Source organism: Choloepus didactylus, chromosome 22, assembly GCF_015220235.1.
Source record: "Choloepus didactylus isolate mChoDid1 chromosome 22, mChoDid1.pri, whole genome shotgun sequence".
NCBI classification, from domain to species: domain Eukaryota; kingdom Metazoa; phylum Chordata; class Mammalia; order Pilosa; family Megalonychidae; genus Choloepus; species Choloepus didactylus.
This window is the reverse complement of record NC_051328.1, coordinates 387,971-455,981: the sequence shown is the minus strand read 5'-3', so window position 1 is coordinate 455,981 and position 68,011 is coordinate 387,971. Positions and strand designations below refer to the sequence as shown.

Sequence of the window (68,011 nt, the reverse complement as noted above, 5' to 3'; positions counted from 1 at the left end):
GTTTGTTTCCCAGGCTGTTTAGCACCAAGATTTTGCTGGATTTTTTTTCTGCCAGAGGTCTCACTCTGAGTCCAAATGCTGAGTGTCAAAGGAGTCCATTGATCCAGTGCCCAATTGGTGACAACATTGGTGCTTGAGTTGAATGGGTTGAAGACATAACTGAAGACAGGAAAAGGGACTCCCAGAGGGCAGGCATGTGGTGTTCACTGAATATTATTTGATTCTGTGTCTAGGAAATCACATAAACCTAAGGGACATCCCTTGTCTGGGAGCCAGCCTCCCCTGGCTTGACTCTGAGAGTGTTCCCCTAGAAACTGTGAAAGCCCACCTCCAACACCCTTATACATGGTGTTGGCCTTGGGAGACAGTTTCCTCAGATGTGCCACATTTGTTTTTCAGCCTCTGAAATCAATGGTATTATCTAAGGAAGTTCCAAGAAGACTTCCCCAACCAATCTGATCCCGAATGTGCTGATTCCCAAGAAAGTAGCTCCAGGTGGCACTGGCCCTGACCTTTCCTCTGAAATCCAGTGAAAGGCAGGTCAGTGTAAGTTTGCCCTGATCTGAACATCTGATTGATGAGAAGGACAACCACCTGATCTGAAGATGATTTATTTTACTTTTTTCACTGTTAACAATGCTTTCTCTCTTTATAATAACATTTTTATCAAACATTGGAAATCAATGTATAAAAAATGTCTCTATCTTTAAATATTTTTGTAGCATTTCATCTAAGAACAAAGGCATTTGCTTATGTATTCACAGAAAGATTATCACAATCCGGAAGTTCACCTTGGTGTAGTCCTAAAATCTCATCTTGCTCTCACTGCCTGATCTGTAGCCACTTTTGGGTTTTTAAACTAATCCATCTCCAAATTCCAACCCCCTGTCTCCCCCAACATGGCATGGCTGCCAGTTTTCCAGCAGGCTCAATCACTCATTTCAAAACACAGACTCCCAGTTTCACCAAGTGCATGGTACCTGGGGTAGCAGACCTTGTCCAGCTGGTGCATCACTGGAACTGGTGTCCTAGACCACTTTCTGTCTTTTATCTAGTATTTTTAATGGAGATTTTTTGTCCTGTCTCTCCTAATCCACCATTTTCCTCCTCCAAAATATGTTTTTCCATGAGGTAGAACAAATGAATGTCAACATTGCAAGGTGTTAAAAATAGGGTGGGGTTGTGGGGGGAAATACAATCAATGCAAACTGGAGACTATAATTAACAGAAACATTGTATTATGCTTCCTTTACTATAACAAAGGCAATACACTAAAGCTAAATGCATATATGGGGGTGGGGACATGGGGGAAGGGTATGGGACTCCTGGCATTGGTGATGTTGTCTGACTATTCTACTTTAGTTTAATGCTATCTTTCCTTTTGTTGCTTTCTAGCTGTCATGTTTTTTTTTTTTCTCTCTCTCTCTTTTTTTTCTTCTTCTTTTGTCACTCTACCTCCTTAGAATCTTACTCCTTTGTGGAAGATATGGAGAGGTCCTTATATAGAGAGTGGCCATGGTGCTGAATACATAAATATATGACTATACAGGGAACAAATGATTGTTTACTTAGGATGGAATGTATGGTGTGTGAACAAAACTCTTAAAAATGGGTTAATGGGGGAAGGAGCTAAGATGGCAGCGTAGAGAGGAGTGGAAGACTGTTAGACCCCCTGGAACAATTCATAAATGACCAAAAAACTAGTAAATAATCTGGAATAACTTCAGGGAGACAAACGTGACTGTCCACTCATCATCCACCAACCTGAATTGGGAGGAATGCCTGAGATTGCAGCATAAAATCTGTAAGTAAAACTGTGGACCCATGCTGAGAGCTGACAGCCAAGAGCCCCTCCCTCATGGAAGCTGCACAGTGCACTCTCTCAGCCCAGCTCCAAATGGGGTTTTAATGTTAACTGCTCAATACAGACAGCAAATCCTCAACAAGCAGACACAGGCTTTTGGTGACAACTGACCTTGGGAGAGTCGGGGGACATATCTGTCTCAGGACATGGAGCCCAGAGGATAGGGTGCTATCTCTGGTGGCAGGTGAACCTGGGAGTTTTTCTGTCCCTTTCTCTGTGGAGAAAACCTCAGCTGTTTTCAGCCCACAGTGCTTTGCAGTAAAGACAGCCTCAGCCATTTTAAAATCAAAACACCTTGATCAGCAGAGTCAGAGAAACAACTTATTGATACGCAGATCACCTCTCTGGAGGGGACATAGCTTCCCAAGAGGAAAGGGAGGGGCCCAGCTCTACTGCCCACCTTTCCAGAACCAGACCCCAAAGCCTGGGGGAGGAGAGCCACAGGCCACACCCTCTTACATAGGCAGTGACAGGCTGACAGGGGCATCTGCTGGGCAGAAAAGCACAGGTGTCTCAATCCTCTAAGAAAAACCATCAGGGAAACCAGATACTGAATATTACCTCCTTCTGTGACCTGAGCCTGTTCTCATCTGGGAAAACCTGATTGGGGTGGCCTAGGAGGTCAGATGCCTAGACAACAGAAAACTACAACCTACACTAAGAAAAATGAAGCTATGACCCAGTCAAAGGAAAACGTACACTTCAACTGAGATACAGGAATTAAAGAACTAATGCTAAATCAATTCAAAAAGTTTAGAGAAGATTTTGCAAAAGAGATAGAGGCTGTAAAGAAAACACTGGGCATACATAAGGCAGAAATCAAAAGTTCAAAAAAACAACTAGTAGAATCTATGGAAATGAAAGGCACAATACAAGAGACAGAAGATACAATGGAAACATACAGCAGCAGATGTCAAGAGGCAGAAGAAAACACTCAAGAACTGGAGAACAAAACACCTGAAAGCCTACACACAAAGGAGCAGATGGAGAAAAGAATGAAAAAATATGAGCAACATCTCCGGGAACTTGAAGATGAAACAAAGTACAAAAATGTATGTATCATTGGTGTCCGAGCAGGCGAAGAGAAGGGAAAAGGGGTAGAGGCAATAATAGAGGAAATAATCAATGAAAATTTCCCATCTCTTATGAAAGACAAAATTACAGATCCAAGAAGCGCAGCATACTCAAAACAATAGATCTGAATAGGCCTATGCCAAGACACTTAATAATCAAATTACCAAATGTCAAAGACAAAGAGAGAATCCTGAAAGCAGCAAGAGAAAAGCAATCCATCACATGCAAAGGAAGCTTAATAAGACTATGCACAGATCTCTCAGCAGAAACCATGGACGCAAGAAGGAAGTGGTGTGATATATTTAAAATACTGAAAGAGAAAAACCACCAACCAAGAATCCTATATCCAGCAAAGCTGTCCTTCAAATATGAGGGAGAGCTCAAAATATTTTCTGACAAACAGACAATGAGAGACTTTGTGAACAAGACACCTGCCCTGCAGGAAATACTAAAGGGAGCCCTACAGAGTGATAGGAGAAGACAGGAGTGCATGGTTTGGAACACAATTTTGGGAGATGGTAGCACAGCAATGTAAGTACAGTGAACAAAGAGAACTATGAATATGGTTGAGAGAGGACGGTTGGGAGCATGTGAGACACCCAAAGAAAGGAGGAAAGGTAAAGAATGGGACTGTGTAACTTGGTGAAATCTAGTGTTCAACAATTGTGATAAAATGTACAAATATGTTCTTTTATGAGGGAGAACAAGCAAATGTCAACCTTGCAAGGTGTTAAAAATGGGGAGGCATTGGGGGAAGGATGCAATCAATGTAAACTAGAGACTGTAACTAACAGAATCATTGTATTATGCTTCCTTTAATGTAACAAAGGTGATATACCAAGGTAAATGCAGATAAGAGGGGTGAGATAGGGGAGGCATGTTAGACACTTGACATTGGTGGTGTTGTCTGACTCCTTACTCTACTTTGTTTTAAGGTTACTTTTCCTTTTGCTACTTCCTAGCTGTCATTTTTTTTCCTCTTACTTTTGCCTCTCTACCTACTTTGACTCTCCCTCTTGCCTTGTGGAAAAAATGTAGATGCCCTTATGTAGATAGTGGTGAAGGTGATGAACACATAAATATGTGACCGTACAGAGAACCATCAATTGTTTACTTAGGATGGAATGTATGGTGTGTGAACAAAACCATCTTAAAAAAAAATGGGTTGATGACAAAACCTGAATAGCTGTATACTGAGTGAAATAAACCAGACACATAAGGACAGGTATTACAGGGTCTCACTGATAAAAACTAGTTATAATATGTAAACTCATAGACATGAAATACAAGGTACTAAGATATAGGATGAGGCTTAAGAATGGGGAGTGTTTGTTAATATGAGCAGAATGTTCAACTAGGATGAACTTAAATGAACAGAGGTGTCAGTAGCAAGATGTGAGAATAACTAACAGTGCCACATGGTGCATGAATGAGGTGGAAAGGGGAAGGTCGAGTCATACATGTCACCAGAAGAAAAGTTGGAGGTCAAAAGATGGGAATGCATAGAACTGAATCCTATGGTGGGCAATGTCCATGATTAACTGTGCAAATATTAGAAAACTCTTCTGTGAACCAGAACAAATGTATGACAATACAACTAGAAGTTAACAATAGAGGGGCACATAGGGAAGAAATATATACCTATTGCAAACTATATACTACAGTTAGTAGTATTTCAACATTCTTGCATAAACAGTAACAAGTGTACTATACCAATACTACGAGTCAACAATTGAGGGGGGTTGGTTAGGGATATGGGAGGATTCGAGTTTCCTTTTCTTTTTTTTTTTTTTTTCTTTTTACATCTTTCACTTTATTTCTTTTCTGGAGTAATGAAAAGTTCCTAAAAATTGAACAAAAATTAAGTGCGGTGATGGATGCACAGATGTATGAGGGTACCAGGGCAACTGATTGTACACTTTGGATCTTTGGATAATTGTATGGTATCTGAACAATCCCAATAAAATTTTTAAAAAAAATCAATTGGCCAATTTATGTATGGCTGAGTAGAAAAATAGAGACAAAAACTAAAGAAAAATAGGGTGGGATGGGGGTGGGGATGATTTGGGTGTTCTTTATATTTTTATTTTTTATTCTTATTCTGATTCATTCTGGTATAAGAAAAATGTTCGAAAATAGATTGGGGTGATGGATGCACAACTATATGATGGTACTATGAACAGTTGATTGTACACCATAGATGATTTTATGGTATGTGAATATATCTCAATAAAACTGAATTTAAAAAATGGGTTGATGAAGAAACTTTGAGGGCACTCTATTGAGTGAAATAAGACACATAAGAACAAATATTGTAGGGTCTCACTGATAGGAACTATACACACACACACACACACACACACACACACTCATAGAATGAAATATAAATTACCAGGATAAAGAACAAGTCTAAAGAATGGGGAGCAGTTGCTTATTATGAGCAGAATGTTCAATTAGGGTGAACTTTAATGTTTGGAAATGGACAGAGGTGATAGTAGCATGTTTTGAGAATAATTAACAGTACTGAAAGGTGTGTGAAGGTGGAAAGGTTAAGCTCAGAGTTACATATGTCATTAGAAGGAAAGTTTGAGGTGAAAAGATGGAAATGTATAAAACAGTGAATCTTGTGGTGTACACCGTCTGTGATTAACTGCACAAATATTAGAAATCCCTTTCATGAACCAGAACAAATGTATGACACTATAACTAGAAGTTAATAATAGAGAGGTATATACTTATTGCAAGCAGTATACTACAGTTAGTAGTATTTTAACATTCTTTCATGAATAATAACAAATGTACTATACCAAAACTATGAATCAGTAATGGAAGGGTGGGTGGTTAGTGATATGGGAGGAACTGAGTTTCACTTTTTGTCTTTATTTCATTTCTGGAGTAATTAAAATGTCCTAAAAATTGAAAAAAATTAATTTTGGTGATGAATGCACAGCTGTATGATGGTACCATGGGCAATTGATTATACACTTTTGATCTTTGGATAATTGTATGGTTTGTGAACAATCTCAATAAAAAATTAAAAATAAAAAAGATACCACATTTTTGCAAGCTAGGAACATGATGGAAGCAAAGTACTTATTTTTTCTTACGCCAGATTCATTCAAGAATCCACACAATGCAGCGAGTCAAAGTTTAAGTATAAAGTTTAAGATTGTTTAGAGGAAGAAAGCAGGTGGGAGCCAGTGAAAAGAAAGAAAATGGCTCCAGCTTTCTATCTGAGAGCATTTTTCAATGAATAAAGGAACCCCCATTGGGAAGGGTGTCTGCTGTGGCGTTCTGTCCCTCGATTGTGTAAGTGCCTATCGATTTTTGGGGTGATTGGTTGCTAGAGTTCTGACAAATTATTCTTCTTAGAAAAGCAGCTGCATTATCTATCTAGGGAGAGCAGGCCTTTCTGGTTGTTCATCTTATGGACATATCTGACCTCACCTTACCCACCTTTTGGGGTTGAGGCACTGCTGTGGCTGGAACAGCATTGAACAGCCTTCATTCTTTAGTTTATGGGGCACCTGTTTTCTGTGAGATAAGCTGCAGGGTCCCTGGGTCAGAAACTCCTTCTACATGTTAGTTTCTTCTGGGATTTAACATTTTTTGGTATTTGTTTTCTTAATTCTTTGCTTGGATTTGTTTGTAAAGTGGTGCTTTTTGATTATTTGTGGGTTGTCATTAATTTTTCAATTTCCAGTTAAAAATGAAATGAAATAAAATGAAAAGAAGTTAAAATAAAAGATAAGACTTACAAAATAATCACACTGAGGGCACGATACCTTTCTGCCATTCCTGCCCAAAATTCTTAAACTCAACCTAAATATTAAGAAACAGTGAATAAATGCAAATTGTGGAACATGCTATAAAATTATTGTTCAAAGACCTCAAATATGTAAAGATTAAGGAATGAAGCATTTATATTCAGCCTAAGGAGACAAAATATACCCAACAAAAAATGCAATGTATGATATAAGACTGGACTCTGTTATGTTTTTCCTTTTCCTTTCTTCATTTCTTATAATTATATTTATTTATGTTTTGTTTGCTATAAAGGACATTATTGTGTTAATTGGTGAGATAAGGTTAAGACCTATAGGTAAAATTCAAGTACTACCCTAAGGTTAATTTCCTGATTGTGATAATCTTTCTGTGAATACATAAGTGAATATCTTTTTCCTTAGATGAAATGCTACAAGACTATTTAGAGATAGCTACTTTTTTATACATTGATTTCCAATTGTTGAGGAAAAAGGGTTATTATAAAAAGAAAATAAAGCAAACGTTAACTCAGTGGTAAAAATTAAATGAAATAAATCAACTTCTGATGAGGTGGTTGCCCTCCTCATCAAGTCAGATGGGCAGATCAGGGCAAACTTGCACTGATCTGTCTTTCCCTGGATTTCAGTGGAATGGTCAGAGTCAGTGCAACCTAGATCTAGTCTCTTGGGAATCAGCAAATTCGGGATCAGAATGGTCAAGGAAGTCTTCTTGGAAATTCTATTGCCAATAACAATGATTTCAGAGGCTGAACAATGTGCCATGTCTGGGGTTACTGTCTCCCAAGGCAAACACCATGCATAAGTTGGATGGGTGTATGCTTTCACAGTTTCCAGGGGAACACGCTCAGTGTCAAGCCAGGGAAGGCTGGCACCCAGCGTAGGGATGTCCCTTAGGGCTATGGGATTTCCTGGATCCAGAACAAAGCAATAGGCAGTGGACACCATCATGCTGGCCCTACGGTAATCCCCTTTCCTGTCCCCAGTTATGTCTCCAACCCAGTCAACTCTAGCACCACAACAGGTTGTCACCATTTGGGCACTGCATCAATGGACTCCCTTCATATTTACTCAGCATTTGGACCCATAGTGAGACCTGTGGCAGGCACAAAATGTAGCAGCAAATCCTGGCACTAAGAGAGCCTGGGGAACAAACCTCATTTCAGCTAGAACATGTGGACATGGTGGATTCATCCCAGGAGCCCAAAGCTTCCTTGAATTCAGGTGCGTTCTTGGACAGCACACGCACATGCCTTGTCATGGGACCTGGTCACAGTGAGCACCAGGGGTCCTAAGCAACATGCCTCAATCCACCAGTAACTTCTGTGCCATTGAAAAATACTGGACTGCCAGTATTTGGACAGGGGCACTTATCTTAAATACCCAAGCAGCCGAAACCTATGAGGAAATCCACTTGGGTGTTTCAGCACAGACTCTTCCTATTAGAGTCAAAAGCTCACCATCCATCAGGTGCTCAGCTGATCCTGTGGGCTGCAGAAGCATCCCCAAATAGCCACTTCAGCTTGTATCGGCAGGATTCTTCCACCCCTCACCTTCCCACTTTGAGCACATTTAAATTTTCAGACCCCAGAAGGAGCCATTGTATTTGAGGCCTGATGCTTAGCAACACAGTGCTCATTTTGAGGTGGGAGGCTGGCTACAGAACATGCACATGCACATTCCAAGGAACTGCCTGAAATCTAGACTACCTTGGGAACCTGGGCTGAATCTGTCCTCTCCACATATTCCAGCTGAAATGAGGTTTCTTTCCTGAGGTTTCTTTGTGCTGGGATTTCCTGCTGTATATTGGGCACTTATTTGTACAGGGATTCCTATTTGGAGTGATTAAAAAGATTCAGTAACTGTTGGGGTGGTCAGTACCAGATTCTGCACATAATGTTTAGCAGAGAAATCTATGTTTGAAAGTGGGTAAGAGGGACATGAAGTAGTTTATATGTAACTAGGAGAAAAGTGAGGAAAATAAGAAACATAGGACAGCACGGGAACACACATGACCCACAAGGATATAGATGGCCTGAGTTTAGAGTGCACTTTATATTTGAAATGCTCTTTGTTCAACTGCATTGACGATACCACATTACTGCAAGCAAGGAACATGATGGAAGCAAAGTAGTCATTTTAGGTTATTTGTTTTTCTTAATCATTTACTTTGGGTTGTTTGCAGGGTGGTGGTGTTTTTGTTACTTATGGGCTGCTTTCAATTTTTGAAAAAGTTAAAAAATGAAATAAAATAAAATGAAGTAAGTATAAAAGATAACATTTTAAGAATAATCACACTGAAGGCACAACACTTTTGTGCCATTTTTGCCCAAAATTCATAAATTCAACATAATCCTGAAGAAACATTGAATAAACACAATTCAAGGAATATTCTATAAAATGATTGTTCAACAACCTTCAAATATGTCAAGTTGAAGGGAAGAAAAGGCATATATTGAGACTAAGGATACTAAATATACCTGACAACCAAATGCAATGTATGATATGAGACTGGACCCTGTTACGTTTTTATCTTTTTATTTCTTCATTTCTCTCATTATTATTGTTTTGCTTCCTATAAAGGACATTTGGGTAATTTGTGAGATATAGAGAAGGCTTATAGATGAGATTCTAGTACTACAGCAAGGCTAATTTCCTGATTGTGATAAACTTTGTGAATACATGAGCAAATAAATGTCTTTTTCTTAGATGAAATGCTACAAGAGTATTTAAAGATAGAGGCATTTTTATACATTAATTTCCAATGGTTGAGAAAAAGGAGATATTATAAAAAGAAAATAAAGCAAATGTTATCTCTGTAAAAAAATTTAAAAAATCAATTTCCAATGAGGTGGTTTCCCTCTTCATGAAGGCAGATGGTCAGATCAGTGCAAACTTACACTAATCTCCCTTTCAGTGGGTTTGAGAAGAATGACTAAAGTCAGTGCCACCTGGAGCTACTCTCTTGGGAATCAGCACATTCTGAATCAGACCTGATGGAGAAGTCTTCTTGGAAATTCCCTTGCTAATAACATTTCAGAGGCTGAACAACCAATGTGCCACGTCTGGGATCCTGTCTCCCAAGGCCTAGACCATGTCTAAGGGGAATGGGAGTAGCTTTCAGTTTCCAGGGGAACACACTCAGTGTCATGCCAGGGGATGCTGTCTCCCAGAGCAGGAATATTCCTTTGGGCTATGGGATTTCTTGGACACAGAACCAAACAATTTTCAGTGGACACCATCATGCCTGCCCTCTGGGAGTCCACTTTCATGTCCCAAATTGTTTCCTACCCAGTCAACTCTAACACCACTACAGGTTGTCACAATATGGGCACTGCATCAATGGACTCTCTTGACAGTCACTCATCATTTGGACCCAGAGTGACACCTGTGGTGGGCAAAAAGTGGAGCAGCAAATCCCAGTGCTGAGACAGCCCAGAAAACAAACACCATTATAGATTCTTCCTGTGGACAGGGCTGTCTCAGGTGCCCAAAGCCTCCTTTGGTGGGTACTTGGACTGTGCATGCACATGCCTCATCATGAACCCTGGTCAAAGTGAGCACCAAGAGTGCTAAGTGACCAGCCTCAAATCCACTGGTAACTTCTGCAACATTGAAATATATAGGCAGGCCAGTACTCAGCCAGGGGCACTTATCTTAAAGTCCCAAGCAGGCAACACCTACCAGGAAGTCCCCTGGGGGGGTTGGCACAGAATCTTCCTGGTAGAGTCAAAATCTCACCATCCATTGGTACACAGCAGATACTTTGGGCTGCAGAACCATCCCCATATTTCTATTTCAGCCTGCACTTGCACAAATTCCTCATTATCACCTGCCCACTTTGAGTACCCTTTAAATTTTCAGGAACCAGAAGGAGCCATTTTATTTGAGACCTGTTGCTTAAAAACCTGATGCTCAATGTGAGGCATTAAGCTGGCGGCTGAACTTGCACCTATGCATTCCAAGGGGCCACCTGAAACCTAGGCCAAGACATATTCTGATCAGATTGTCAAATGCTGAAGAGAAGGAGCAAGTTCTGAAAGCAGCAAGAGAAAATGAATTCACCACTTACAAGGGAAACGGCAGAAAACTAAGCAGTGACTACTCAGTGGCCACCATGGAGGCAAGAAAGCAGTGGCATGACATATTTAAAATTCTGAAAGAGAAAAATTGCCAACCAATTCTTTATCCAGCAAATCTCTCCTTCAAATTTTAGGGAAAGCTTAAATTTTTCACAGACAAGCAAATGCTGAGAGAATTTGCTAACAAGAGGCCTGTCCTACTTGAGATACTAAAGGGATCCCTACCAACAGAGAAAAAACGAAGGAGAGAGAGGTATGGAGAAAGGTTCAAACTAAAAAGATTCAGTATGGATATGTTAAAGGACATTAAATGTGAGAGGGAAAAAATATATGTGACAAACATAATCTGAAGGATAGGATGACTGGTAAGTTTATTCCTTTCACTGGGTCATACCTTCATTTTTCTTAGTGTGGTTTGTAGTTAGCTATTGTCTAGACATCTGGTTTCCTTGGTTACCCCAATCACCTTTTCCCGTACCAGAACTGGCTCAGGTCCTGGGAGGAGGGAGTAGTATCTGGATTCCCTGAGGTTGTCTTAGAAGATTGGTACACCCTATGAGCCTCAAGTCACTATGCGTTTCTGCTCAGCAGGTGGTGTGGGTCAGCCTGTAGCTCCAGACTGGTGTAAGGTGTGGCCCATGGCTGTTTTTCCCCAGGCTCTGGGATCTGGTTCTGAATGGAAGACAGGTAGTAGAGCTGGGACCCACCTCTTTCCTCTTAGGGAAGATACCCCTATAGGGATAGATCATTAGCAATTGAATAGTTTATCTGCCTGTGCTATCTCTACCCTTGTCTGGGTCAGAGTGCTGGGTACTGAAAATGGCTGAGGCTTTCTCCACTGAGCCAATGTACAGAAAGCCCCCTTCAGGGTCAGTCCATTGCCACCCTCTGGGTCTCCAAGGTCACCAAAAGCCTCTGTCTTCTTGTTGGGGATTCATAGCTTGTATTGAGCAGTCCACGTTTGTTAATTAAAACCCCAGTTGGAGATCAGCTGAGCTATATTTGCTTGCTGGGAGAGTGCTGCTCTCTAGCACTGAGAGGCTTTGCAGTTTGGGCCATTCAGGAGGGGGCTCCCAGCTTGGATCTGCAGTTTTTACTTACAGATTTTATGCTGCAATCTCAGGCATTCCTCCCAATTCAGGTTGGTGTATGATGAGTGGACAGTCATGTTTGTCCCCCCACTGTTATTCCAGGTTATTTGTTAATTCTTCCTGTTTTTTTTTTTTGTTGTTGTTCCCGGGGAACAAACTAGCTTCCACTCCTCTCTATGCTGCCATCTTCCTCCATCTCAAAATGTGGTTTCTTAATTGCAGTTGATGAAAGGACATTTCTAATATTATAAAGTGCACTGTTTATTCAGGCTATGTTTTTTCTTATGGGGCATATGTGTTGCTGCACAGTCCTGTCTTTCTTATTTTCCTCTTTTTTCTTCTAGTTTCTTATATGCTACTTAATGTCCCTCTTACCCCCTTTGAAATATATACTTCCTTACTGAACATTATGTGATGAATCTGCTACAGACAGCACTAACAGTTACTGAATCTTTTCTTCACTCCAATAAAGCTCAATTTCAGCATGAAATCCTGGTACAAAGAAACCTTGGGAAGAAGCTTCATTTCAGCTAGAACCTGTGGAGAGAGTCAACTCAGACCATGTTCCCAAGGTAGCCTAGATTTTAGGTGGTTCCTTGGAATGCATGTGAGCAAGTTCTGGGGACAGCTGCCTGCCCCACAATGAACAACATGTTGTCAAGTGACAGACCTCAAATACATGGCTCCTTCTAGGGTTTGAATATTTAAAGGGCACTCCAAGTGGTCATGTGATGCCAGGTGGAATTGGTGCCAGTGCAGGCTGAAGTAGCTATATGGGGATACTTCTGCAGCCCACAGGATCAGCTGTGCATCTGGTGGACAGTGAGCTTTTGACTTTACCAGGAATATTCTGTGTCAGAAAGCCCAGGGGGACTTCCTGGTTGGTTTTGGCTGCTAGGGGCTTTAAGATAAGTGCCCCTGGTTGAGTACTGACCTGCCTATATTTTTCAATGGTGCATAAGTTACCAATGTATTTGAGGCATGTCACTTAGCACCCCTCATGCTCACTGTTACCAGGGCCCATGATGGACCCACACATACCCATTGTAAGATCCCACCTGAACTCAGTGAAGCTTTGGGCACCTGGGATGGGTCCACCCAGCCCACATGTCCTGGCTGAAATGAGGTTTGTTTCCCAGGCTGTCTTAGTGCCTGGATTTGTTGTATTTTGTGTCCACCACAGGTTTCACTCTGGGTCCAAATACTGAGTGACTGTCAAAGGAGTCCATTGATAGAGTGCCCAAATGGTGACAAACTTTGTGATTGAGATGACTGGTTGAAGACATAACTGGAGACATGAAAGGGGACTCATTGAGGACAGACATTATGGGGTCCACTGAATATTATTTGTTTCTAGGTCCAGAAAATCACATAACCCTAAGGGACATCCCATTCTGGGAGCCAGACTCCCCTGGCTTGTCACTGTGTTCGCATAGAAACTGTGAAAGCACACCCCGGTTGCCCTTGTACCTGCTGTTGGCCTTGGGAGACACTTTTCCCAGGTATGACACATTTGTTTTTCCACCTCTGAAATCAATGTTATTACCTAAGGAATTTTCAAGAAGACTTGCCTGACAGGTCTGATCCTGAATGTGCTGATTCCCAAGAGAGTAGCTCTAGGTGGCACTGACACTGACCATTCCAGTGAAATCCAGAGAAAGACAGATCCTTGTAAGTTTGCCCTGCTCTGACCATATGCCTTGATGAGGAGGGCAATCACCTCATCTGAAGTTGATTTATTTTATTTTATTTTTTTCAGTGAGTTAACATTTGCTTTATTTTCTTTTTATGATAAGATGTTTTTATCAACCATGGGAAATCAATGTATAAAAAATATCTCTATCTTTAAATATTTTTGTAGCATTTCATCCAAGAACAAATATATTCACTTACATATTTACAGAAAAATGATCACAGTCAGGAAATTCACCTTAGTGTATACTAGAATTTCATCTATAGGCCTTATCCATATCTCACAAATTCCCCAAAAGTGTCTTTATAATAAGCCAAACATTAATAATAATAATGGTGATAAGAAGTGTTGTAAGGAAAGAATAAACATAACAGGGTCCTGTCTCATATTATACATTGCATTTTTGTTGGGTGTATTTAGTCTCCTTAATCTGAAGGTATACTTTCTTTCCTTAATCTTGACTTAATTGAAGAATGCTGAACAATCATTTTATAGACTGTTCCACAATTTGCATTTATTCACTGTTTCTTAATGATTAGTTTATGAATTTGGGGCAGGAATGACGGAAAGGTGTTGTGTCCTCAATGTGATTATCTTTTGAATGTTATCTTTTATTTTTACTTCTCTTCATTTTATTTTATTTCATGTATTAACTTGAAATTGAAAACAACACACAAATAACCAAAAAAAAAAAAAACCACCACTTTATAAACAAATCCAAGCAAAGGATTAAGAAAAACAAACACCATAAAATAACTGCTTTGCTTCCATCATGTTTCTAGCCGGCAATAAGGTAGTATCTTCAATGCAGTTAATGAAGGAACATTTTTAATATTATAAACAGTATTGTTAATTCAGGCCATGTATTTTCTTATGGGTCATGTGTGTTCCTGCACAATACTATGTTTCTTATTTTCCTCTCTTTTCTTCTAGTTGCATATACACTTCTTCATGTCCCTCTTCCCTGCTTGCAAATGTAGACTGCTGAACATTATTTGCAGAATCTGCTACGGACAACACCAACAATTACTGCATCTTTTTGATTACTCCAAATAGGAATCTCTGTGCTGATAGGTGCACAATATAGAGCAGGAAATCCTGGCACAAAGATACCTCAGGAAAGAAACCTCATTTCAGCTAGAAACTGTGTAGAAGATAGACTCAGCCCAGGTTCCCAGTGCAGCCTATATTTGAGGCCATTCCTTGGAATGTGCATGCACAAGTTCTGGGGCCTCCTGCCTGCCTCACAGTGGGCACCAGGTTGCTAAGCAACAGGCCTCAAAAACAGTGGCTCCTTTTGGGGCCTGGAAATTTTATGGGTGCTCCAAGTGGGCAGGCAGTGGGAGGAGTATTTGGTTCCCATGCAGGGGGAAATAGCTATATGGGGTTACTTCTGCAGTCAACAGGATCAGCTACACACCTGTTGGATGTTGAGCTGTTGACTCTACCAGGAAGATACTGTGCCAAAACCCCCAGGGAGACTTCCTGGTAGGTTTTGGCTGCTTGGCATTTTAAGATAAGTACCACTGGCCTAGGACTGACCTGCCTATATTTTTCAAAGGCATAGAAGTTACCAATGTATTTGAGGTATGTTGCTTAGTTCCCCCGGTGTCTTCTGTTACCTGGGCCTGTGATGGAGCTCATGCATGCTCAGTCTAAGGACCCACCTGAATTCAAGGAATATTTGGGCTTCTGGGATGAGTCCACCCTCTCCACAGTTTCTAGCTATAATGAGGTTTGTTTCCAGTCTGTCTTAGCACCAGGATTTGCTCCTGTATTTTATGCCTGCCACAGGTCTCACACTGGGTCCAAATGCTGAGTCAATTGACTGTCAAGGGATTCCTTTGATGTAGTGCCCAAACAGTGAAAACTTGTGTTATTAGAGTTGACTGGGTTAGAGACATTGTTTGGGACCAGAAAGGTGACTCCCTTAGGGGAGGCATTTTGGTGTCCACTGAGTATTGTTTGGTTATGGGTCCAGGAAATGCCATAGTCCTAAGGGATGTCCCTTCTCTGGGAGCCAGCCCCCCTGGCTTGACACTGAGAGTGTTCCACTGGAAACTGTGAAAGCCCACCCCATCCCCTTTATACATGGTGTTGGCCTTGGGTGACAGTAACCCCAGACATGGCACATTGGTTTTTCAGCCTCTGAAATCAATGTTATCAGCAAAGAAAATTCCAAGAAGACTTCCATGACTGGTCTGATCCCAAATGTGCTGATTCCCAGGGGAGTAGCTCCAGGTGGCACTGACTCTGGCCATTCTTCTCAAATCCAGTGAAAGACAGATCAATGTAATTTTCCCCTGATCTGACTGTCAGCCTTGATGAGGAGAGCAACCACCTTATTTGAAGTTGATTTATTTTATTTTTTCACCAAGTTATTTGCATTATTTTCTTTTTATAATAACTCTTTTTCACAACCATTGGAAATTAATGTATAAAAATGTCTCTATCTTTAAGTATTCTTGTAGTATTTCATCTAAGAACAAAGACATTCACTTTCGTATACACAAAAAGATTATCATAATCAGGAAATTAACCTTGGTGCAGTACTAGTATCTCATCACTAGGCCTGATCCATATCTCACAGATTACTCCAATAATGTCCTTTATCACAAGTAAAACATTAATATTAATAATGATATACATGAAGAAAAGAAAACATAATGTGGTCCAGCCTCATAGCATACATTACATTTAGTTGTCAGGTATATTTAATTTCCTTAATCTGAATATATATATATATATACATATTTTCCTTCATCCTGACATATTTGATGAGTGCTCATCAATGATTTCATACAATGTTCTTCAGTTTGCATTCATTCAGTATTTCATTGTGATTTGATTGAGTTTATGAATTTTTGGCAGTAATGACAAAGTATTTGCCTCACTTGTATTATTTTTTATATGTTAATTTTTTTACTTCTCTTTTTATTTTATTTCATTTTTTAACTTTATTGAAAAATTTAAAAGAACAAACAGGAAAATCACATTACAAACAAAGCAAAGGAAAGATTAAGAAAAAGAACCTAACTTCTCTGTTCCATCATGTTTCTAGCTTGCATTAATGTGGCATCTTCAATGCAGTTGATAAAAAAACATTTCTAATATTATAAACTTTACTGTTAATTCAGGCCATGTATTTTCTTACAGGTGATATGCGTTGATGCACAATCCTGTTTCTTATTTTCCTCTCTTTTCTTTTAATATGGTTTTGTTCACACACCATACATTCCATCCTAAGTAAACAATCATTGGCTCCTTCTGTAGTCACATATTTATGTATTCAGTACCATCACCACTACCTATATAAGGATATCTCCATTTCTTCCACAAAGAAGGAGGAAGAATCAAAGAAGGCAGAGAGAAAAGAGAAAAAGAAAAGAGAAAGAGAGGGAGAAAAAAAGCAACAACAAAAAATGATAGCTGGAAAGCAACAAAAGGAAAGAGCATTAATCGAAAGTAGGATAAAGAGTCAGACAACATCACAAATGCCAGGAGTCCCACATCCTTCCCCCATATCCCCCATATTCATTTAGCTTTGGTATGTTGCCTTTGTTATATTAAAGGAAGCATAATACAATGTTTCCATTAATTATAGTCTCTAGTTTGCATTGATTGTGTTTTCTCCCAATCCCACCCTTTTTTTAACACCTTGCAATGTTGACATTCATTTGTTCTACCTCATGTAAAAACATATTTGTACTTTTTATTACAATCATTGATCACTCTAGGTTTCCTTGAGTTACACAGTCCAGTCTTTTTCCTTCATCTTTTGTTCTGGTGTCCCACATGTTCCCAACGTTCCTCTTTCAACCATATTCACAGTCATCTTTGTTCAGTGTACATACATTGCTGTGCTAATATCTCCCCAAATTGTTTTCCAAACCTCTCATTCCTGTTTTTTTCCTTTCTGTCTACAGTTCTTCCTTTATTGTTTCCTATAGAGCAGGTATCTTGTTCACAAACTCTGTCATTTCTATTTGTCTGAGAATATTTTAAACTCTCCCTTATATTTGAATGACAGTGTTGCCAGATAAAGGATTCTTGGTTGGTGGCTTTTCTCTTTCAGTATGTTAAATATATCACCCCACTTCCTTCTTGCCTCCATGGTTTCTATTGAGAAATCCACATATAGTCTTATCCAGCTTCCTTTGTATGTGATGGATTGCTTTCCTCTTGCTGCTTTCAGGATTCTCTCTTTATCTTTGATGTTTTGATAATCTGATGATTAAGTGTCTTGGCATAGGCCTAGTCAGGTTTATTCTGTTTGGGTTATGCTGCACTTCTTGGTCATTCATGTCTTTCTTAAGAGATGGGAAATTTTCATTGATTATTTCCTCTATTATTGCTTCTGCCCCTTTTCCCTTCTCTTCTCCTTTTGGGACACCAACAAGATATACATCCCTGATTTTAATTTTGTCCTTAAGTTCCCAGAGATGTTGCTCATATTTTTCTGTTCTTTTCTCTATCCGTATTTTTTGTGCGTAGGCTTTCAGATGGCTTGTTCTCCAGTTCCTGAGTGTTTTCTTCTGCCCCTTGAGATCTGCTGTTCTATGTTTCCATTGTTTCTTTCATCTCTTGTGTTGTGCCTTTCATTTCCATATATTCTGCCAGTTGGTTTTTCAAAATTTCAATTTCTACCTTATGTATGCCCAGTGTTTCCATTGTATGGTTCATCTCTTTTGCCATATCTTCCCTAAACTTTTTGAATTGACTTAGCAATAGTTGTTTAAATTCCTGTATCTCAGTTGAAGTGTAAGTTTTTTCCTTTGACTGGGCCATAACTTCATTTTTCTTAGTGTAGGTTGTAGTTTTCTGTTGCCTAGGCATGGTTTCCTTGATTACCCCATTCAGGTTTTCCCAGACCAAAACTGGCTCTGGTCCCAGAAGGAAGAGCTATTCAGTATCCAGTTTCCCTGTGGGTGTGTCTTAGAAAATTGGTATGCCCTGTGAGGCCTCAGACCTCTGTGCTTATCTGCCCAGCAGGTGACACCTGTCAGCCTGTAACTTCAGACTGGTGTAAGGAGGTGTGGCCCATGGCTGTCTTCCCCAGGCTCTGGGGTCTGGTTCTGAATGTAAGGTGGGTAGTAGAGCTGGGCCCCACACCTTTCTTCTTAGGGAAGAAAGACCCCCTGTGGAGAGTTCATCAGCATTTCAATGGTCTCTCTCTGCCTGTGGTATCTTCACCCTTGTCTGGGTCAGAGTGCTGGGAACTGAAAATGACTGAGGCTTTCTCCACTGAGCCAAAAAAGGGACAGAAAGCCCCCTTTGGACCCAGTCTATGGCCACACTCCAGCTCTCCAAGATCAGTCTTCACCCAAAGCATCTATCTGCTTGTTGGGGATTTGTATCAAGCAGTCCATGTTTATTAATTAAAACCCCATTTGGAGCTCAGCTGAGCTGTATTTGCTTGCTTGGAGAGAGCTTCTCTCTAGCACCATGAGACTTTGCAGCTCAGGCCATGGGGGGATGGTACTCCTGGCTTCAATCTGCAGTTTTTACTAACAGATATTATGCTGCAATCTCAGACATTCTTCCCAATTCAGGTTGGTGTATGATGAGTCATGATCATCCCCCCAGAGATATTCCAGATTATTTACTAGTTGTTTCTGGTTGTTTGTTAGTTGTTCCAGGGGAGCTAACTAGCTTCCACTCCTCTCTATGTAGCCATCTTAGATCTCCCTCTACCATTATTTTTATACAAACTACATCTATATATATCATAAGCCTGTCAACACAGTTTAGAGTTATTTTTTGCGTAGTTGTCTTTTAAAAATGATAGAAAAAAAATTGTTACAAACAGAAACACATTTATAGTTTCTTTTGTAATACCTATGTAGTTATCTTTCCCAGTTATCTTTATTTTCTCAGGTAACCCAAAGTAATCATCTAGTTTCCATTCATTCCAGTCTGAAAGACTCCTTTTAGTATTTCTTGTAAGTCAAGCCCATAGCAACAAATTCTGTGTTTGTTTATTGGGAAATGTCTTCAATTGTCCTTTCTTGTTGAAGTAGGGTTTAGAAGATATAAAGTTTCTACTTAAAGTCTTTTGCTTTCAATATTTTGAAGATCCCATCCATTATCTTCCTGCATCCAAGTTTTAAGATGATAATCAGCTGTTAATATTATTGAGGCACCCTTGTATATGATCATTATAGAGAATCCTTTGTATTTTTCTGGTGCTTTCTTAGAAATTTGTGTCATATTCAGTTTTATTGAGATATATTCACATACCATACAACATCCAGGTGTACAATCAACTGTTCACAGTACCATTATGTAGTTGTGCATTCATTATCCCAATTTAGTTGAACATTTTCCTTATACCACAAATAATCAGAATAACAATAAAAAAACAAAAATTAAAGGGAACACCCAAGTGTTGTAGTTTGCTAATGCTACCACAATGTAAAACACCAGAGATGAATTGGCTTTTATAAAGGGGGTTTATTTGGTTACACAGTTACAGTCTTAAGGCCATAAAGGGCCCAAGGTAACACATCAGCAATTGTATACCTTCACTACAGGATGACCACTGGTATCCAGAAAACCTCTGTTAGCTGGGAATACACGTGGCTCATATCTGCTCCAAAGTTCTGGTTTCATAATTGCTTTCTCCCAGGATGTTCCTCTCTAGGCTGCATTTCCTCAAAAATGTCACTCTTAGTTGCACTTGGAGTATTTGTCCTCTCTTAGCTTTTCCAGAGCATGAGTCTGCTTCCAACAGCCATCTTCAAAATGTGTCTCAACTGCAGCTCCTGTGCTTTCTTCAAAGTGTCTCTCTTTGCTATAGCAAGCTGGCTCCTTCTGTCTGAGCTTATATACTGCTCCAGTAATCAAGGCCCATGCTGAATGGGTGGAGCCACACCTCCATGGAAATTATCTCATCAGAGTTATCACCTACAGTTTGGTGGGGCACATCTCCATGGAAACACTCAAAGAATTCCAATCTCATTGGCACAAAAATGTCTTCCCCACAAGATTGCATCAAAGAATATGGCTTTTTCTGGGGAACATAATACATTCAAACCAGCACACCAAGTCATCCTCCCATCCCACCCTATTTTTCATTTAGTTTTTGTCCCCATTTACCTACTTCTCTATCCATACACTGGATAAAGGGGGTACAATCCACAAGGTTTTCACAATCAAACTGTCACCCCTTGTAATCTACATTGTTACACACTCATCTTCAAGATTCAAGGCTACTAGGTTGGAGTTTGGTAGTTTCAGGTATTTACTTCTAGCTATTACAATACAACAAAACCTACAAAATGTTATCTATACAGTGCATAAGAATGTCCACCAGAGTGACCTCTTGACTCTTTGAAATCTCTCAGCCACTGAAGTTGTATTTTGTTTCATTTCACATCCCCCTTTTGGTCAAGAAGATGTTCTCAATCCCATGATGCCAGTCCAGATTCAGCCCCAGGAGTCATATCCTGCATTGCCAGGGAAATTTACACCCCTGGTACTCAGGTCTCATGGAGAGGGGAGGGCAGTGTTGGCTCTTTTTCAACTTTTGTTTTAACAGTTGCTGTATGCATTAATACTGACATTCCTATCTGCCAAGCTCTAGCTCTGAGTTTCAGGTGTCACACAGATATCCAGTGTTCCAGAGACCAATCAGGTTATACACAAAGGGATCAACCTCTCAGAGTTTGGAGATAGCCATTACAATTCAGGAATAGGTTTGACTGATGTAAGAGTTTACAGTCTAAGGACCATTACAATAATCATTTCCCTGTCAGGCTGTGCTCTAAGATTCAACTCTGAGTTTACACACTGTAGTTAGTCCATATCAGTGAGGCACTATAGTGTTTGCCTTTGTTTCTGGTGTACTTCACACAAAACACTGTCTACAGTATCCATTCAGCTCCTTGTCTCACAACTTCACTCCTTCTTGTAGTTGCTCAATATTCCATTGTGTGCATATACCACAATTCACCATTGTGTTCCTCAGTCAGTGTACCCTTAGGCCACCTCTAACCACTGCAAATCATGAATACTGCCTCCATAAACACCAATGTCCCAATATCCATTCATGTCTCTGTTCTCAGGTCTTCCAAATACATACCCCATAATGAGGTCACAGGACCTTATGTCCCCAACATGCTTAGATTTTTGTGGAACCACCATAGTACTCTTCAGAAAGACTACACCATTCTGGCTCTTCATCAACAGTAAATAGGTACATCCCTCTCTCCAGTAAATAGGTACATCCCTCTCTCCATTTATATTTTTTTCCTACAGTTTTATAAAGATATATTCACATAACATACAATTATCCACAGTGTACAATCAGTTGTTTGCAGTATCATCATGTAGTTGTACATTTATCAACACAATCAGCACTTGAACATATTGATACTATGAAAAAGGTTTTTTTGGTGAATAATAAAAGGATAATAATAATAATAAGAGTAAGGTTTCAAACAATACAATTAGTAAGGACCAAAACAACACCACTACCAAGAATCCCATATCCCTCCCTTATATCCCCCTCTCATACACATTTAACTTTGGTATATTGCCTTACATTTAATGGAAGCATATTACAATGCTGCTGTTGACCTTAGACTCTAGTTTGCTTTGATTATGTTTGCTTTGATTATGTTTTTTCCCAAATACCATCCCTTTTTCAGCATTTGCATGGTTGACATTCATTTGTTCTTCCACATGTAAGAATATTTTTATATTTGCACATTTAGTAACAGTCATTGGCCACTCCAGTTTTTGCCAAGTTATACAGTCCCAGTCTTCATCATCTGTCTTTACCTCTGGTGTCATACATTCCCCTATCCCACCTCTTTCAGCCTTACTCACAGATATCTTTTTTCAGTGTACTTACAATATTGTGATATCACACAGTATTATGCTATCTATTTCTGGATCTATACAATCAATCCTGCTGAATATTCTCTAGTCCTTCAGTATCAAATGCCTGATCTCTACCCTCTTTCTATCTCCTGGTAGCCTTGTTATCAGCTTTTAACTCTCAAAGTTTGCTCACAAATGTTAGTTCATATTAGAGAGACCATACAGTATTTGTCCTCTTGTTTCTGGCTAACTTCACTCAACATAATGTCCTCAAGTTCATCCATGTAATTATATGTTCCATGTCTTTGTTCTGCCTTACAGCTGCATAGTATTCCATCATGTGTATATATCACAGTTTGTTTATCCACTCTTCCATTGATGGGCATTTGGGCTGCTTCCATCTCTTGGCAATTGTGAATAATGTGGCAAGAAACATCAGTTTACAAATGTCCATTTGTGTCTTTACTTTGAGTTGTTTGAGTATATATCTAGCAATGGAATAGCTGGGTCGTATGGCAAATCAACAGTTTCCTGAGGAACCTCCACCCTGCCTTCCAGAGTGGTTGCCCTATTCTATATTCCCACCAGCAATGAGCAAGTGTGCCTCTTTCTCCACATCTCCCAGCACTTGTAATTTTCTTTTCTTTTTTTTTCTTTTTTTGGATAATGGCCATTTTGGTAGATGTGAGATGATATCTCATTGTGGTTTTGATTTGCATTTCCCTAATTGCTAGTGAAGTTGAGCATCTTTTCATATGTTTTTGAGCCATTTGCATTTCCACTTCAGAAAAGTGTCTGTCCATGTCTTTTGCCCATTTTTGGGGGGGATTGTTTGTGTTTCTGTAGGGTTGTAGTATCACTATATTTTCAGGATATTAAACCCTCATCTGATGTGCAGTTTCCAAATATTGTCTCCCATAGTGTAGGCTGCCTTTTTACCTTTCTGACAAAATCCTTTGATGTACAAAAGTGTTCCATTTTGAGGAGATCCCATTTGCCTATTTGTTCTTTGGGTTGCTTGCACTTGAGTGTAAGGTCTAGAAACCACCTCATATCACAAGGTCTTTAAGATATTGCCCTACATATTCTTCTAATAATCTTATGGTCTTAACACTAATATTAAAGTCTTTGATCCTTTTTTAATAAATTTTGTATAAGGTGTGATATAGGAGTCCTCTTTTATTCTTTTGGAAATGGATTTCCATTTCTCCAAACACTGTTTATTTAAGAGGCTGTTTTGTCCCAGTTGCTTTGGCTTAACTGCTTTATCAAAAATCAATTGTCCATAGATCCAAGGGTCTATTTCTGAACACTCAGGGTACCAAATACATTGTTTTTTTTTGTTTTTTCTGGCAAGTGAAAGCAATGATTTGCTAGATATATCACCCAGGGAATGAGCCCATGCATCTGCTGTATGATGACAATTATTAACTTTGTGTATTTACATGTGTCGGAAATAAAGCGGTACCTGTAAGGGAATAAACACTCACTCGGTTCTGGGGGAGAAAAGAATTTATTTATGATCTTGCAAGATAGGGCATCCAGCCAAACACATGGTACGCTGGTGCGCCAGAGGAAGAGAATGGTGATCTTTAAATCTCCTACTCCTAATTCTCAAGTCCCTCCCATTTCCCCATTGACTGGGTACTGTAGAGGTTACAGCCTATCCAAGAACACTAACTAATTCATCTTTTGAGATTTTAATTTGTACAGCCTATCCAAGAGAGCCAACTAGCTCATTATTGAGACTTTGAACTGATCAGCCTATCCCAGAGAGCCAACTAGCTCATTATTGAGATTTTGAACTGATCAGCCTATCCTAGAGAGTTCATTTAGTTTAAAAGAATTTTTTTTTTTTTTTTTGCTGTGAGTTCCCACCTCTGATTTTACCTCATATCTCTTTACATTCCAGTAACCATGGTTACTTTTCTACATAAGAAGCAGGCAGATTCTCTCTTTCTTTATCACGCTGTCTCTATGTGAAAGCTAAACTTATCCCTTTCTTACAACATGCAATAGTTTAAAGTCATCCGAATGGTTTTAATAAAGCATCAGAATGATATCCAACATGGTGCTTTCATTCTCAATTGACAACTGCCAAGTTACTTGCTGCCATTTCAGCACGTCACTGAGAATACTGAGCATATATTATCCAGAACACCAAGGAGTATGTAAAATTTTCCTTAAATTCTTATGCAAAATGAAGTTTGGTTGACCATCACTAAGGAGATGTGGAAGCAAGCAAAGGCAAAAGGAAAGCATTTTACAGAACAACAGGACTGTTGACTGTTTTTGAAGATGCAGTCTGACTAGATATGAGTGTTGCAAAAGCCTTTAAAGAGCACTGTTTTCAGGTCAATGCCTCTAAGCCCATCCTCATTTGCACTATTATTTTCAGTTTTCCCACACTTGTATGAGAGCTGTTTTACCAGTTTAATGACATAGTCACATTTATTACAGGAGGTGAGTGGATATTTCTGTGGGAATATTCCACATATGAAAAAGTGTTTTCAAAGCTGGAGGTGGAGGGTGAAAATATGATTTTTGATGGAAAACTATGGTGAGTTATTAAGCCTTTGATTTCATATGTTTTTAAGTGCTGCTTCTTTTCCAGGTATGTTGGAGATTACCCTAGATTTATACCCTTATATCTCAGGTAAAATCATTTAGGATCTATCAACTTTATTGCTGTTTATATTTAACAAAATGGGGGAAGATTCCAAAATCCAATTCTGAACTAGGAAGAGTAGTAGAGACCTTAATTAAATGTTTTATAATTCATTTTCTTGTGATGCAGCCTAGTGAATCACATGATCTTAGATCTATTTAGTTATCCACTATGGTGAGTTATTAAGCCTTTGATTTCATTATGTTTTTAAGTGTAGCTAAAACATGTTTCTAAGTGCAGCTGAAATAAATGAAGTTAGCAGTGATATTACTAGTTTTTATCATTTTTTAACCTTGACCACAGAAATAAATTTCCCTTTCCACCAACTTTCTGCAATTTTCTATATTCATTCAGGTTTTGGTCCATATCCTTTCCTTTTCTTCATTCTGAAGCAATGAATCATTTAGGACAAAACTTTCTTTTTCCTTCAATAACTAGCTAAAGTTCTGGTTTCATGAATAAGGAGTGCTTTAATATTGCCTGAACTACCTGAGTAAATTCAATATGATCTTTGAAAACAGTATGTTAAATTTAACAGCTCTTCATTTCAAAGTCCTCTGTATTAATCTTTCTCTTAATAACATTTCCTGACTAGCCTTCTTTTCCTCTCAGAATGACACAGTGTGCAAACTAAAGGCCAGCTGGTATTTCCCTCACACTCATTTATTATATATGTGCAAATAAATCTTTATTGAACAGCTAATATTAATTATTTCTTCAGCTAAATTATTATTATGGCAAAAATATTGTCTGTGTAGTCAACATTATGAATTCTTCACAAAATTGGAAGGAAAAAAATAAAAGCCCTGTGGACTGCAATCATTTCTTTTAGAACTGCTGTTGAGTTCAAGATTTCTGAACAGATTCTGGAATGGGTATACATTTGGTGTATATTCACTGTGCTATTAGGAAAGTACAGTTTTACAAGAACATCATTTATAAAATCATACTGTCACAGCTCATGAGGGTTTTGCAAGTTCAGAGGCCAAAGAAGACACCAAGAATTGTCTGACACATGAAATTTTATTCAGGGCTTACTGACAGGATAAGAAGTCATAGAAAGATCATGATGACTCTCTCAGACCAGGCAGGCACCAAATTCATGTGGAAGTCATCTGCATGATAAAAAAGGACAGCAAGCTAGTTATAAGCGTTTGAGACAAAGACATTCCTAAGGGTGCAAACACAGGAAAGAGTCTTGACTGGGAGGCTGGTGGGGGTGGTGATTGATAGATAACCACAACATTTGGAAGCTAGTAAGCAGGTAGACTAGATTAACATTTGATGGTGGGAGGTCTGGGGTACATTTACATCTTACTTTTTAGTGAGACCAAGAGTTTCTCACCTTCTGCTTACTTCCTGTTTCATGTTTTAAAGTTACAATTTAAGATTAATTTACCCTTTTATCTCTTTACTGGCTTACAAAGATAAGTTAAACATTAGCTGCTTAGGTCATGCAGACTGCTGTGCACCAAGATCTGCAGGCCTATTTTGCTCAGGCCATGGGCACAGTGTGAAAACTAAAGATATGGGCCAGCTGGTATTTCCCTCACACTCATTTATTATATATGTGCAAATAAATCTTTATTGCACAACCTCTGCACAACAGTTTGCATTGACCATAGGACAGACTTTATGTCCATAATTCACAATACAATAAACAACATAATATTACTATATTGGTACAGAGAGATAATAAGCCTATTAGCAAGTGGCACTATGGCCAAGTAAATGAGTTCCACCATTTAAGCAAGAGGATTAGTAAATAAATGATCACACTTTGTATATGATTTTGCATATGATCAAGAGTATGGGTTACATTTTGTGAATTACCAAGAACATACATACGACACTGAATATTAATTAGAATACAAGTACTGCCTGGGGCTAAAATAGCTAAAGGATGAAACTACCAGGCAGTCTGCTTTATTCTATATCCAGTTTTTACCATTTTTCAACCTTGACCATTGTGATGTTTCATCATTAAGCAGGGATATTACTAGTTTTTATCATTTTTTAACCTTGACCACAGAAATAAATTTCCCTTTCCACCAACTTTCTGCAATTTTCTATATTCATTCGGGTTTTGTTCCATATCCTTTTCTTCATTCTGAAGCAATGAGTCATTTAGGACAAATCTTTCTTTTTCCTGCAATAAAAACATCTTTCATACCCTCTACATTCAAGTCACTGAAACAGTTCTGGAAATAGCTCTTAAGCAAACATTTCACAACTTGTTATTACCATTAAAATTAAACTACTTAGAATAATGCTAAATAATCAAAACATTTTAGTTAATGCATTACTGAAATTGTAATACACATTTTTTAAACAAGAATTAACAACACATATAAGCATTAAATTGGACAACTGAATGGTTAACAATATATAAGCTGAGTCTTCGTTAGTAGATATAAGACTTCCAGGTGGGGAGTTTTACAGACCATATTTTTCCCCCTGCAGGGAGACCTTCAGGGTAAGATCTACAATTAGTTTCCTATGTAATTCTAATACTCGTGGGCTTAGGATTCTCATGTGGCTGCATGGGCCAGAACCAGAGCCAATTGACCTTATTTTCCCCAATTTCTAGTGTTTGTGGCACAGGCAAGAGAAAATTATTATCGTTGCCCCATTTTGGCTTGAAGGCAGCTAGCTCCTTTATCTGAATTTGTAAGGCCTGCATGGGCCCAGCAGTTATGTAAACAGGGGTAGGAGCTGGCCACTTTGGGTCCAGAGTTAATGCTGATACACTCAGCAAGTTTCTAACATCCTTTAAGTGTTCCTTTAAAAGGCTATTCAGAGAACCTAAGATGGTGGCTAGGTGAGACAGGGCAAAAAACACCTCTGTGAAAAATACTAGATAAAAACCAGAAAGTGACCCAGAACACCACTTCCAGTGATGCACCAGCTGGACAAGGTCTGCTAAAACCACAGGGACCATGCACTTGGTGAAACTAGGAGTCTGCATTGTGAAATGAGTAAGCAAGCTGAAAGTCCAATGGCCATGCTGTGGTGTGGGGAAACTGCGGGTTGGCATTTGGAGACAGACTAGTTCTTTTTAAATAAAAAAACAAAAACCCAGGAGCGGCTGCAGATATGGCAATGAGAACCACACAGTGAAGCACTGCAAGAGTGGTCTGTAGTGAATGCCTCAGTTTCTGGCATGGAGGATAGCCCTCCCCACACCCACTGCTGATTGTCCTGGGGACAGAGGGACAGAGGGGAGAGCCAAAAGGAGAAAGAAACCATGCCCCTTGCAGCCAACTTCCTGGTGTGCTGGCAACACTCCTGCCTGGGTCTGTATCCACAGCCCAGAGCTGCACCAGGAAACCCAGTCTGACAGGGAGTGTATCCCACGCACCACACACATGCCACAATATTGGCCATGGACAGTGGCCTTGGGTGTACCCACAGCTAGTTATCCCAGAGCTGGGAAGGTGGAGCTGTATGAAAAGGGGGGTTGAGATGCCCCATTCAGCCATTTTTGCATCAGGCTGGGAGCACCCCTGCATGGCCCAGTGGCCCAGGGCTTCCCTTGAGGGAAGGCATGCACTTGTGATGGAGCACAGCCTTCCCTCAGCAGAGGTTCTGGAAGATCACAGCTATCAAGCAAAGCAAATGCCAAGAGTCCAAAAACAACAGAAAATCTTAAAGCACTTGCTAAAACCAGATAATATGGAGAACCCAATCCCAAACCCCCAAATCAAATGATCAGGGGAGACACAGTACTTGGTGCAATTAATCAAAGGAATACAGCCAAAGAATGAGAGCATGGCACAGGATATAAAGGACACGAAGAAGAACATGGCACAGGATATAAAGGACACAAAGAAGAACATGGCACAGGATATAAAGGACATAAAGAAGACCCTAGAAGAGCCTAAAGAAGAAATTGCAAGAGTAAATTAAAAAATAGAAGATCTTATGGAAATAAAAGAAACTATTGGCCAAATTAAAAAGACTCTGGATACTCATAATACAAGATTAGAGGAAGTTGAACAACAACTCAGCATCCTAGAGGACCACAGAACAAAAAATTAATGAACAAAAGAAAGAATGGAGAAAAAAATTGAAAAAATTGCAATGGATCTCAGGGATACGATAGATAAAATAAAATATCCAAATTTAAGACTCACTGGTGTCCCAGAAGGGGAAGAGAGGGATACAGGTCTAGAAAGAGTATTCAAAGAAATTGTTGGGGAAAACTTCCCAAACCTTCTACATGATATAAATACACAAAGCATAAATGCCCAGTGAACTCCAAATAGAATAAATCCAAATAAACCCACTCCAAGACATATTCTGATCAGACTGTCAAATCCTGAAGAAAAGGAGCAAGTTCTGAAAGCAGCAAGAGAAAAGCAGTTCACCACATACAAAGGAAACAACATAACACTAAGTAGTGAATACTCAGCAGCTACCATGGAGGTGAGAAGGCAGTGGCATGACATATTTAAAATTCTGAGAGAGAAAAATTTCCAACCAAGAATACTTTATCCAGCAAAACTCCTCCAAATTTGAGGAAGAGCTTAAATTTTTCTCAGACAAGCAAATGCTGAGAGATTTTGCCAATAAAAGACCTGCCCTACTTCTGATGCTAAAAGGAGCCCTGCCGACAGAAAAACAAAGAAAGGAGAGAGAGAGAGAGAATTTTAACAGACATATATAGAACCTTACATCCCAAATCACCAGGACACACATTTTTCTCCAGTGATCACAGATCTTTCTCCAGAATAGACCATATGCTGGGACATAAAACAAGCCTAAATAAATAAATAAATAAATTGAATATATTCAAAGCACATTCTCTGACCACAATGGAATACAAATAGAAGTCAATAATTTTTTATTTATAACTCCACTGTTTACCTCCTACAGGATATAAAACACATAAACTTTAATGACAAATCAATGGCTTTGGACTCAAAGTAAAATATGTAATTTTTGACAAGAACTATATAAAGGTGGGGGAATGGAGGAGTATAGGAACATAGTTTATGGGTCCTATAGAAGTTAAGTTGGTATCAAAGAAAACCAAGATTGATATGGATTTAAGAGGTTAAATTTAAGCCCCACAGTAAACACAAAGAAATTATCACAGAATATGACCGTAGAGATGAAAAGTAGAATATATGTTATGAGAAGTGGGGGAAGAGGCAATGAAGAGTTAAGAAATGAGGGTAGGGTTGCTGTTGGAGGTGAAGGGAAATTTCTAGCAATGGATGGTGGGAAGGTGATAGCATTACAACATTCTAAATGTGATTAATCCCACTAATGGAATGTTAGGGAGGAGGTGGAATGGGAAGATTTAGGCTGTATATATGTTTCCACAATTAAAAAAAAAAAGAAGGTCTAAATAAATGACAATTGAATGCCAAGGATGATCCTGGATGGGATCTGAGCATGGATGACAGGAGGCTCAAAGGGACACAGTTGGGACATAAGGAAAAAAAAAGGAAATATAGAATGTAAGTTTTGTATCAATGTTGAATTTCTTGAACTTAGGTATGCTTAATGGGATTGCATAAAAGAAAGTTCTTGTTCATGGGAATTGTATATGTGAATTATAGTGTATGTTCAAGGATATGTGCAGCTTGCTCTCATATTGTCAGAAGACAGAGCAATAGATGATGGATGATAGATAGGGAAGGAGGGAGGGAAAGAAAGAAATGGCAATGTGACAGCATGTTAAAGTTGATGGATCAGGGTCTCGGGGGAGGGGGGGTCCAGCTATGCTGTGTACAGGGTTTGTATTGTTTTTGCAACTGTTCCTGTAACTTTGAATTTATTTCAAAATAAAATTTAAAAAAAGAAACTGAATACTGCTAAGAAACAGCAAAAAAAAAAAAAAAAAAAAAAAAAAAAAAGGCTATTCATTCTTTCAATTAACCCAACTGCTGTCATATTATAGGACAAGTGAAAAGTCCAAAGGACATCATGTTCCGTAGGCTCATGTAGTGTTAATTGCCTGATGAAGGGGGTCCCCCATCACTGTCCACATGTGTGGGGACCCCAAAAAAAGCACTTCATTTTTCTATGCTACATATGGTAGCTCATTGTTTGGCCTTGTCCACTGGGAAGGCCAGCAGTAGTTCTGTAGCCATATCCATGGCAGTGAAGGCATATTTTGCTCTTTGGACGGAGGAAGGAGGCCAGTATAGTCTATTTGCCACCAAGTGACAGGATTCTGGTGTCCTTGGTGCCCAGTTTTCCTGCACAGACATTCAGCCACTTCATGCAGCATTGGTGTTAGGCTGTGGAATTTCACTAGGGCATTTGCTTCTATGTTACCTGGTAATGAATTGGTGTTATGGGCAGAGATATGAAAAACAGTTACCTTACATTTGTGACAGGCAGTCCAGATGTCTGCCCACCAGATGGCATCAGTGCTGGGCTGGACAGTCACAGCCATCCAGGTAGCTGGTTGCCCATGTGCCAAGCCATGCAGAGTCAGGTGTATTTCCTTGTCTGTCAATGGTGGGCATGGGAGGAGCCACATCAGGAGGACTGACAGGAAGTAGGGCATATTGCTCTTCCACATAGGAGACAGGTCCTAATATTTCATGCATCTCTGTACATAAAGAGCCATTGTCAAAAACGCCACATCGTAGGAGGTAGACTTTTCATTTTGTCAGCGTGCATACCTGAGCACTCCCCAAACAGGGTTCATTTATAGTGTCCTGTATCTGCACACCTGTATGGGTATGGTTTCCTGTAAGGCCACCGGGCACCTTTGAGTTAAGATCTTCAACTTGTAATAGAGCATTATAAGCTGTGCACAATTGCTTTTCCAAAGGGCTATATCTGAGTTCTGTGCCCTTCCATAGTTGGGACCAGAATTTAATAGATACACACGTAGCCTGCTCCCTTTGCCGCAAACCCCACCAAAAGCCAATGTCAGCACTGGCCACATCCAATTCATGGGGCATATTGGGGTCCAGCCCCTTAAAGCCTGTGCTTGAGCAATAGTCTGCTTAGCCTTTTTAAACACAGCCTGCTGTGGAAAATCCCATTTCCATGCTTTTCCTTTTCTAATTTTGGTGTACAAAAGTCTTAAAATTCATACTAAATAGAGTACAAACTCTTTCCAGTAACTCAATGAACCAAGAAAAGCTATTAACTGTACAGAAGCAAGCAATGTGGGATAACTTTGCATTTTATCAATAGCTAAAAGAATAGCCTTAGTTTTACCCTACCAGACAATACCCAAGAACTTGCTAGAGTACTCAGGCTCTTCTGGAAGTTTCCACTTTGAAGGTACCTTTGTGGAAGCACAGTAAATGTCCATTGTTTTCCCCACATGAAGCCTAAGACAAGTTGACTGGAAGAATCTAAAAAATATGCTAAATAACATATTAGAAAGGTTTAACACAAAATGGAACAGGCCTAACTTCACGCTAATGCCTTGGAACAATGTGGTGATGTTCAACACAGCTGCAAACAAAGGAGGGGTTACCTTATTTATCTCTCTATAATTAATAGTCATTCTCCAAGAGCCATCAGACTTCTTTACTGGCAGGGCAGAGGGCTTTCTGCACAAATCATGTGTTTGAGCAGCACTTCCAAGGTTTAAGTTCCTAGCTTCACAAACCATTGCTTCTCAGGTAATTTACTCCACATTCTATGGGGTAAGTCCCCTTCAAGCAGCCATACAACTTTGCATCACTTTACCAGCCAATTAAAAAGTGAATGTCTATCAATGTTAGTTCTCAGCAAGTAGAGGCTGTCATAGGGAAGGGTGAGTGGGGATTGTGGCCAGTTTGCTTTTTATTTTATGTCCTGTAAGCAAGGTGCTACCTACTCCACTCTTCCCATAGCTTTAGCAACAAGTTCACTAATGGCTCTCTAGGTTTTGGTCAATACTGGTTACTGATATGTCTTAATTTGGCAGGGGAAAGCTACCAGGGTGAAATGGGCACCTTTAGATTAGAAGCTGCTGCTACTTTCCAGACCTCTTCCCTCCCTGGGAGATCAGAGTGTGGAAATTCCTCTGTTTTAAATCTTTGTTGGACCAGAGGTCAAGCATACTTACTTTCCTTAGTATTAATTTCCCAGTCAGATAAGGGGTCATCATCTTTTGATGAGGAATCAACAGGGTCCCAGTTAGAGGAAGCTAGGATACACCTATCTTGCCCTTTGGGCAGCTTATGCCCTCCTACTTTAGTGTGCTGGCATGCCAGTATTTCTAAATTTTTATCCAGAGCATCTTTCAATTCTGCTTGTGCTAGCCTCATATCTTTCTCTAGCTTTATCTCCCATGCAACTTATGGCCCCCTTTGCTGCTCAAGCTTCCTTAGGAGTGGCACAAACAGCCTCTAACAATGGCCAGCCCACCACAGCTGCAGTCTGGCTACTAATCCTGCTGTAGAGGTGCAAGCACCTTTGTACTCCTTTGGCATGTCCCATCCATCCAGGAGGGTAGCCACTCCACACCACACTGAAGTTCCAGGGCCAGTGCTCCTGCACCTGCTGCAGGAAGACTATTAGTCCAGCCAGAGAGTTATAAATATTTCCATACTCCACTGGCAGGTTCCACTCATCTAGGAGTGTAGCCACCCCTCCCCACATAGACATCCATTTATCCAGGAGGTTGGGCACCCCTCCCCACATAGATGTTGCAGGCCACCCCACTATCCCACTCCTTTTCCTTCCCCAAGTTCATGTTATCAATGCCTGCTATATCTTTAGCCTCCAGGCCAGCAGCTATTTGATTCTCCTGGCTGTGTTTGCCAATTGTCATGGCCCACGAGGGTTTTGCCAGTCCAGAGGCCAAAGAAGACACCAGGCATTGTCTGAATCATGAATAAAAATTCAGGGCTTACCAACAGGGTGAGAAGTCATGGAGAGATCATGAAGGCTCTCTCAGGCTGGGCAGGCACCAAATTCATGGGGAAGTCAACCACATGATTTAAAAGGACAGCAAGCCAGTTATCAGGGTTTGATACAAAGACATTACTAAGGCTGTGAGCATGGGAAAAGAGTCTTGACTGTGGGGGGGATGGTTGTGGTGATGGATAGATAACCACAACATTTGGGAGCCAGGAAGCAGGTAGACTAGATTAACATTTGCCTATGGGAGGTCTGGGGTATTTACATCTTGCTCTTTTGTGAGACCAAGAGTTTCTCACCTTCTGTTAACTTCCCATTTCATGTTTTAAAGTAACATTTTATGGTTAATTTACCTTTTTTCTCTTTAATGGCTTACAAAGATGGTAAGTTAAACATTAGCTGCTTAGGTCATGCAGACTGCTGTGCACCATGATTTGCAGGCCTGTTTTGCTTAGGCCATGGGCTGCCACACATACTTTGCAGGGATCTGTTAAGTTTTAAAACCAATGGCCAATTAACAGCATGCAGTAGCTTTATATAAATATATACATATATATTTATATATTTTTATATATATACAGTTACATAATTAGTTATTGGCTGTCATTGTTGATACAGCTTGATGAATCATTGTACAATTAAAAGGGATCTTGCCACTTCTGAATATACTTTAAGAACAAAGGGCATGATATGCCTAATTCTTGACTACTACCAAGTCAAATTTTAAAATATCTTGCTTGTGTATATGTATTTGTGTTTGAAATTACTCCTGAAAAAAGTAGCAATTAGAAATGTCTTTATTACTTTGCAAAGAGAAAATCTGGGAGCTTTCTTGTGTCCTTCTCTTTGGGAGGAAGCACAGAGAAGAGCACTTTGTTTTCCAGAGAGCTGTGACCAGGAAAGACTGCTCTGGTAATCCACAGCTTATTTGCAACAACAGCTACATTTCACACCATGATTCAAAGTTCTAGCTTAAAAAATACGGGCCAGTCAAAAGTAACTTTAACAATAAAGATTTCACAAAAGAGTTCTTGATTTCTCTGTTTACATACTTTTAGGGGAGACACTTTTTCCAGTTTTGGTTTCAAGTATCCCTTTTCCATGTCTCATCCTGCAACGAGTTAAGAAAAGAAAAAAATCCCCATTTTTCCTTTAGTAAGCGGAAGTGCAAGTGTTGTAATTCTTCCTCCTGGTTTCTAAGATTTCTATGTCTATACTTGTACAAGTACTATACTATGTTGACTATTCTTGCTCTGTAGCAATTTTGAAATTTTGTAGTGTGAAGCCTCATATTTTGTTCTTTCACAGAATAGTTGCACTATTTCAGGTTCCTTGCATTTCCATATGAATTTTAGACTCAATTTGAACTGGAATTTTAATTGGGATACTATTAAATTGGTAGGTCAGTTCTGGAACTGTCACCATCTTAATATTAAGTGTGATCCATGAACATGTATTGCCTCTCCATTTATTTTGGACTTCTTTAGTTTCCTTCAGAAATATTTAGTAGTTTTCAAAATATCAGTTACATTTATTCTAAGAATTTTATTACTTTGGATGCTATAAAAGTAGATTTTTTACATTCATTCAGAATTTTCATTGAAATGTTCAAATTTGTTTGTTGTTTATTGATTTGGCACCCTGTTATGTTGTTGACCTTTGCTTTTAGTTCTAATAGTATTTTAGTGAATTATTTAGGGTTTTCTATATACACAGTCATCTCCAAATAGAAAGAGTTGCACATCTTTCTTTCAAATATTGAGGCATTTCTTTCCTTGCCTTGTCTAATTGCTTGGGCTAGAGCCTCCAGTGCACTTTGGATAAATGGGGCAAAAGTAGGAATCCATGTTCTGTTCCTGATCTTAGGTCAGAAGTATTCAGGTTTTCATCAAATATGATGTGGGGTTTTATTTGAAAAAGTCCTTATCAGATTCATAAAGGCTGTATTTCTCCATTTATTTACCATTGAACATTTTATAAAATGAAATATTACTGTATTTTTTGAAAGACACTTGGCTATACTTTCTTCTTTTAATTCAGTTTTATTTGGATATGTTCACATACCATACAATCATCCATGGTGCACAATCAGCTGTTCAAAGTGCCATCTTATACTTGAGCATTCATCACTCCAATCTATTTTTGAACATTTTTCTTACACCAGACAAATCAAAATCAGAATAAAAAATAAAAATAAAAACACCCAAATCACCCCCTCCATTCCACCCAATTTTTCATTTAGGTTTTGTGCCCATTTTTCTACTCATCTGTCCATACACTGGATAAAGACAGTGTGATCCACAAGGTTTTCACAATCACACTGTCACCCCTGGTAAGCTACATTGTCACACAATCATCTTCAAGTGTCTAGGCTACTGGGTTGGAGTTTGAGAGTTTCAGGTATTTACTTCTAGCTATTCCAATATATTAAAACCTAAAGTGTGTTATCTATATAGTGCGTAAGAATGTCCATCAGAGTGACCTCTTGACTCCCTTTGTAATCCCTCAGTCACTGAAACTTTATTTCATTTCATTTCACATTCCCCTTTTGGTCAAGAAGATGTTCTTGATCCCACCTGCTAGGTCCAGATCCATCCCCAGGAATCATATCCTGTGTTGCCAGGGAGATTTACAACCCTAGGAGTCAGGTGCCAGGTAGTGGGGAGGGCAGTGAGATCACCCAAGGTGGCTTAGAGAGAGAGGACCACATCTGAGCAAAAATGAGGCATTCAGGGGGAGACTCTTAGGCAAAATTATAAGCAGGTTTAGCTTCTCCTTGCAGCAAAAAGCCTCATAGGGGCCAGCCCCAAAACAGAGGGATAAGCACATCAAGCTCTTATTACCCAATGTTTGTGAGAACATCAGTAACAATCCAGGTGAGGAAGTCCTACACCTCTGCATTCTCCCTGAGCTCTTCAGGGGTGCTCTGAATATATATTTATATTCTCCACCCAAATTACTTTAGGATGTGTTGCTATTTCATTCTAACCTATACAGACCTACCATAGCTCACTTCCTAATCAAAGTTCCATGTAATTGTAGCATTTGAACAAACTGGCTGTAGAAGTTATATTGTTTAGAAAATATAGATCCTACACCAAATAAACATCTCTTCCCTTGGTCTCACATGGAAGTTGAAGTTTGAACACAGTCAGTTTCAACCTTTACCCTTTGGCCCAATTTGCTCTAGTCTTAACCTGATCTACTTTATTCGGATCTGGGCTCTATTTCTGCTGTTTTTCAACAGTTGCTGTATGCATTAATACTGATATTCATATCTGCCAAGCTCTAGCTCTGAGTTTCAGGTGTAACACAGATACCAAATGTTCCAGAGGCCAATCAGGCTATACACTAAGGGATCAACATCTCAGAGTTTGGAGATAGCCATTACAATTCAGGAATAGATTTGGCTGCTGTAAGAGCTTACAATCTAGGGAGCATTACAATAATCATTTCCCTGTTAGGCTGTGCTCTAAGATTCAATTCTGAGTTTACACATTGTAGTTAGTCCATATTGGTGATGCATTATAGTGTTTGCCTTGGTTTCTGGCATACTTCACTCAAAATACTGTTTATAGGATCCATTCACCTCATTGTGTGTCTCACATCTTCACTCCTTCTCATACTTGCTCAATATTCCATTGTATACCTACATCACAGTTCACCATTCTGTTCCTCAGTCAGTGTACCCTTAGGCCACCTCCACCCATTGCAAATCATGAATACTGGACTTGGCTGTAGTGTATGAAACTTTTATGTCTATTTTCATGAGGCATGTTGGGATGTACTATCCTATTCTAGAATTGTCCTCCCCTGGTTTTAGAATAAGGATAAGACTGTTCCCATTTCTTCTGTTTCTAAAATATATTGGTAAGAATGGTTTTATTCTTCACTTAATGTTTTCATAGATACTTCCAGTACAACCATTCAGGTGAAGAGATTAATTTGGGGGGAATTGATTAACTATGGATTAAATTTCTTTAATACATAGTGGACTAGAGTTATTTGTAAAATTTCCTTGCTGTAATGTTAATGTCTTTTATAAGTATTGATGGCCCTCCTTTCCTTTCTGATATTTGTAGTTGAGTCCTATTCCTTTCATTCTTTGTTACCATGGCTGGAGGTTTATCACTTGTATGATGTATTCAAAGAACAAGCTATTGATTGTACTCATTTCCTCCATTGCTTTAGTAGCTTTAATTTATTTGACAATTGCTCTAATAGTAATATGTCATTCATCCTTTATTCTTTTGATTGAGTTTTCTCTTCTTTGTCTAGTTTTATAAAGTGGAAGTTGAGGTCGCTACTTTTAGATCTTTCTACAATACTAATATACAACTTTTATACTATAAATCTCCCTCTAAGTCTGTCTTCCTGTATCTGCATGATTTGATATTTTGAATTTTCATTTCCCTTAATTTAAATATATTTATTTCCCTTTAGAATACTTCTTTTCCCACCTATCATTGAGGAATCTGTGAGGTTCAATAAGATGCCCCATTATTCAGGGCAATGGAAAACAGAATATATGGGGAGACTGTAGCATGAAAGGTGGAGAAGAAAACACACATAATGAACGAAGGGTGCAAAGAAAAAGGAAAAAGTAGAGTGGACACAGCTAAAATATATTGCTGAATTCAAGGTAATAAGAAAAATATTGTTATAAATAAACAATGTGAATATCCATATATGCATATGTATGCATTTATATATGTGTACATGGACACTTTATAGATTTGCATAAGTTTCTGCATGCACCATTACCCAGAGGAATACATCAACAAGCTTATTGTATTCCTCTCCTGGCTGTGCTATAGATAGTAGAATGGGAAGACCATACAACTCTTGAAAGAATATGAACAGAACAAGCATAATTCCTGCTCCATGGAAAGTGCACCAAGAAACTCCCTTCCATTAAAATGCCATCCCAAGACCCCCATCTTCACACTAGCAAAAGTGGATTCAGGGCTAACTGTGCACTCAGAACAGCTGACAAATTCTGCACCCCATTCCCCTGGCATCCCTGGGACACAAGGCCTCCAAATTCCAACCCAGCATCTTCCTTTGGAGCCATATGAATATTGAAACTTCCTCTCAAAAGTGGTGAATTTCTCATAACACTTACTACGTCCCACTGTTATCATGAGGAGTAAATGAGTTATAGAAATATGATTAATTTTTAATTTCTTCTCAGGACAAGAATAACTTCCTGGCAGGTCCAGAGAACACAAACTGTTTGAAGGGCTGAGAAAATCTAGCTTAAGTATTTTTCAAACCCAGGCTTGGAAAATGGGGGAAGAGGTAATTGATTAAAAGGACATAGGGTTAATATTCTGGCAATGATCTTCAGAAGAATGAGGGCTGGTGAATTGTCGATTACCACCATGGTTTCCACAATGATAAGGAATAGGGCTCCTGGTGCCAGATCTCCAGAGATAAAAGCCCAATCCCAGACAGAGATAGTAAACTCATGTTCCCAGGTAAAGCATTCATTGGCATGACCTTCCACATCCTTTCCTGTCTGTAAAATGACTCTATGGAAGAGTTCGGAAAAATTCCTCTGCTCTTTCTAGGCATTTGTGTCTACATACTGTTTTTTCCCATGGTGAGAAATGGGACTGGGAAGAGGACTCTGGAAATTCAAGCCCTAACATGTGGAAAAAGAAATGCCAAGACATTTTAGTGAAAAGTTACAAGAAGGGCAGATAGAGGCAGACAGAACAGTGAGTGAGATGAAAAAATAAAAAGAAGTCTGTGGTGAACCTGAAATTAAGTAAGGTGTGTACATTAAGAAATACAGAGGAACAGTGTGTAAAATACAGCTGATGGAGAAGGTAAAAGAATGTGAAGGATCTTTTGGGTTGGTGGAAATGTTCACAAACAGGAAATGGTGATAGTTGCATCATACTGTATTTTTACAACACACCAGTGTCTTTTATGTTTAAAATGAGTGGATGTTAGGTCACATAAATTGTACCTCAGTAAAACTGTTAAAAATGCTTAATATGTACCTTCATTGTGATCTTTTCCTTTGTATAACCCATGGCAATTGAGGACATGTCCTTATATAAACAACATGTACATGGATAATATCTTTACTCATAATACACATAACTTGAAGAATCCAAATATCCACCAAGAGAAAAATGGATAAACAGTTTGTAATATAGTAATTCAACATCAAAGAATTAATCAATGATAAAAACCAAGAGAACTACAGATTCACACACAAAAAATCCATTTATGGATGGAATAAACCCTAAATAATAGTTTGAGCAAAAGATGCAGGCACCAAAGCATAAATTCTTATTTATTTCCTCTTTATGAATATAAAGATGTGGCAAAACTTATGTATGATGATAGAAAGTCAGAAGAGTGTTGAATATTGTGGAAGGTGGGTACTGATTGAAGCACAAGGTGTTATTTCCTAGATTAATGGAAATGACTCCTACCTCGATAGGGTTGTGGGATACAGTAGGGAATACCAGATGAAATGCTTGAAAAATTTGAGTAGCCATTCAGTTAAGAACATCATATCATACTGTATTTCAATTTTACATCAATTTAAAAAGCACTGTAAGAAAGAAGAATGGTCCTAAGAATATTATGGAGCAAATCATGTTTAATTTTCAGGATCTTCACCCCTTGTTTCACCTCAATGACTGGTCCAAGCTCTCCATTGCTGGTGGGTTCCAGGCAGCATGTTGGGGAGTTCTCTAGGGTTTGTTTTAGGCTGGTGGATCCATGGTTACAGGGCAGAGTCCTGCGGTGGCCTCAGTGCCATGGAGGGCCTGTGAGGCTCTATGGAGATATTTTGACCATCCTTGGGAGTCTATGAGAGGGTTTGATGAAGAGGATGTACAGTGATGTAAGTCCAGACCTCACATTTCAGAGCCACCAATGGGAGTCAGTAGTATGTCCAGCTTGCATTTGCTTTTTGGTGGGTCTTCTATTGTTCAGACTTGTGCAGTCTGTTAGAATGCATATTTATATAAGACAAGAAAAGCAGCTTGCAGACACACTGGCTGCACTGATAGGTAAGAAATTTCAACACCTTGCCAAGGTTAGCACAGCTCAAAAGAGGCATGCAGAGACTGAGTCATATTTAGAGAAGGCCAGGCTGCAGAAAGTCTTTAAACATTCCCAGCCTTATGGACACCTACAGAATGGTGAAGAGTATGAGAGTGATGGTGATGGATAGAATTAACATTTCTGTCCCAGAACCAAAGGAAGAGAGCTCCAAGTGCCTCAAACAAGATGAGATGGGGAGGTGTTAAAATCACTGGAGTCACAAGAAATGTTCATGAGAATCAACAGAGCACAAAGCCCTTTTGCATACCCAGAATGTGTCCCACTTTCTCTCCCTGATGTTTCATCCTCCAAGAATGGGCCTGATCTTAAAGCAGCAATGACCTTTGGCTCCACACATGCATCCTAAACTATTATCCTGCATCCATCACCCCATCCTTCATCTGCAGGACATTCAGGCAAGAGGATCCATAGGAACCTGCTCCATGGCCTGGAGTCCTCTACCTTCACCTACTGGACACACAAGTGATGTCCTCCATGTTCAGTTCATCCTTCAATCACAGACTGTTGGACTTTCAGGAACACACCCAGAAATGTGGAACTTTCTTTGTAGAGAAACTGAAAAATCACTCAACATGAACAAAGCTGCTACTACTTAAGAATTTATATATATTCAAGGGACTTGATGAAATTCATAGTGATATGTTTTATGTGTTTATTTGCTTAAAATTTGTCTGTTTATATATTCATATGTTGATATTTGTATTCAATTTGATATATAAATACAATTTGAATATATATATGCATTTTAGCGTTGATACTTTTCAATTTTGAAGAGATATTCATTTGCCACTGTAAATTTCCAACAGTCCTAATTTATAAGTTAAAGCAAAATCATTTTACCAAGATTGTATTCCTAGAAAAAAAATTAAAAACATGTACTATAGGTCATTTTGGAGGAACATTGTATTTACAGGGAACTGTATATAATTTAATGTTGTATTCTAAAATGAAAAGGATAAAAATTAAAGTGATTATGTCACATGGAGATGTTTTTATTCCAGTGCCATTGTGCAGTAAAATAACTTTTCTGGGGAAGAAGAAATACCTCTTGTTATTATAAGGAAATAGCCACAACCGCAATGCTCACTCCTGTCTCTCTCATCATAGTAATATGTCAAAGGAAGCAGAGAGAGCAGCAAAGTGTTCCTTTCCCAGGGAAACACTAGATATCCTTAAATAAGTAGTTTTACTCATAAATAATGCCCCTGAAGTAGATAGCACAAACAGGACATTTCTAAATGAAGATGGATAAAATCAGCATGTGACCCTGTGAACATCTATGGGATCCACATGAGAAAAATGACTGATAAAGCATCATGACTTCTCATAATAAAGAAACCTGTGTTTGTGCCTGATGACAGAGCAGCAGTGATGAGAAGGCAAGTCCATGTGCTTTGGAGGCTGAAGTTTTAGGAGAAATAGGAAGATTGTAAAGGAAATTAAATGGATGACACAGTAAATCAGGAGATGATAAAGGTGATGCAGAAGTATAAGCAGGAAGCATAGGGAGTGTTAGATGAAGGGAGAAGGGGACTCTTAGAAGGGGATGTCAGGGAAGGCCTCTCTGAAGAGGAGATTCTGGAGCAGTGAGGGAACCTGGGGCAAGGGCTGAAGAATGAGGGGCCAGAAGAGGTGATGGCCCTAAGTAGTGATGATCAACACAATGGGAGTGAGGACCAGTAAGAGGACAGCATGGCTGGAACACAGTAAGTAACATCCCAGCTGGCAGGTTAATGTGTGTCATGGGCCAGATGACTGAGTGCAGTGTCAGAGATTTATTTTAATTTACAGTGACAGTGAGTATGACAAGGGGAAATAGGTAAAGCATAGAGACAAGTTGGAGACTATGACAGGCATATGAGGCTAAGGATGGTGATTCCTGGACAAGGACTGAAAGAGTACAGATGGAGATGCAGAGGTGAGGTCAGATCCAGGACCTGATCATCCTGCAGAGCCTGTGACACTTGCTGATAACTGTGGGTGCAAGAGAAACAGGGAGATCAGGGGTTGAGAAGGTTTTCAAGCAGGCATGTGCAAAAGGGTAGCATTCCATGAAACAGGGATGGCTAGCAGGGGACAGTATTTGTGGGTAATTGGAATGGGATTTATGGGATGAGTAAGGTCTTAGAAGCCCCTTAGAAATGAGGTTAGAAGTATGAAGTTTTCAGGATTTTATAAGCAACTTGGGCACAGAGAGAGCACAAGGGACATTAAAAACATGATGAGTCATCAGTGAGTGATGTGAGTGTAAACAGAAGAATTCTAAAGTCTGGGCAGAATTCAATGGGTAAACTAAAGAATCTCCTTGTGTCCAGATCCCTCTTTGGTTTTCCCATCATCAACATCATCACAAGTAGCATCACCAGTGAACTAAGTCTGCTTCCACATGTTAGTGCTTGAGTTTTCAAGATTCCTTTGTCCAGTCCCTGTCCCCACAATGGGGAAGTACAGAATTCAGAAGGCCCATAGAAATAAGATTAAAAATGCTAAGTGGATTAGAAATTAGAAATACTAAATGTCAATTGTCTTGATTTAAACGCCGTCTATTCTGGCATGCCTTCTACCTGTACTTACCAAATCAAACCCTTCCACCTGGTCCACTTTCACTCACAGCAGCCTCCAGGATGCCCACTCTCTATGCCTACCATGCCAAACCCAAACTTTAGTCTCATCCTCAAACTTGCTTTTCCTTGGTCTCACAACTATTTCTTGTACCGTGATTCCATCCTGATAGGTGTTTAAGCCAAATCTTTGTTTTCTTCCTGGACTTCTCTCTTTTTAGCTCACATCCATCCTTTAGAAATCCTCCTTATCTGACCCCTTTTCCTGTATGTTCTCCTTTCTATTCTGGTCAGTGACAACTTCTCTGAAAAGATGACTATGTTGCCTCCTGAACATCCTCCTTCTTCTTCCTTATGACTATAGTTTATTAAGAGCATGAAAAATGTATGTTTTTGATGCTTGCAGTATTTTATGTATATGTGTTCAGTCATATTATGCATTATACATTATACATGTTTTAACTAACCCTTATGATTTATGATAATCAGTTACTCTGTATTCTTCTTGGTCTTTTATCTGCTTATTGTATTAGCTGCTGAGAGAGTTTCACCAACGGCTCCTATTCAAATTTAGGTTTTCTCTTCCAGATTTAATTCTGTCCATTTTCAAAGTCATAACTTGAGTGAATACAAATGTTAACTTCTAAGTTTTTCTGGGAGCTTTAAGAATTTTATCATCAGGAAAATCATCAGATTTCTGATACCCTTTCATTAATATTGTTTTTCTTTTATATCAACTTAGGCACACAAGATTTACTGATTTTCAAGATCATTTGGTATTTTGGCTTATACCTTTTAGTGCCAACCTTGCTGTATGGCTTAGATGAGTTTATAATAAAATGTATATAGTTCTTAAATTCCATTTCACAATTATGATTAAATAAAATATTTATATTTAATGTATTTACTGTTATGCTTTCATTTTAATCTGGACTGTTTTCCATGTTACTTTCTCTATTGTGCTCTAGGTTCACTGCTGTATTTTTTCTTTTTAGGTAGAATATTGTTCATTTCACTCTATTTTTAAACCAATTTTATTTAGATATATTCATTTCCCATACAATCCATCCAATTCTGAAATTACTGTTTTTTAATATAGCCACAGAATTGTGCATTCTTCACTACCATCAAACAGAACAACTCCAAACCCCTTTTATGTCACATCCCTATCCTATAATTCCACATCCCTACATAACTACTAATCCATTTGTGTCTATATATATTTAGTTCTCTTTATAGTCTACATAAATAGAATCATTCAATATGTAGTACATCACATCTGATTTCTTACAGTTAGCATGTTTTTAATATATATTTTTAATTAGAGATGTAAATTTACAGAAAAGTCAGGTAAAATATACAATATTCCCATAATCAATGATTATTGATATTTTGCATTAGTTTTGTACTATTGTTACAATTGAAGAATAAATATTAACATAGTGCTATCAAATTTAGTCCATACTTTACATTAGCTGTATTTTTTTTTTCCATTTACCACCTTACTATTAGCAACTTGTACTAGTGTTGTACATTCTTAATCATTCCTGAAAGAACATTTTTATATTTTGTATTATTAACCTCAGTCCATTGTCCACAACAGCATTTACTCTATTACACTTTTCCACATTTCATCCTCTAACTTTCATTCTAGTAATGTACACCACCCAAAAATTTCCCCTGTTTCCACCACATTCACATACATAATTCAGTGCTGTTAATTCAACTCACATAAATATGCTACCATTTCTACCATCCATTTCCAGACCTACATAATCAACCTAATATAAGTTCTGTACCTATTAAGCACAAGTTCCACATTCTCTACACCAAACTATCCTTGGTAGAAACAAATACTGTGTTCTAACTCTGTGATTTTGCTTCTGTTATACTAGGTTCATATCAGTGAGATCACACAATACTTTGTCCTTTTTTTGCCAGGCACATTTTACTCATCATTTGTCCTCAGTTTTTATACATGTTGGTGGCATGCATCTGGACTTCATCCTTTTACAACCTGAGTAATATTTTATTACCTGAGTTTTTCCATTCAATAGTTGTAGGATTATTTTTTTGTAGATGGACTTTACCAAGTTGAGGTTCTCTCTATTCATAACTTGATGAGAGATTTTATCATGAATTGGTGTTGGATATTTTCAATTGTTTTTCCCTGCAATATTTGATATAATCATATGATTTGTCTTCTTTACCTTATTGATATGGTGTATTACATTGATTAATTTTTAAATATTGAATGAGCTTTGCATACCTGGAATAAATCCCACTTAATTGAGCTGTAGCATACCTTTTATACATTGCTGGGTTTGATTTGTTAATATTTGTTGAGGATTTTTTGTCTAAGTTCATAAGGGATATTTCTTAGTTTTGTCTTTTCTGTTCTTCCTTCCCTCCTTCCCTCCTTCCTTCCTTCCTTCCTTCTGTTTGTCTTTCTTTGTTTGTTTTTCTGTCTTTCCTGTCTTTGGTTTGTTATCAGGATAATATCAGTCTAATTAAATGAATTGGAATGTGTTCCCTCCCCTTCTGTATTCTGGAAGGGATTATGTAAAACTGGTACTAATTCTTCATTAAATGTTTGGTGAAATTTTCCAGTGAAACCATCTGGAACTAGAAATCCTTTTTTCAGGAACTTCAAATTATGAATTGAGTTCAATCAGGTTGGTATTCAATAGCAGCCTTTGCACTGAGTCAGTGTCACCTAGGATATTATAGAACCACTCACAGTCTCAGTTTTCTTGTTTATCAAATGAGGAGGAGAATGAGTGGAACTTATTCTTAGGATCATTGCAATGAATAAAGGAGATCATATGTGCAAAATGCTCATGGAAGTGCCTGACATCAATTATTATTGTTAAGATGATCATGGTTCTAGAAATATGTGGGAAGAGCAGATTGGAGCAAGATGATATTTAGAATGGAGAAAATAATAAGGAAATGGGTAATTGACCAAAAAGTGATGAATGCCTGAATCAGGCCAGAAATTGCAAGAAATTTCCTCCTTTAAAATTCACATGCTAGGATCTATGATGGCATAGAGAGGAGTGGAAGCTAAGTAGTCCCCCTGGAACAACTAAAAAAAAAAAAAAAAAACAGAAACAACTAGTAAATAATCCAGTATAACTGCAGGGGGACAAACATTGACTGTCCACTCATGATAAACCAACATGAATTGGGAGGAATGCCTGAGATCACAGCCTAAAATCTGTAAGTAAAAACTGTGGATCCAAATTGAGAAACCCCTCTCCCCATAGCCTGAGTTGCAAAGCCTTGTGGTGCCAGAGAGAAGCTCTCTCCCAGCAAGTGAATATATCTCAACTGAGCTCCAACTGGGGTTTTAATTAGCAAGTGTGAACTGTTCACTATGAGGTACAAATCCCCAAAAAGCAGACAGAGGCTTTGGGTGATGACTGACCTCAGAGAGCCAGAGGGTCACCTCAGACTAGCTCTAAAGCTGACTCTCTCTTACCTTTTGGGCTCAGTGGAGAAAGCCTCAGCCATTTGTTCCCAGTGCTGTGACCCAGACAAGGGTATAGCACAGGCAGAGAGAGACCATTGAAATGCTAATGACCTCCCCTTAGGGATCTATCTTCTCTAAGAGGAAAGGGCTGGGGCCCAGCTCTACTACTTGCCTTTCATTCAAAATTTGGGGAAAAACAGCCACACCTCCTTATACCAGTCAAGAATTACAGGCTAATAGGTGCCAACTGCTGGGCAGAAAAGCACAGTGAATTGAGGCAATACAGGGTGTACCAATTTTCTAAGACACACCCTCAGGGAAACTGGATATTGGATATTTCTTCCTTCTGGGACCTGAGCACATTCTGGTCTGGGGAGGCCTGACTGGGGTAACCAAGGAAACGAAACCATTCCTAGATGACAGAAAACTACAACCTACACTAAGAAAAATGAGGTCATGGCCTGGTCAAGGGGAACAAATTTGCACTTCAACTGTGATTCAGGAACTGAAACAACTAATAATAAGTCAATTCAAAAAGTTTAGGGAAGATATGGTGAAAGATCTATACTGTATAATGAAAACACAGAATGTACATAAGGCAGAAATTGAAAGTTCAAAAAACCAACTGGTGGAATCTATGGAAATGAAAGGCACAACAAAAGAGATGAAAGACACACTGGAAACATGCAACAGCAGATAAGAAGAGGCAGAAGAAAACACTCAGGAGCTGGAGAACCAGGCACCTGAAAGCATATATACAAAAGAACACATAGAGAAAAGAATAGAAAAATATGAGCAACATCTCTGGGAACTTAAAGACAAAATGAAAAGCAAGAATTTACATGTCATTGGTGTCCCAGAAGGAGAAGAGAAGGGAAAAGGGGCAGAAGCAATAATAGAGGAAATAATCAATGAAAATTTCCCATCTCTTATGAAAGACATAAAATTACAGATTCAAGAAGTACAGCATACCCCAAACAGAATAGACCTGGATAGGCTTATGCCAAGACACTTAATAATCAGATTATCAAACATCAAATATAAAAAGAGAATCCTGAAAGCAGCAAGAGAAAAGTGACCTATCAATACAAAGGAAGCTTCATAAGACTATGTGGATTTCTCAATAGAAACCATAGAGGCAAGAAGGAAGTGGGGTGATATAATTAAGACACTGAAAGAGAAAAACCACCAACCAAGAATCCTATATCTGGAAAACTATCTTTCAGATATGAGGGAAAGCTTAAAATATTCTCTGACAAACAGACAATGACAGAGTTTGTGAAAAAGTTACCTGCTCTGCAGGAAACACTAAAGGAAGCACTGGAAACAGAAAGAAAGGACAGGAGTGAAAGATTTGGAAAGCAATTTTGGGAGATAGTAGCACAGCAACATAAGTACACTGAACAAAGATGACTGTAAATATGGTTGAAAGAGGAAGGTGGGACCACATGGGACACCATAAAAATGATGAATGATAAAGACTGGGGCTACATAACACAGGGAAAACTAGGGTGCTCAACAATTGTAATAAAAGGTAAAATATGTTTTTCCTGAGGTACAACAAATTAATATCAACATTGAAAGTGTTAAAAATAGTGTGGGGAGATGTGAGGCAAGATGATGAAGTGGTGAGGTGTAGGTTTTAGTTACTCCTCCAGGGCAGCAGGTAAAAAGCCAAGAACTGCATGGACCAAACACAAGAGAGCAATTTGACTTTGTGCATACTTCATACAACACTCAATGGGTGGAACAGCTGAGATCAGCAAAATCTGTAAGGTCTCTTGGCCAGGGGACTCATGCGCCTCCTGGCCAAGCACAGTCACATGGGAGGAGGGACAATCAGTGCTGGGAACAAGGAGAGAGAACTGCAGTTGTGGCTCTTATTGAAAACTCAGACAGCTGATCCAAACTCCAAACATAGATAGACTGAGACCAGACACCAGAAAATCTGAGAGCAGTCAGCCCAGTGGAGAGGAGATAGGGCTGCAAAAACAGCAAAAAAAAAAAAAAAAAAAAAAAGAAAGAAACCCAAAAATAAAAACAGAGACTTTTTGGAGTTCTGGTGTACATAGAATGGAGAAGGGCAGGGTTCAAACAGAATCAGGCTCATATGTAAATCCAGAGTGCCAGTTTCTCTGCTTTCTTGGTTGTTCCTTAATGGCCCTAATCTCCTTGTCTCTCAGCATTTCAATAGTCCATTAGATCTGCAAGGAGGGCCCTTCTTTTTTTTTTTTTTTTTACCGTTTTCCCTTTTTCTAAAAAATTACTATAAGAAGCCCATTACAGAACACCTCAAAGACTTGCAATTTGGGCCCAGACAAGAGCAGAATTAAGGGAGATCTGAGACACAAAGCAATGAGTCCAGTGGTTGAGAAAATTTGCTAAACATCACAACTTCCCAAGAAAAGGGGGCCATCCCCTTACAGCCATCTTCCCAGTGGGCTGGAAATACTCCTGCCTGGGGCCAGTGCCACAGCCCAGAGCTGCCCTAAACAACCCAGTGTGACAGGAAGTGTTTCCAAAAACACATGCACACACCACAATATTGGATGTGGAATATAGCCTTTCCTGCACCCTTAGCTAATTTTCCTGAAGCTGGGAAGGTGGAGCTGTGTGAAAAGGGGGAAATTAACATGCCCCATTCGGCCATCCTTTCAGTAGACTGGGGACACCACTACACAGCCCTGCAGCCCAGAACCTCCCTTGGGGGATGGCACTCACCTGTGATTTAGCAGAGTCATCCTTCAGCAGAGGACATAGGAGGGCACTGTTTGGAATAGAGACCCACACACAAGTCCCAGGGACGATACACCAGTAAGAAGGACCTGTGGGTCAGCAACAGAGACAAAGTGGATTAGACTATTGCAACAGATTTAAATCATCAGGAACACTTGAGAGATTTGATTATTAAAGCCACCCCCCCCACTTCCTAACTGCTCATACATATGCCCCATATGCAGGGGGGCAACACCAACTACACATGCAAGCTTGGTGCACCAGTTGGAACCCAAAAGACTCACACCCATACTCATCACAAAGACAAAGTGGGGGAGAACTGGCTTGAGCAGAAAAGGTGGCTTATGGATGTCAAATGCTGGTTAAAGTGTACTCCACAAAGCTGTAGATCTGACAAATGAGAGATAAGGGTTTCAATCAGTCTACATATCATAAAAGAACCCTATCAAATTAAGCAAATGCCAAGAGACCAAATACAATGGAAAATTTTAAAGCATATGTAAAAACCAGATGATATTGGTAACCCAAGCCCAAACACCCAAATCAAAAGATGAGAGAAGACAGAGTACTTGGAGCAATTAATCAAAGAACTAAAGATGAACATTGAGAGCATGGCACAGGATATAAAGGACATGAAGAAGAGCATGGCACAGGATATAAAGGACAAGAAGAAGACCCCATAAGAGCATAAAGAAGAAATTGCAAGAGTAAATAAAAAAAATAGATGATCTTATGGCAATAAAAGAAACTGTTGACCAATTAAAAAGAATCCAGATACTCATAGTACAAGACTAGAGGAAGCTGAAGAGTGAATCAGTGACCAGGATGATCACAAAATGGAAAATGAAAGAACAAAAGAAAGAATTGGGAAAAAATCAAAAAAAATTGAAATGGACTTCAGGGATATGATGGATAATATAAAACATCCAAATATGATTCATTGGTATTCCAGAAGGGGAAGAGAAGTGTAAAGGTCTAGGAAGAGTATTCAAAGATATTGTTGAGGAAAATGTCCCAAATGCTCTAAACACCATAAATACACAAAGCATAAATGCCCAGCAAAGTCCAAATAGAATAAATCCAAAGAAACCCACTCCAAGACATATTCTGATCAGACTCAAATATGGAAGAGAAGGAGCAAATTCTGAAAGCAGCAAGAGAAAAGCAATTCACCACATACAAAGAAAACAGCATAAGACTAAATAGTGACTACTCAGCAGCCACCATGGAGGCTAGAAGGCAGTGGCATGATGTACTTAAAATTCTGAGAGAGAAAAATTGCCAACCAAGAATTCATTTTTCAGCAGTTCTCCTTCAAATTTGGGGAGAGCTTGAATTTTTCAAAGATCAATAAATGCTGAGAGAATTTGCTAAAAAGAGACCTGCCTCACTTGAGATACTAAAGGGAGCCCTACCAACAGAGAAAGAAAGGAGAGAGAGGTATGGAGAAAGGTTCAGTACTAAAGAGATTCAGTATGGGTACCTTAAAGGACATTAAGAGAGAGAGGCAAAAATATATCTGACAAACATAAACTAAAGATTGAGATGGATGATTCAAGAAATGCCTTCACAGTAATAACATTGAATATAAATGGATTAAACTCCCCATTCAAAAGATATGGATTGGCAGAATGAATTAAAAATGAGCCATCAATATGTTGCATAAAAGAGACCCATTTTAGACACAGGGACACAAAGAAATTGAAAATGAAAGGATGGAAAAAATATTGCATGCAAGCTACAGCCAAAAGAAAGCAGGAGTAGCAATATTAATCTCAAATAAAATAGACTTTAAATGCAAGGATGTTATCAGAGACAAAGAAGGTCACTACATACTAATAAAAGGGGCTATTCAGCAAGAAGAAATAACAGTCATAAATGTTTATGCACCCAATCAAGGTGCCACAAAATACATGAGAGAAACACTGGCAAAACTAAAGGAAGCAATTGATAGTTCCACAATAATAGTGGGAGACTTCAACATATCACTCTCTCCTATAGATAAATCAACCAGACAGAAGACCAATAAGGAAACTGAAAACCTGAACAATCTGATAAATAAATTGGATTTAACACACATATATAGAACATTACATCCCAAATCAGCAGGATACACAGTCTTCTCTAGTACTCACAGAACTTTCTCCAGAATAGATCATATGCTGGGACATAAAACAAGGCTCAATAAATTTAAAAAAAATTGAAATTATTCAAAGCACATTCTCTGACAACAATGGAATACAATTAGAAATCAATAACCATTAGAGAGTTAGAAAATTTGCAAATAACTGGAGGCTATACAAAACTCTCCTAAACAATCACTGGGGTAAAGAAGAAATAGCAAGAGAAATTGCTAAATATATAGAGATGAATGAAAATGAGAACACAACATACCAAAACCTATGGGATGCAGCAAAAGTGGTACTGAGGGGGGAATTTATAGAATAATGCATACATTAAAAGGGAAGAAGAGCTAAAATCAAAGGACTAATGGATCAACTGAAGAAGCTAGAATATGAACAGCAAACCAATCCCAAACCAAGTAGGAAAAAAGAAATAACAAGGATTAAAGCAGAAATAATGACATAGAGAACAAAAAACAGAGAGAATAAATAACACCAAAAGTTAGTTCTTTGAGAAGATCAACAACATTGACAAACCCCTAGCTAGACTTACAAATTCAAAAAAGATAGAAGACCCATATAAACAAAATAATGAATGAGAAAGTTGACATTACTGCAGATCCTGAAGAAATTAAAAAAAATTGTAAGAGGATACAATGAACATTTGTATGCCAACAAACTGGATAATGTAGAGGAAATGGACAAATTCCTGGAAACATATGAACAACCATGACTGACCAGAGAAGAAATAGAAGACCTCTACCAAACAATCACAAGCAAAGAAATCCAGTCATCAAAAGCTGCCAACAAATAAATGCCCAGGGCATTTATTTATAAATGCACAGCAGAATTCTACTAAACTTTCCAAAAAGAACAGACAACAATCTTACTTAAACTCTTTCAAAATATTGAAGAAAATGGACAACTACATAACTCATTTTATGAAGCTAATATCAATCTAATACCAAAACCAGGCAAAGACCCTACAAAAAAGGAAAGCTACAAGCCGATCTCCCTAATGAATATAGATGCAAAAATTTTCAACAAAATACTTGCAAATTGAATCCAAAGACACATTAGAAAAATCATAAACCATGACCAAGTGGGGTTCATTCCAGGCATACAAGGATGGTTCAACATAATAAAATGAATCAATGTATTACAACACATTGACAAATCAAAAGAGAAAAATCAAATGATCATCTCAATAGATGATGAAAAAGCATTCAACAAAATCCAACATCCCTTTTGATAAAAACACTTCAAAAGGTAGGAATTGAAGGAAACTTCCTCAATATGATAAAGAGCATATATGAAAAGTCCACAGCCAGCATAGTACTCAATGGTGAGAGACTGAAAGCCTCCCTCTAAGTTCAGGAACAAGACAAGGATGCCCGCTATCACCACTGTTATTCAACATTGTGCTGGAAGTGCTAGCCAGGGCAATCCAGCAAGACAAAGAAATAAAAGGCATCCAAATTGGAAAGGAAGAAGTAAAACTGTCATTGTTTGCAGATGATATGGTCTTATATCTGGAAAATCTTGAGAAATTGATGATACAGCTACTAGAGCTAAAACAAATTTAGCAAAGAAGTGAGATACAAGATTAATGCACATTAGTCAATAATGTTTCTATATGCTAGAAATGAACAAATGGAAGAGACACTCAAGAAAAAGATACCATTTTCAATAGCAACTAAATAATCAAGTACCTAGGAATAAACTTAACCAAAGATGTAGAAGATGTATTCAAACATAACTACATAAATCTATTAAAAGAAATAGACAGGGACCTTAAAAAACGGAAAAATATTCCATGTTCATGGGTAGGAAGGCTAAATGTCACTAAGATGTCCATTACCCAAACTCATCTACAGATTCAGTGCAATCCCAATCAAAATTCCAACAACCTACTTTGCAGACTTGGAAAAGCTAGTTATCAAATTTTTTTGAAAGGGAAGATGCCTTGAATTGCTAAAGACACTCTAAAAAAGGAAAATGAAGTGGGAGGACTTACACTCTCTGCCTTTGAAACTTATTATAAAACAACAGTTTTCAAAACAGCATGGTACTGGCAAAAAGATAGACATAGTGATCAATGGAATCAAAATGAGAATTTGAAGATAGACCCCCAGATCTATGGTTGCCTGATTTTTGATAAGGCCCCCAAAGCCCCTGAACTGGGACATAACAATCTTTTAAACATATGGGGTTGGAGAGTTAGATATCCATATCCAAAAGAATGAAAGGGGACCCCCAACTCAAACCCTACCCAAAAATTAACTGAAAGTGAATCAAAAATCTCAATATAAAAGACAGTACCATAAAACTCCTAGAAGATAATGTAGGGAAACATCTTCAAGGTCTTGTATTAGGTGGCCACTTCCTAGACATTACACCCAAAGCACAAGCAACAAAAGAAGAAACAGATAAATGGGAATTCCTCAAGCTTAGAAGTTTCTTTACCTCAAAGGAATTTTTCAAAATGGTGAAGAGGCAGCCAACTGAATGGAAAAATTTTTGGAAACTATGTATATGACCAAATACTGATATCTTGCATATATAAAGAATCCTACAACTCAATGACAATAGTACAGACAGCCCAATTATAAAATGGGCAAAAGATATAAAAAGACAGTTCTCTGTAGAGGAAAAACAAATGGCCAAGAAACACGTGAAAATATGGTCAGCTTCACTAGCTATTAGAGAGATGCGAATTAAGACCACAAAGAGATACCATCTCACACCAATTTGAATGGCTGCCATTAAACAAACAGGAAATGACAAATGCTGGAGAGGATGTGGAGAAATTGGAACTTATATTCATTGTTGGTTGGACTGTATAGTGGTTCAGCCACTCTGGAAGTCAGTCTGGCACTTCCTTAGAAAACTAGATTTAGAGTTTACCCTTCGATCCAGCAATTGCACTTCTCTGTATATACCAGGAAGATCTGAAAACAGTGACATGAACACATATCTGCATGCCAATGTTCATAGCATCATTATTCACAATTGCCAATTGATGGAAACAACCCAAATGTCCTTCAAAAGATGAGTGGATAAACAAAATGTGGTATATACACACACTGGAATACCATGCAGCTGTAAGAAGGAACAACGTTGAGAAACCTATGACAACATGGATATACCTTGAAGACATAACGCTGAGTGAAGTAAACCAGGCAGAAAAAGAGAAATATTATATGCTCCCACTAATGTGAACACTGAAAATTTAAAACAAGTGGTTTATAATGTAGAATGTAGGGGAACTAGTGATAGCAATTAAGGAAGATGGAATGATAACCTAATAAGAACAGATAAGCTATTGTGGGTAAATTTACATCCTGGGAATGCCCGGGAATGACTATGGTCTGTTCATTTCTTATGGGTATGGTTGGAACAAGTTCACAGAAATGTTGCTGTATTAGGTTATTTTCTTGGGATTGAGATACTGTTTCACTTTAATGAAAAATCAATTGAAGATTTTCAATTAAATATGCTAAATCAAATAAAAAACCAAATCAATGAGTTTGGGGGAGATATGGCAAAAGAGATGAAAGCTATAAAGAAAGCTCTGGGCAAACATAAGGTAGAAATCAAAAGTTTGAAAAAACAACTGGCAGAATCTGTGGAAATGAAAGGCAGAGCAAAAGAGATGAAAAACACAATGGAAACATATAACAGCAGATGACAAGAAGCAGAAGAAAACACTCAGGAACAGAGCACAAGCCATCTGAAATGCTATACACAAAATAACAGAAAAGGAAAAGAATGGAAAAACATGAGCAAAGTCTCAGGGAATAGAATGAAAGCATGAAGTGCATGAATGTACATGTCATGGCTGTCTCAGAAGGAGAAGAGAAGGAAAAAGGGCAAGAAGCAACAATGGAGGAAATAATCATGAAAATTTCACATCTTTTATGAAAAACATAAAATTACAGATCCATGAAGCAAAGCATACCCCAAAGAGAATAGATCTGAATAGACCTATGCCAAGACACCTAATAATCAGATTATCAAATGTCATAGACAGAGAGAGAATCCTGAAAGTAGCAAGAGAAAAGTGACCCATCACATACAAGAGAAGCTTGATAAGACTATATGTGGATTTCTCAGTAAAAACCATGGAGGTAAGAGGGAAGTGGTGTGATGTATTTAAGATACTAAAAGAGAAAAATTGCCAACCAAGAATCCTATATTTGGCCAAACTGTTCTTCAAATATGAGGGAGAATTTAAAATATTGTCTGACAGACAATGAGCGAGCCTGTGAACAAGATACCTGCCCTACAGGAAATACTAAAGGGACCACTACAGACAGATAGGAAAAGACAAGAGTGGGAGGTTTGGAATAAAATTTTGGGTCATTGTAGACAGCAATGTAAGTACACTGAACAAAGATGACTGTGAGTATGTTTGAAAGTGGAAGGTTAGGAGCATGTGGGGCACCAGAAGGAAAGAGAAAAGATGAAGACTTGGACTGTATAACTCAGAGAAACCTAGCATGGTCAACAGTTGTGATAAAGGGTACAAACATGTTTTTACATGAGGGAAAAGAAATGAATGTCAACCTTGCATGGTGTTAAAAATTGGGTGGTGTTGAGGAAAAATACAATCAATGCAAACTAGGGACTATAGTTAACAGAAACATTATATTATGCTTCCTCAATGTAACAAAGTCAACATACCAAAGCTAAATGCCTATAAGTGGGGGGCATAAGAGAGGGGCATGGGACTCTTGGCATTGGTGATGTTGTCTCTTTTATTCTACTTTAGTTTAATCCTATCTTTCCTTTTGTTGCTTTTTAATTGTCTTTTTTTTTCTTTTTTTTTTTCTTTTGTCTCTAACTTCTTTGATTCTTTCTCCTTCTTTGTGGAAGAAATGGAGATGTCCTTATATAGACAGTGGTGATGGTGATGAATACATAAATAGGTGACTATAAAGAGAACCACCAATTGTTTAGGACAGAAAGCATGGTGGGTGAACAAAACTGTCTTAAAAATGGGTTGATGAGCAATCCTTGAGGGCACTATATTGAGAGAAATAAGTCAAACACAGAAGGAACAATATTATATTGTCTCACTAATATGAACTAATTATAATATGTAAACTCATAGACATGAAATATAGGTTACCAGGGTATAGAATGAGGCTAAAGAATGGGGAGCAATCACTTATTATGAGCAGAATGTTTAATTATGTTGAACTTAAGTGTTTGGAAATGGACAGAGATAAAGGTAGCACATTATTGTGAGAATAACAAACAGTGCTGAATGGTGTGTGAATTTGATGGAAATGGGAAGCTAAGGGTCATGTGTGTCACCAGAAGGAAAGTTGGAGGTTAAAATGTGGGAATGTACAAAACAGTGAAACTCATGGTTGATAATTTCCATGATTAACTGTACAAATATTAGAAATCTCTTTCATGAACTACAACAAATGTATGACACTATAATGAGAAGTTAATAATAGAGCCAGAGTCCCTTACCTTATTCACCAAGTACATCCTGAGTCTCAAGAGGAAAATTCAGAAATTTGTAGAAAATTTGGAACAATATTCCCAGTCCTGAAATCCTGAAATGGATGAATGATTTGGCTAAAGGTTGTAAACAGCACAAAGAACTAAAGCTGAAGCTGAAAGAACAAGGGAGTGCTCCCTTTGTCCATCTAGAAACCTGCTCCGTGGACAACCCAACAGTCCCAGAGAGAATGGGAAGTCAGAAGCTGCAGTCCCTGAACTGACCCCCTCTGGAGAGGGGACCACCCATGCCATGTTCACACACTGAAGTAGAAGAGAGAGCATCTCCCTCCCCAGGAGGATGCTATGGTAACTAAGCAAGAAAAGTACCTCATAAATCCTCCTTATGACTGATACAGAATTAACAAGAAATTCTTGTGAACACCTTCCCTTATCCCAAAAATTGAAAAAGACTCTGATGAAGACTGTCCTCAGGGAAGCCAGCAGTCCTCTCTGACTGATCCAGCATCTCACCTTCTTGTTGGCAAACACCATACCTATTCCCATGAGACTAATCCTGTTAGGGCCCTGCTACCAGATGAAAAGAAAGAAGTCAAACAGCCAGCCCTCTTCATGTCCATTTTAATGACAGCACCATGCCTGTACTTCTTGACCATCTCTGAGAAACTAGAGCTGACAAGGAGAGACTTCAGGAAGACTTAAGAGATTTTGAAGTATGGTTTTATAAACAAGCAGGAAGAAGTCCACAAAAGGAAGACAAGATCCCAATGGCAGATGAATACTATGAACATAAGCACATAAAAACCAAACTGGTTTCCTTTGAAAAGAGCTGCAGAGATCCTTGTTTTCTGATCTGCCTCTCTCTGTAGAAAATGTCTCTGAGCTTTTACTCCAGAACTGTGTAAAAATCATATTGGCCATTTCTCTTCAGGTGACACCACTGCTTTACATGCAAGCAGAGGATAAGATGACAGTTTTGTCTTCTTGGCTTCTGTTTGCCAGCTTGGAATCTCTGTGAGCAAGCTGGGGTGTGGGTGACCAGAGCCTCAGTGTTGGGCCTGGGGTGGGGTCTCTGCCCACAAGTGCAAGCTGGGTGGAGGAAGGAACCCCCAATTTTTTGGCCAATTTCACCTCAATTTCTACCCCTATTACACTAAGATCTGATGTGGGTGAGAAATACTGGTGACCCACTCTTCTCATGGAGATATTGCAGGCTGTGACAGGGCTGGGGGAGAAAGAGCAGCACCTTCTTGGACACCTCTCTACATAGGTAATGGCTCAAGTGTCACAGACTCTGACTGTTTTCAGATTTAGAAAATGTTTGGGGATAAATGTTTTCTCATTTTCTGTATGCTCTTAGAATAATTTCCAGAGACAATAAATGTTTTATTATTTTTAACAATCATTTGTGTCACTGCAGAGCATATTTACAGAGCTTCTCAGGCCACTATTTCAGATGAGAGGATAATATATTTGAAAATGTCTTACCTGGCACATAAATGTTTCTTTCCTTATTATTAGAACATGGGAGCATTGAGAAAATTCTTCATATGAATAACATGCATTTTTTAAGAATGGACTAACAAATATGAGTAAACCTTTTCAAAGTACCCTCCCATTTGCTGTCTCTTTTAATCCTCACTCACATGAGGCAGAGAAAGTGAGGATTATTTTTCTATATTTTTGCAAATGAGGAAACAGACCTAGGGACATAATGTGATACAGTAGGTAGATTTCATCTCAGCCTTTGAGGTCTCACACCCCACCATATCTCTGCATGCCTACAGTGCAAAGCAGCACTGTTGACTCTGGCAGGCTACTAGAGCTGGGACATGCTTCCTTGGACCATGGTCTCTGGATCTGGATCTTATCTCAATCTTAAATGTTAATATGTCCATGGCAATCCAATTGCTGATGTTACAAACCTCGTTCCTGGGTTCAGATGAGGCAATGGGGAAAAGAGAAATTTCCTTTCTGTTGAATAATGGGTTTGAAAGGTCATTAAAGGCAGGAGGCACATGGGATTTTAAAATGAGGTATAATTCTGAGATTAATGCCATTTTTCCTGTTATTTCCTTGAGGAAAACTTGTACAGTAAACTTGGGCAAGAGCTGCAAGTGGAGAAATGCAAACTAAAAGTGGATTCATTCTCACTATGTCACTGTATCTGTCTGCTCATAAACCATCTTTCCATATTCCCCAGAGCTTCAGTTGAAGAAGTTCTGTAAATGAACTTAGTTTCTTGTTGATGAAACTCATGGAGTTGAAATATGTGTAGTTAATGTTGGCTTCTGCAATGCATGTGCCCTAAAAGGGGACAAGTTCAGGAATGTCTCCCTCTCCATTTTGGCAAAAGATGAAATTTTAGTAGTAGTTATATAAAATTGGATACTAAATGTATGGTATCCTGGGAGAAGTATTCTCTAAATTCTTAACTGAAATTGCAGCAGATACAAGAGCAGAGAACTTGTGGAGCTGTAATATGATCACTGAACTTTAAGGACATATCTGACCATGTTTCAATGCTGTCACCAGGGAGACTATTTAAGAGTATTTATGAAGACATCAGGCAAATGCTGGCTGAAGATCAAAGCCAAGCATGTATAGAAAGGGGCAAGTATCACATGAGTATTCACATCCACAACCTGCTCATTCTATCTCTCTCCCTTTGGCCTTCTAAGGAAGACTGTCTTTGGGTACCTGCTGGAGGCCTCAAAATTTAAAAAGGCAGAATGGAGATGGAGGTTACATTGGAAGAACTCCTCTAGAGAGAGAAAAAGAATACAACCTGCAAAGTAGGGGCTGAAATTGATTTAAGAGCCTTTTAGCCTAAATTTTAAAGGTATAATTTTTGTATGGCATGCATTTGGGGAAGAAATATGGTTTAAGGGAGCAGCTGCTTTCCAAGGGGATGATTATCACAATGAATATAGTGAAAGCCAAGCCCCCCAGTTCATGTTTCTAGAGCACCACCTGTTTCTTAAATTGTATATGCACTCTCTCTCTTGTTTTGCCCAAAACCATGTTAATTAGCATAAACTTATTCCCAAGATTATTCTTTCCTCATTGACATCCTGTCATACATTATTTTCCATTGGTATTCTGTGGGTTCTATTTCTCTTCTTTCACATCTCCAAAGAGAATGTTAGCTGTCTCTGACCCATAGTAGGATCACAAAAAGAATTTTTTGTAATGTTTCTAGTGAAGATATATTTCAGGCTTAAGGGAGGTTGGGTAAGTTGATATCAAACACTCTCTTTAGTCATGAGATTCCATGAATCTTGGATTCTATGGTCTACTGAAGTAATGCAATATAATCCACTTCCCTCCTCATCTGTCCACCAGTAAAATGAAGTTGGCAGTGACCTGAGTGATTTCCAACTTCCTTGAGTGGATAAAGAATTCAGGTTTTGGTAACTACTGATTATGATATTTTTATGGAACCTGAAAAGGACTGACCTATTATTTTCAATTTCATCTCCTGTAAAACACCTTGTGTCTGATTTCTATCCACTTCAGACACACAAAATTCTTTCTTAACAGTATTCCATTGGGGAGAAAAGAAAATCTGACTAATATGCTGGAAATACCTTTCATCAAGTTTACCAAGTTTTGAAAGTGACTTGCATTCATTGACTGTGCTTGCCCAAGTTGCTTTATTCTTTGACCTTCTTAATCTCTCAGCCCTGCCATCTTGGAGGAGCTCCAGAAATAACCCACAGCAGGGAGGCAGGGTTTCCTACAGACCCACCACCATAGTCCCGGTAGCAGTCTGGTTTGGAATCTTCAGGTGACCATATCTCAACTCAGATAAGCAGTTTCTTTTCCATAACTTCCTTTCCTGATAATTAGACTTCTCCCCAGCAGTATTCTTTAGCTCCTCAAGCACATGTCCAGAGCTGAATTCTTATCTCACCCCTAACTTGCTTTTCTATCTTCCCTTAGTTCCTTTTTATCCAAGCCTATTCTTCACACAATCTCCAGAGTAAATTGTAGATTTCAGAACAGATTGTCATTCTTCAGCATCAACTATTTCAACAGCTTCCCCCTTTGTTTTAGGATAAAAATACAACTTCTCTCCAGAAAGCCAAGATTTTCCATGATCAGCTCCACCCTCAGCTTCCAACCACACAAAGCTTGCTGTTCTTATCTTTTTTTTTGCCCCAGTGTCTTTGCTCCACTGTTCCATCTGTCTGGAATGCTGATCCACTATTCTTCACTTGATTATTTCATATCACCTCATATTTTGCCCTCTCTAAGAAGCCTTCCTAAAATCTATACTCTCAGTTCTATCTCTAAATTCCCCATTAGGTACTCTCTTTCCATAATATTCTCTGAAGAACTTTATCACTGAATTTACCACATTGTATTGTAGTTTTCTGTTTAAATGCCTGTCTTGTTATCCAGATTGTCAAGGCTTTGAAGGCACTGGTGATGTCATATTTATGTTTTCATCCCTAGAGTCCAGCATAGAGAATGATACACAATGGGGCTTAACAAACATTTGTTAAGTGAATGAGTGAAAAATTGAGTGATCACATAACTCAGATCTGCTTTTTCTGTCATGACACTTCCCTGCTCCCCCACCCCACTGACATACTTGGCAGTAATTTGTGCCTCATCTCCCAGTGCAGACACACAAAAGGAAATTGTCCAGCATTTGCTGAATCCACAAAACTATTACTCAGACTGATGGACTATAGTGAAAGGCATAAATAAAGGCCAGCCAAATTTTCTGTGCCCAGCAGAGAGGAAGGAGTGAAATTTTTCCCTTGGGCCCATTGGCTGCTTTCAAGTTGACACATTTACTGTTGATTTGTTTCAAAATGGACTTAGTGCTCTCTCAAAATTTTCAGTAGTCCTCTGCTTCATGCTTGAATCCCATGTCTTCCATGCCCTCATCTTTTAGCCCACTTTCCTGCTTTCTATCCTTCAGGCTTATTTACACTGCATGCTCTCCTTTACACTGCATGCTCTCCCATCAGCTCCCCGAGTAGTTGCACTGTCTACCCTGGCTCTGCACACTGCCTCAGCTGGAGAAGCACCACCTGAGTGACAGCTGCTGGTATCCACCTGTTCTCCAGTTGATTTGATCCACCTGCACTCAAACACCTTCACTGTTATCAATATTGTATGCTATATTATAAAATAATTTGATTCTCATGTTTGATTTTAAACTTTATTATGAATGAAATCAAACACATAAAAGAATATTATATATATATATTATATATATAATATATGTATATAAGTTTAAGTGATAATGATAATAATCCAGGAAACAGATATCAAACAGCCAAAATAAACAAAAGGACATTACAAAATTTTTGAAGTTCCCTGCCCCAATTGTACTTGACTCCCCACATAAAGAAGTAGCCAACATTCTGAAAATCATTTCTTTGCCTTTCTTTATCATATAAACACATCATATATGTTAATCTAAAAAGCATACTGTTTAGTTTTACACGTATTTTTTTAATTTTAGGGATTTTTATTATCCAAATTTTATAATGATACTCTACACTAATATAACCAGAGGGTAGGGACCCTTTGATATATAGAAACAAACCTTGAGTTCCAAATGCTTTCACTTTTAAAACTTCTTATATGAAACTCCTACTACAGTTGATTTTATAGATGACATGCTAAACACACCCAGAAATATAATTAAATATAATAAATCAACTTATAAGATTCATATTATACAATCTACAATTATAAAATACACTAATAATTATAAACTTTCAAATTTACAGTTGTCATTTTATAATTCCTTAATAGAACAAAAAGGAATGAAATAAGGTATACATTAATAGAATAAAATTAAAGAAACCAAATAAGACAAAAAGATCTTGCTATTGTTATGATTTTCAAAGCAGACTTGAAGGAGGAGAAAGCTGCAATTGAGACATTTGTTTCCAGGTTATATACACAGTACTGGTAGTCTGGAGACTGGTGTTGATACATTCTTGGTACCAGTGGAGACAGTGCTGGGTCAGGGAAGTCCCTTAGCAAATGGACCCTTGGGGAGCTTCCTCTTCATTTTCCAAACTGGTGGGAAGAATGGGATGTCCTATTCTCAGAAACTTCCTCCTTGGACTCCATAACTTCTGACTTTTGACAGGAGGGTAATTTGGAGGACCAGAGCCTGGGTCAGCTCCTCCCTTATCAGGTGAGAGGGTTGAATGAGAAGAAGCTGTTGAGCTGCTTCTGTCTGTTCAAGGAGCCCCAAGAACAGCTCTGACTTGACCTCCTGTGGCACCTGCTGCATCAGGAGGGGTTAGCCAGTATGGAGGGACTCCCAGGTGTGGCAACTGGTTGATAAAGGCCATGCCCTGTCAGCCTGATGCGCCTCCATCCTCGGAGATCTATTAGTCCAGATGGTTCCTGGATGTGCTTTCAGGACTCCATGAGAAGCTCCATTTGGAACATCAGGGATTGGAAGATAATTTTCAGAAGCTTTATAGTCTCCCTCAATTAATTTTTGTGTTATGTATGTATTTTCTTTTCTCAATTGATACAAGTTTCTCTCAACTATCAGAGCTCTTACCCCCATATCATGAGATTTCCTCTCCTGGGATACAAGAATGCTTTGGTAATACCCAGTGATTCTACTGAACTTCTCTGAAACAATTTCTTCTTGAATTTTATAAGTTTTCACCTCTTCACACCTCTTGCTATTATTTTTATTTTCTTTGAAAAAATCATCCTCTATTTTTTGGGGTAAATTTTCTTTAAATTGAACATTGAATAAAAATTTGTTTCTTTTTCTTGATGTTTGGGATGGATTTGATGTATCTGCTGGAACTTTTGCCTCTCCCTTTCCAATTGGGTGAATTCTGACTGGAGCAAGGCCTTTTCAGTTTGGGATCTTTCTATATGATTATTAAGTACACTGATTATTTTAGTTTTTTCTTTTAATGTCATGTGCATTTGTTTTATTTTTTCTTTGAGAGTTTGTAAGTAAGCATTTAACTCCACCTCATCAATCAACACTCCTTTGCATTCTTCTTCTTTGAGATCTCCATTTTCCGATGTCTTCAGTGTATCCAATTCTATTTTCCTGAAGTCCGTGTTACCTTCCAGAAGTATAGCAACCAAATCAGTTCATCTTTAACAACTACTCACCTGGATGCTTTGTTGGAACCACTTTATTGTTAAAACAGGCTCTGTAGGAAGCTTAGAGTTCTCTGAGATATTTTTGTCCTCACTTAATTTGTCCAGTCTTCCTTCCAATTTTAGGATTCCTGTGAACACTGTTTTATGTTGCTTTCAAGCCTGGAATTTTCCTTGCAAGCCTGTGTTACTTCTGTGTGAAGATCTTTTGCATTCACCTGAGAGATATTGAAGGGTGATTTGGCTGTTGATATTTGATATAGGATTTGCTTTGCTGAGTTTTCTAGGGAAAGTATTGCTTGCAGTGTCTGCCATCAGCTGCACTTCTTGTAAACATTTAGATATCTGTCCATTCCATAATTTTCTAGATGTATCCACCTTAATTCCCAACAAAGAGTTGTAGCTTTTCAGTTCTTTATTTATGGTCTTCATATTTATAATATGAGATATTTCATTTTTGAGTTTTGCTTCTGTTATAGTTGATGTAATGTCTCCAAATGCATTTTCAATATGGTGAAATGGAGCAATTTGATGTGTTTACTCTAGAAGAGCATAAATGTCAGCAGTCAGATTTTTATCTGCCACTTCAGCATAATGGATTATTATAAATTTAATAATAATCCATACCTGTAATACTAATAATATCATAAATAATAAATTTTAATAAAAATATTTATTATAAACCTCCTACTATAAGTATCCAAGCCACCATCTCCAACAGCATTCTTTGAGAACCTGGGCTTGGTAAAGAGTCTTCCCACAGTGCTGCCAAAACCTGGCATAAGGCCACTAGGATCAGAATTTTGCAGAGCATCATGGCTATCTGCAGACTCTCTGAGGCTCTCAAGAACTCTGCTGAGTCACGTCAACTGCCATGAACCTCTAGCCCAACACAGGATAGAACACCAGGGTGATCATTCTCCCCAGAGCCTCCCACTGCTTGGCAACTAAGGCAGACCTCAGTGGAGGTGGAGGAAGAGACAAGAAAAACAGTGCCTCCATCTTTGTCCACACCTTGACCCACAAAGTCAGTGATCATTTCACAGGACCCAGGGGATATTGACTAGTCTTTGTAGGCCAGAATACATGGCCTATGGCTCTGGCCAAGCATGATCCTTTCTGGTTTTTGCAAGAACTAAGGAGATAAATGACCTGCCATACCTGTAACCATCTGGGTCACTGGTTGGGAGGTTTCATGGGGGAGGATTGCAGACCCCTAACACTGGCCACTGAGCCTCTTTCTCTTAAATAAACTTTTCTTTCTGTGGCCTTGGAGACCTAGTCCAGCCCAGGGTCATCAAAAAAGACTGACTTGCAGTGCCCTCCTTGCTTTGTGTCCAATTGGCCTTGGATGTGTGATGTGTATAAGAGGGGTTATGAGGGTCCTTGGATAGGGTTTCAGCTCACTTAACTAATTTCACCTGTGAGAACTAAGGGAGAAACAGGAATTTTCATGTCTTCCAATTTCAAGCATGTGCCGTCTAACATTGTGGTCTTTGGATTCACTTGCATTTTTTCTCTTCTGACTATTCACACAAGAGCTCTGTTGTCCACAGGGGTTGGTGGCTGGCATCTTACCCTTCAGCAACTGTATTACTTTTTTGTGGTTGTTGTTACTAAAATATTTTATTGCAATAAGATTTGACTGTGCCCCAAATCAATACAAAGAAAACTCCTAAAATTATTTATATACAAATGAATAAACTCGTAGTTAAAAGAGCCAGGAGTAGCAGGCATCAGAACAATTTCAGCTTCTAAGTCAGTGTACTTTTCTAAGGCTCATTACAATAGCAAAAAAAAAACAGCTGATCATACTTGTTACACTTCACTGATTTTAGAAGAAGAAAAGTCCTCCATCAAGGTGTATTTGAGACAAATACTTCATCCTTTGAAGAGTACCTGGAGAAAAGTCCAACCCATCCCTGCTCACTGCAGTCTCCTAAACTTTCAGATTAATTTAATAGCGTCTTTTCCAAACTTTACACATTCTAGACCCATTTCCCAAACAGAGATTTCCTCAGTATTAATGTCAAAGCACACTGCATTTCATATTACATAAAAAAGGTAGCTACAGTATATCACCAATTAAAATGAACCTTGCTTTTAGTCAGTTTGGAACTGATATCTCTGTTGTAATAATCTATAAACAATTCTGGCATTTTCACTGTGTGTACATTCAGTGATGCCCACAAAAGCTGGCCTGTTGACAACCAAAAAAATAAATCAAGATGTCAAATAAACCAATTTCATTATGAAATGAGGAATTTGAGTAAGAAAATATTTTTATTAGGCATTCTGGTAATAAATGGTTACTCTATGGATTGTCAATTCAGTGTATTTTCTTTTTAAGTAAATGAACCTGATGGCAGTTTCTCTCAGAGGAAGGTCACTTCTCCAGCTGCTGGGGGGTGCTGAAGGCCTCATACACGTTGGCTGCAAAGTCCTTCACCTGCTCCATCATCAGCAGATCCTGAGCAAAATGACTGGGTGTTTCACTGCACACTGAATGGATCTGTCCATTTACAATTGGAATTATCTTTGCTAAAGGCAGGCTGACACTGGAAAGACTGTCCATGGAGGCTCCATGCTGCAGATCCTGTCCTGTGGGGCAGAAGAACTTGGCCACATTGTCCAGGAGCCAGCTGAAGCCTCGGTCCATGCAGGTGGTCAAAACTGTCCTGAAATCTGTACTGTCCAGCATGTCCCTGGTTTCATTGAGGAATTTAAGTATGGTCACATCTCTGGGGGAAAGTTCACAGGCCTGGATGGTCAGTGGGGCCTCCTTGTCCCACATCATGTAACAGCACAGGAAGGCTCCGGGGCCGTCCTCATCCACCCAGGGAGTAGAGGATTTCTGCTCAACGAGGGCTCTGATCTCTTTTATTTTTTGCTCCAAGTCCAAAAGGGACAAGGAATGCTTAAGAGAAACACTTCCTAGAATGTTCTGCACAGCTTGCTTAATGACAGTGATCAATTCAGTCAGGCCATCTCCAAGGAGGAGGTAGATGCTTGATAAGTGCTGCTGCTGGACATAGGGGGGCGCGAGGACTGTGGTGCCATTTTTGTCAACTGCTGCATTATCCAGGTAACTATATCCGCCAATTATGTTTAACTGAACCCGCAAAAGAACGACCAGCATACACGTACTGTACACAGCCACGGCCGTTCTGGTGGAGCTTATCATCTTCAGGTCCTCCCATATTTCTAGCTTGTTTGAAGGCCTGTTTTTCAGCAGAGCTGTGAGACTCTCAGAGTTGAGTTGCTGCGTTAAGGCTTCTCTAAGTGTCGGAAGCATGGACAGCAGTGTCATATTGCAGGTCCTTTGTGTTGCTCTCGAAATGGTACCCGCCGTCGCGCTTGGGCAATGTATTCCTCTTGCTCCCCTTTCTCTTGCATTTCTCGGATTTTCTTCTGTCCATATTTCCCCAGGATATATACTCCTCCGAGCACCGTGCCCAAGAAGAAGCATTTCTTTTTATGACGTTTCAGAAGAGCCCACATGGAACGCAGCATCTTCCGGC

The 68,011-nt window shown here is 38.8% G+C and overlaps 1 protein-coding gene and 1 pseudogene across 1 annotated transcript; one reads left to right on the top strand and one right to left on the bottom strand.

Annotated features, from left to right (window-relative positions):
- Positions 1-7,901: 7,901 nt before the first annotated feature.
- Positions 7,902-58,243, top strand: LOC119519045 (annotated as a pseudogene).
- Positions 58,244-66,826: 8,583 nt separating this feature from the next.
- Positions 66,827-68,003, bottom strand: LOC119518919 (peroxisomal biogenesis factor 3-like). Its single transcript, XM_037816365.1, is given in 3 exon segments — positions 66,827-67,815; positions 67,817-67,834; positions 67,836-68,003. Coding segments are annotated over 3 exon segments (1,125 nt in total). The 3' UTR covers positions 66,827-66,876.
- Positions 68,004-68,011: the final 8 nt, after the last annotated feature.